General features: G+C 34.9%; 2 protein-coding genes across 9 annotated transcripts in view; one reads left to right on the top strand and one right to left on the bottom strand.

Annotated features, from left to right (window-relative positions):
• Positions 1–10,499: 10,499 nt before the first annotated feature.
• LOC127802059 (kinesin-like protein KIN-7D, mitochondrial) lies at positions 10,500–34,373 on the bottom strand. The gene is made up of 25 exons (XM_052337722.1): positions 33,659–34,373; positions 33,455–33,552; positions 33,073–33,162; positions 32,387–32,439; positions 31,833–31,898; positions 31,577–31,630; positions 31,417–31,476; positions 31,091–31,169; positions 30,924–30,991; positions 18,655–18,711; positions 18,460–18,564; positions 17,906–18,010; positions 17,490–17,597; positions 17,252–17,383; positions 16,876–17,055; positions 15,427–15,606; positions 15,201–15,341; positions 13,935–14,054; positions 13,765–13,815; positions 13,550–13,597; positions 13,270–13,413; positions 11,884–12,621; positions 11,134–11,263; positions 10,930–11,044; positions 10,500–10,792 (listed from the first exon to the last, which is right to left on the bottom strand). Exons 1-24 carry the CDS (start codon positions 34,000–34,002, stop codon positions 10,962–10,964), a joined length of 3,234 nt encoding a protein of 1,077 aa, XP_052193682.1. The 5' UTR covers positions 34,003–34,373; the 3' UTR covers positions 10,500–10,792; positions 10,930–10,961.
• Positions 34,374–57,723: 23,350 nt separating this feature from the next.
• Positions 57,724–60,948, top strand: part of LOC127802860 (D-ribulose kinase) — a 10,993-nt gene continuing 7,768 nt past the window's right edge. The window contains exons 1-6 of one of the 8 annotated variants that reach the window (XM_052338918.1): positions 58,070–58,087; positions 58,194–58,236; positions 58,373–58,560; positions 59,166–59,305; positions 59,395–59,647; positions 60,080–60,212. In XM_052338918.1, the coding sequence (XP_052194878.1) occupies positions 58,085–58,087; positions 58,194–58,236; positions 58,373–58,560; positions 59,166–59,305; positions 59,395–59,647; positions 60,080–60,212 (760 nt within the window). In that variant the 5' untranslated portion in view covers positions 58,070–58,084. Of the gene's footprint in view, positions 57,847–57,887; positions 58,001–58,068; positions 58,088–58,114; positions 58,237–58,372; positions 58,561–59,143; positions 59,306–59,394; positions 59,648–60,079; positions 60,213–60,948 lie in introns of those variants that run through there. The other 7 variants (XM_052338921.1, XM_052338916.1, XM_052338923.1 and 4 more) reach the window with 7 other exon arrangements.

Genomic DNA, 60,948 nt, shown 5'->3' with positions numbered 1-60,948 from the left:
TTATTTGCAACCACATTTTTTGCTCTTTACAACCCACTTTTAATATTCTTAAGATACCCTCAGATGAAAACTTATATTTACCCTTCATTTAAATCTTTAACGCTCAACCACCCATCATTACTTTTCAAACGCGTGCACTTACTTTTTCATCCGCCATCGCTACAACCACTCTACTCACCTACAACTGAACATCGCACAATCACTATTATTCAACACCGAGCATTGCGCAGCCATTATTATTCAACCTCAAACATTGTTCAGTCCAATTCTCCTCGCTATTGCCAATTACTAGTTACTGTCAGTCAAGCCATGGAAGATTATTATATGCAAATGTTTAAGCCAGAGTTTGAGGAAGAAGATAACAAGTATTCATTCATGTTTCGGTGAGAAACAACATAAATCGATTGAATATGAAGTGTCTGATGTATTTGAATTTTTCTTGTCTCTCTAATTTTTTTTTTTTTTTTATCTAATCACATTGATTTAACTAGCGAGATAGATTGAGTGTTGAGGCATTTGAGTCGCCCGAATCCTCAAGTTCGGGGGAATCACCGTGCCCCGAAGCCTTAGATTCGGGAGAGTCGATATGTCCCGAATCATTGAATTCGAAGACTCCTTGAACCTCCGAACTGAGAAATTCGGAATTTCAGGGGATACCTCAAATCCCCAAGTTCAGGGTTTTTCAAACCCCCCGAATCCAGGGGATTCAAATTTGCACGAACTCCAGGGTTCAAGCACAATTGGGTTTCTCGAACCTCAAGGTTCGAGCAATCTGGGGTTCAAATTAATTCTCTCCCTCACTTCCAGTGCATATACATGGCCACTTTCTCTACACATATGCCACATTGCAGTTGTTTGTGAAGAGATGATTTTGCCATTCCTCGTCACCATTCAGCATATTTACATTCATCATAACTACTAGCTTCATATATATATATATATACATATCTGAATTCAATTCACTAAATGATGATTAACTAACTAATTATATATATATTATAGTTATAAACAACCACCATCACCACGTTATTTCTTTTTCTTTTTCTTTTTCTAAATATAAAATATATGCTCATTAACTAATTAAAACACATCATCATCAATTTATATTTTTTTAATTTTATTTTTCTTAAATTAATGTGGCTTTCGATGCCTCCAAACACTGGTGCTTGAACGCCTCTATCATTATCAAATTAAATCTTCAAATTTACTTACCTGGCTTATACGATTTTGGCGAGAAAGCAAGAGATTCTAGAGAGATGATTAAAGACAAACTCCTAAGGGATGACTAAAGTGAGAGGCTCCCCGAACCCTACGGTTCGGGCAACCCATTACCCCCCGAAGGGTGAGATTCGGGGAACCCCTTACCCCCCGAATCTCATTGTTCGGGAGGTGAGGGGTTCCCCGAATCACAGGGTTCAAGAAACCCCTCACCCCGCGAGATTCGGGGAACCCTTTACCCCCCGAATCTAAACTCGCTGTTCGGGGGGTGGGGGGTTCCCCAAACCCCGAGGTTCGGGGAACCCCCACCCCCCGAACATCGAGTTTCGAGGGAGTTGGGGTTCCCTGAACCTCGTTGTTCGGGACCCCTAATTAATTTTTTAATTAATATTTCATATTTTTTAATTAAATATAATTGATTCTAAAACCAAATATCATCATTCTAAATTTATTAGCCAACATTTTATATGGTACCTGCAAAGTATAGATCTATTTATCTTATTTAAAATATACCATATTCTCTTTTAATTATACAATATTTTTTTATATTGTATTATATTTGTGTCCTCTCTTTTGTTTTTATATATAATAATTATCCTACTTAATTCTAAAGATCCTTGCTTGCGCCAAGTATTTCAATAAGAAAATAAATTATTATTATCATCGAACTTCTCCTCTTTAAAAAATAATTTTAAATCTTTTTTCTTTTGACTGTATTAATGATCTTAGTCTATAAATAAAGATTACACCCACAAATTGTTAGTTGGTGGGTCAAGTAATAGGGATGAGATAAAATGATCTAGATAGTCATTAAATAATTTTACTTCAAATTAATAATAACTCTAGATAGTCTATAATTAAAGATTACACCCACAAATTATTTATTTATTGTTCATTTTAAATAAGAGTTGTTTGTTTAAAATTTGTCTATGAATAAAATATTTCTTCTAATATAAATTTGATTCCAATTAGGGGTCAACATTAGACTGATTTGATTATAAAGTAATTCCATAATCATACTTAGTTAACTTGATTTATATATCACAAATCAAAATGGATAAAAAAAATTTAAAAAATAATTCAATTAAAGTAATCAAAATTAATGAATAATCAAGTGTGAGTTTGATTTTGACCAATGTAATTAATCAATCTACCACTAAATTTCAAAACGTTGGGGTAACTTATCTCCCGAACAGCGAGGTTTGGGGAACCCCCACCCCCCAAGCACCCAAGTTTGGGCGATAACCAGGTGCCCGGCTTTCTGGCAGTTCAGCGAACTCTTGTGAGATGATCACACCTCCGAACGACACTGCTATCTACCATGAAATCAAATTAGATGGCGAAATTATTACCTCGGTTATGCGATTTCAGGGACTTCAACGAAGAAGCTAGACGAGGCAAGCAAAGTGGGCAACGAAGAGAGGTCGGCGGTGTTGTCACGAGTGGCCTGAGAAGAAGAAGAAGGAGAAAAGGAAGAATAATAGAGTTTGATGCGCGTGGATGTCTTTTTTGAGGGATGGGTGTGTGGAGGGTATATTTGACATGTAAATGATTACAGAAAATAATAAATGTCGTTGCAAATAGTAAAATTTAATATTTTAGTTATAGTAGTTGCGAAGAGCAAATTCTTTGGTTGCAAATAGAATTTCTCCTACCATTATCTGTAATATCCCGAAATTTGGGAATTAAATAAATGATTATTAATTTGGTCAGAGCAATTAATAATTGTTAAATATTTTTGAGTTTAAGAGACATATTAATTATTAATTATTGTGTTTGTAGAGATTATTGAATATTTGTGGGTTTAAAAGAAATTTAGGTAATTAATTAAATTATTTGGGAGTATTTATGAAAAAAGTAAAATAAATTAATTTAATGGATAATTGATAATTATTAAATATGATTTATAAGGTGATTATAAAATATTTAGGGGGTGTAAAAGATGAGTTGAAAATTGAATAATTAATTAGAATAAAATTAAATGATGTGCCATTATGTGACAAGGATTGTGGTAGCAAGTGGCTGAGCATGCGCATGGTATGGGGGAAGGTCAGGGGATTGAATTTTGATGGGTGCAAGGCTGGAAGTCTATAACTTTAATTTAGTTCACATTGTATTCAAAATGGTTAGTAGATAAAGTGGCAGGCGCGCATGAGGGCTGGGCGTGGACGTGAGATTGAGCTAGGCAGGCCGCGCGGTTGAAGAAAAATCAAGGCTGAATTTTTCAGCCAATTCCAAGCCCAAAACGGTGTCCTTTTGGGGCTAGGGAGGCAGCAGATTTGGTTGCCACGTGCCCGCTTGTTTTGGCCAATTTAAGGCCAATTTCTGGCCGATTTCTTCAACAAACGAGGCAGCAACAGTGAGATGTAATTACAGAGAAGAAGAAACGCGAACCAGCGCTGGAAATGGAGGAGAAATTGGGGTTTTAATCAAGTTTTATTGCGATTTAATTATCCAGGTAAGTAGAGAAGCTAGTGATAATTATTCTGTACGGTTAGAATTTCGTTTAGAGGCCAATTTTATTAATTTTGACAAATTATTGAGGTGTTGCAGTTTGTATAATTTTTACCGCGTTGGGTCAAAACAAGCCTAAGGATATATTCGTTAAGGCAAGTTCTTTATACCCTCTACAACGTTCCTTTCGTTGTCAATTTATTTAACCTCCATTCATTTTCGTCTGTTTTGGCCGTTTATTAATTATGAAATTTTGAGTTGTTTGATTTAAATTTAATTTATTAAGTTGATTTCGAGAATTTTATTAGTGAGATTTAATTTAAAATAATTATAAGACTTATTGGGATTTTATTTGTGGTGAGCCTATGTGAGATTTTAGACGGCTAAATTATTTATATCACGGTTAGATTTAATTAATGTGAGCCATGTTTTTATTAATTGTTATTAAACGTATTACTTCGCAACGGGAGTGCAAGAAATGCAAGAAACAATCGTGTAAAGGCAAGCTCTTAACCCTCTCCTCCTGTTCTTTAATTCCCGTAAAAGACCCCGTGATTTCTCATATTTTGTCATCTCTCTTACGTTAATTCGGCACCTAGCATTATTTGTTGAGTTATTATTCATTTGTTTTAATTTCAATTAAATCCGAGACTTCTATAGTTTTATTTATTGTGTGCCTACGGGGGTTTGTGCCTTCCCCATTCCTTTCAGAATGATGCTAAACCCAACTTAGGGACTAGGTTCCTAGATGTGCGAATTTATTTATGGTTTTTCTTGGGTTTATTTATGCTTCGGTTAGAGTTATCGAGCAGTGGGGCGAGGGTCGGCTGTTTGGTGACGTTGGGGTAGACTATTGTACGACCTTGAAGTGGACCGTCGGGTGGACACTCCTAATCACTGGCTGTTGACCGGTGCCAGGGCACTGTTGACTAGCTCTGCCAGTATGTGATTTACTGCACGAGTAGATTCATTATATTATTGTTCATGATTTGATATGCACATAGGTACAGGCTGCATGTTGGGATATTCATTTATTGAGTATCCTTGAGACACGGACATTCTAGGTTGGTTAGGTTGCATCCAGCATGGGCATATTCATCGCGTGTGGTTTACTATGTGGGCGGAGCATGGCCTGATGCCTGGATGTATTGGCGCCAGTGTATCACGTTGATGCTCACTAAGCCATTGCATTTCTATGTGTATTGCATGGTTACTGGTAGTTATTAGTTCTTGGACGGGAGGACCGTTCCGAGGGAGCCTATGACTCGGGTGTCGGGAGTACCGACACGGACACACGGGTGACGGGAGCACCGACCTGGGACATTGTGCGCAGGTTTGTTGGAGATACATGTTGTCTTTCAGGGCAACGGCAAGTTGGTATGGGACTTGGGTGTCGTGTGTTTTGTGTGGGCCGCAAGTACCGGTATGTGCTTTTATTATACTATACTATTGTGTTGTAGCGTCTCATGGCTTGTGTGTACCTGGGGGTTTATTCTGGGGAGAGTTTTCTGGATATGTTCTGCCTTCAGCCTTTCTTTTCTTATGCTTGCTGAGTCTCTCGACTCACTTGCTTTCCATCATTCCAAGTAGTAGCAGTGTGGGCCATGGCAAGGGAGTCAGCTTTTAGCGGCAAAGTCGGTACGGTGTACCGGCAGTTCTGTCAGTCCTGATCAACTCTGATGGTTGAGTAGGATTTTCTCTACTATTTTTACTATGCCAGGTCATTCCTCGTGTCTTGTGTATTTCGACACAGGAGTCTGTATATATTTATTTATCGCGTCCCCGTTGTGCTAGCGGAGTACCCGTAGTGCATGCATGTATTTATAGCTTCGCTTCCGTTGTTTTAATTCTTGTGTATGCATGACATGGTGGTTTTTGTCTTGTGTCTCATTCTTTTCCCTTCCGTAGGCGCTTCCGTTCGGATAGTCCGAGTGGTTGGGATATCTGGGCGAGTGCTTGTATTATCCATCTTAATTTCTTCATTTATTTGACTAGCTGTGACCCCATGAAGTGGATATTTAACCACTCCGCTTCAGTTCTTGAATTTTTTTTTTTATCAAATATTAAAATCCTAGCTTTAAATTGCTTGAGTTTTTTAATCTAAAGACAATAATTATATAATTGATAGAGTTTTTTAATATATATTAATTTTACTCATTTCAAGTAATGCTAATTATTAATTTTAGGAGCATCTAATTTAAATAAAATATATCTATCATATTTATTTTCAGTTAAGTTTCACTGAAGACATACATTAAGGTATATTTAATTTATTTATTTTTTAACTTTAGAATACTTTTATTAATTAGTAAAAATATTTTAAAATATAAGACATTTATTACCGATCAATACAAATATTTAGTGTTGAAAATAAACCGTATTAAATGCATCTTAACGAAATGTATCATTTTCGATCTTGAAACAAATCTATGAGTTAAATTAAATATTTTAAAATACAGTATATTTGTCACCCATCAATAGAATTATTCAAAAGTTAAAAATAAGATACAATAAATTCACTTTATTTAAAAATAATGTGCATAAAAACAAGAAGCAATAAATTTATTTTATTTAAATATAATGTGCATCAAAATAAGATACAATAAATTCACTTTACCTAAAAATAATATGCATTTATTGCATCATAAATGTAACCCTTAATTTTATTAAAGGTTAAAATTCAGTAAACTCTCTCAAAGTTTACAATTTGGCATACTTTGAAGTTCATTTATTGCATCCTAACCCTAACCCTTAATTTTATTGAAGGTTAAAATTCACTAAACCCTATCAAAGGTTATAATTTGGGATATTTAACCCCTTTGTAATCTTATTTTTGACCGATAATTCTTTGACATCATTTTTCGAACAAAAAAATATATTTACATCCCAACAAAATAACTACAATGTTCCAATTAATCTTAGAGTAATGTTTGGGATAATGGCTCTTACGCGGTCTCCTATCACTCATGCCTTTCATTTTAATATAAGAGATAAATTACAGATAAAACTTTTATCTTACTAAGCAAAATAAAGAATCAAACTCACAATTTATTAATGCGAATCTCAACCTCACAGCATAAAATAATGCTACTTGTATATTTAGGTTGACACCCATGTTAAGATTACATTAATCAATTATCAATACACCCTTCACTTGAATTATTTAATAAAAAATATATTGATAATTAATTAATAGAATGTCAATATGAATGTCAATTTAAATATGCAAGTAGTATTATTCTTAATCTTAAATAATTATACGTAATTTTATGATTACAAATTGTTTAAATTTGAAAATACCAAGCTTGTCCTCAATTGAATAACCCTGCTCTGTCTCTAGCTAAGCCCAAGCAAAAACACAAGTTCTCTCCAAAAAGAACTCTAAAAGTTAATTAGTCCACAACTTAAACTGAATTCAATTCATTTTAATTTAAATAACATAAGCAAATTAATTTCATTTTATCTTTGAATAGTGGAAACAAATTAATCTCTAAAGAATTGAATTATTAGTTAATTTTTTTATTTTTCTCAATAAATACAGTTTTTGATTAAATTTTTCGAACACGCAATTTTTTTTATTTTTCACTTTTTTTTGCAACTACAGTAAAAAATTACTATAACTCACAACAACAAATTGTAATTTTAAACAATGATAATATTTAAAAGTCAATTTTTTATTTCCTCTAAATACTTACCTATTGTTAATGAATAGCATTACTTAAAAAATAAATTATAAGAACTCATGGACCGTCCGGGCCCAATCTAGCCCCTCCCTCTCGACCCAATTTGGCCCATCGCTCATGGCCCACCTCTCGGCCCCATCTTGATCCTGCGTCAGTCTGCAGCAACATCATTGCATCCTCTACTAGATATCCGCTCATCGCCCCAGATTCCATCCTCATTAATGACTGATCTCATTCACATTAATGAGGGTCCCGTCAATACCATGCTATCGCTTGGGATTCTTCACCGACATCGAATACTCAATCCCATCACTTGCAAACGCACGACGCATGCATGCAGGAGAACATCTCCTCCTTCTATAAAAGCCAACTCTCTTCAGAACCAAGATATATTATGTCTTCTAATCTACTGATATACTGTTATTTCTTTACTCTCTCACTCACTCGAACATTGGAGTGCTTGTAAGTGCCAACTGCCCCCAGATGGACTCGTCGCAGAAGCCTGCTCCCTGCAGTTGTAATCCGATATCTGACCGCTCCCTTTGGTTAGGAAGGAAGAACTCGAAATGTTAAAAATGAATAGGAAAACTATCTGTTCAAATTGCTCAATCACAAGGAATTTAGTAAAATCTATGCAATTTTAAATCTCCAGCAAGAATAGAGTTTTGAGAGATGTAAAAGTATCTTGGTTACTTTAATGAGTGTTAAATGTACTTATTTTTTAGATAATCTTTATTTATTATATTTTAGTTTTAGTTTTCATCTACTCTTATCAATTAATAATAAATACATCATATTATAAGATATTTTACCAAGAACAAGAGTTCCTGATCACTAAAAACAAGGTATATTTACATTACCCAAAATATTTGTTATCTTCTTATAGCATTTATTATTTTTTATAGAACAACAAATTTTGAAAGGTTTTGCTAACGAATAGACATTTGTTAAAGTGTGTATTTAGTATATTTAATTTAATGTATTTATTTTTAATATTTTAAATAATTAATAATAAATCTATCATATTTTAAAATATTTTATTGACTAATAAATATATATTGGAATGTTAAAAGCCAAAGTGAATTGGATACCCAAACTCATTTTGAAATAAGCAAAGCATATTCTTCTTGTTCTTGTTTCCTCAAACTTGAGTGGTTCGAGATCACTCTCTCCATGCATATACAGTTTTCTAAAATTTGTATACCAAGAAAGACCATTAAAATTGATTCAACTTGGAATTTAAAAAATAGTTTCAGAAAGCAGGGCATTGTATCCTACGCATCAATTGTTACTGTAGCGGCACATGCACTCTATTTTGACGGCCTGTCCGCAGAGGACTGTTTGGTGATTGGATTGGTTTTCTTTGCTCAGTCTCTTATTAGTGTCTTTTCAACCTTTGAGAAGTTAAAAGCAAAGAAATGAAACTCCCTTCTTTTTTTTATTAATGTTTTAGGTGATCGAGATTTGTCCAAATAATGTTGGATAGAGCGACATTTCTTCATGATTCACTACTTAGGTAAATTCGATCACAATCTATATATACTCAAAATAAAATAATTTTTTTTTAAATAAATGAATGAATGAATATAGTATTTGTTGTGGTTTTAGTGTGTGATTGTAAGTGTGTGTGAGTGGTTATCCCACATTAATTGTGTAAAGAGATGCGAGTGGGTATTTATACTCCATCTTCCCACTTCGGGTTGGGTCTTAAGGGGCACCCCGCCGCTCATCCAGTCGAGCGGGTCGATATATGTATATATTTTTTATATAAAAAAAATTAAAACAAAATAAAATTATTTTCTTTTATATTTTATTTTTGCTTCTTCTAGAAGCGGTCTGGGTTTCCGAAGCGGCTCCTCTTTACTCAGTTGTTGCTTTGTCTTCCCCAAGCGATGGACATTGAACCCAGTGTTCAATGCAAGCTTTTAGTTCGCCATCTCTTCGGTGTCCCGACGCAGCCTATAAAAGGCTGGTCGCGCTTCGATCTTGTATCATCGAGTACACAATGCTTCCTCCTCTCAAGTGTCGTTTGTCACAGAGTGCGGCTTTATCGAGTTCTACCAGATCCGAACGATCGTGGTCGCCGTCCGTCAGAGTTGACCGTTGTAACCTGCGTTGATAGTCGTCGTAGCCTGCCAATGACCGAAGCAGGGCGCATCTGTCTTCAGTACAGCGCTCTTAAGCGTGCCTCGGTCGGTTTGTTGGTGGCTTCCTGCATGTGCAACGTGTGTGTATCTGCCATCATTCCTGTCACTAAGAACCGGGTTTGGATTCCTATTACATCTTCCTTGTTGCCATTCATTTGAATATACTGTGAATATCTTTTGTTCGTCATACTCTATGTCCGGGAACTTCGTATAGATAACGTTGCTGCCAGTGGGTTTGGGGATTTAGTAAAATTGTTTGCCATTATTGCTGTTGTGTCAACGTTCTGCATACGTTTTTGTGTTGCTGTTCTTACAGTATTAATTCATGTCAACCCATGCGGGGCACCAAGCAGTTTGTCAACCATCCGATGAAATTCGAAGCCTAAACCGGTTACCTATTTTACCAAATTTCAATTCACTAGGCACTGGACAGAAAGAACTATTTGAAGTTGCTTGAAAAGGGAGAGTCGGTATGATTTGAAAAATATAATGCCCTCATCTCCAATCACAGTTCAAACTTTCTCATTAATATATCTTTGTATATTTTCTTAATGAGCATAATTTCTAAATTATTCTGTGCAACTTTACTCATAACATATGCAGATTTATTTGTCAATGAATCGTCATGGTATACATTTCAAGGAAAGAATATCGAGAACATCTGATATCCATACGTAGAAATATACATCTGCTTACATGTATAATATATGTGATTCTTAGTTTATTGTTCTCTTGTGCATTCTTCTCTCAACACATACATACATATATAATATGTGTATGTACGCATATACTCATTATTTATATATATGCTACTTACATAGATATATACATACATAGGTATATATAAAAATACACACTTGCATATACATGTACACATACAAACGTCCGTACATATATATACTTATAAGTTCACGTATTGTATATGTATCTATAATGTAAAATGGCCGGCTGCGGGGAGCGGGGTGTATTTTTCTGTAGAACACTGAACAAGGTAAAGTTGAGGGGGACACTCTTCACTCAAACTGCTGGTATTTAGGAAACAAGCAGCATGCTGAATTGGAAATCTCCAGATGCAGTTTACAATTTCTCTTTTACAACATTTACTCTCTTTTTTTTCTCTTTTTTTCTTTTCAATTTTTGCTCCCGTTCGTTGCCTTTATTTTTACAGCCCCTTGGGGAAGTAAAAGCCAAATATACCTTTGCAAGGGTTTTACATACAGGCCAACTAATAAAAGAATGGCACCTGCTATCCCACGGAAAATCTACAAACAGGTGAAAGGTGACGAATCCCTGAAAGCAAACTAACATAAAATAAATTAAATGTTTTCCCAGAACAAATAATGCTAATAATCAATAAACCATGAAGCAAAATTTATCTGGAAATCAACATTAATTTCAACCGCATTTTCGAACATGACTAGTTATACCTGGCCCTTGATTCAGGGTACAAAACACCATGTCAAGTAAAAGCAAATATTCTGTCTTCAATCTTTGTTCGACATATTGGACACTCCAAACAAGCGAGCGAACAAGATTTACACACTGCAAAAAAGGGTTAAGAAAGATAAGCGCTACAAACACTTGGCTTGAGGGTGCAAGGAGGATAGAGCATTAACATCCAAATAACTTACAACAGAAATGCCGACAAGGGAGAAGCATTGCGGTAGCTGGTGACTCAAAACATACTTTACATACATGAGAATTTGCATCCCCATTCCCAGAATGTTTGAGTTCTTTTTCCTTCATCTCTTGCATTCGAGCCTGAAAGCAATTAAGAACACAAAAATAACTAAAGCAGTACATAAGAAGCTCCAATGCGAGGGATCACATAGCATGTCATATTTTCGAGAAACCACTTTAAATCACTCCTTGCTCAAGTTAAATCTGATAATATTTCAGGAATAAGATTTGCCAACAAGTTATGTTGTGCATTGTTGCACACAGATCAAGAAAACTGTTCAAATCCATTATCACGCACCTGTTACGTGGATCCTAAATATGCCAAACTTAGAATACCTGTAATGGTGCAAATTTTATGACTGCAGCAATAGCAAACGTGCACTGAAGACGCATGATATAGTACAATCATAATCATTGCCCTAAATGTGGCACCTCATACATCACTTCATCAGAACCTAATAGAGGGAAATTGCCTAGCACCTAGCACCACTACCTACCATAAAGCTAGCAACCAAACCCAAGCAGATAAAGATATTCTATTTTGTTCCCTTCAGTAAGAGGAATTGTACCAGGAAAGGTGTATCTAAGCTAATAAAAATTCACGAATTGAATTTTCTCAGACTCGCTCATGATCATAATTTGCCAGATTTGCATGCTTTTCAACAAGTAATGAATGGGGGGAGAGAGAGAGAGAGAGAGACCTTCAGACGAGCAATAAGAGGTTCTTCCTTCGAAATATCTTGAGCTGGCTTTCCAACATCCTGAACTTGCACCTCTTTGAGGACAGTGTCCACACTCTCTACACCATCCAACTTTGGATCATTCACATGGTTCATCATACCATCAGTATGCCTTTCATTTGAGCTCAACTCAGGCATGGCTCCCCCATCCTTTTTCAGCTGTGCAACAAGCACCCACATGTTGGCTAAATCATTTTCCAAAGCTGCCTCCCTTTTCTTTGCTTCTTCAACTTTTTTCCTGTATTCATCTTCAACAAATTCCTTCTCTGCCAGGGCAGCCTCAAGCGCTGCCTCCCTTTGCTTCCTTGCTAGCAACTCCATTTTTAGATCATCTGGGTCAAGGTCCCACGAGTCCAGAGAATCATAGCCCATTCCTGTAGCGTCATTAACTCGACCAGAAAGCCGGCCTTTTCGCACTGCTCTAGTGCTGTTCCGGGGGCCACCATTACCAGTTTGTAAACCAGCAGGTCTAGAATGCCCCAATTCTCGAGCAGTTAACAGTTCCTTCTCTAATTTTGCATTCTGTACTGAAAGCTTTGTCACTTCACCAGCCAAATTCTTCAACTCAACAGCAGCAGCCGAAGCCAGTTCCTTTGCATAAGAGGCTTCCTCAGACAATTTCTGATTCTGCACACGTAATCCACTGTTCTCCTCTAAAATCTGCACATGTTCTAGCTTTTGTTTTTCGTTCTCAATTTCCTGCCCAAAGAAAGAAAAGAATATATGTAAGTTCCATATCACAAGCAATGTATATAATCTATAAAAGTTCTGCTTTCGAATAAACTCTACATACTCATAAGAGTTTCTAAACATCCTTGAGTTAGATATGTGGTGAGCAATAGTTTCCTCAAACTTGACTAATGCAAATAGAAGACTTAATCCAAGCGAGAATATTAAAAGCAAAGACTCAACCTAACATATGAGAAACTGAATGTGGGAGTAGCACCTTTATACAGGAGGTTTCATCACAATGTCACCAGCACCCAACCCCAACAAATACCACCCAATTGCTAACTTAACCTGCCAGCATTGCTAGTTGAATGCTCCACACGATTGACAACTTGTCATCAATATGATAGACAGTCCCAGGCACAAAATAAAATGTAAATCACCAACCAATCACTAACTTTTGCTTAGGCTAAAGTTAAAACATACAACTGTTGGGGTGAGATATATATCCTCTAGTAGTTTAAATAAGTGTCAAGAACGAGCAGCTAAACCAAACTCCAACAAGTTTGGAAGGCTTAATTATAGTAGCAATATGACCTAATTCCCAACACAAACAGAAAAAGCAACATCTGATTGCTGTTTGAGAATGAATGAGCATTCAGATGATCAATTAATCACCTGAGATTGAATTTTCTTTCTCAACTCATCCACGTATTCTTCAGACATATGCTGTTCAGATGATGGTGATTTATGACCAACTCCAGAAGCCAGCTGCTGTTCCAGCTGATCTATTTTCTCTTGCAAATCCTTGTTCTCTGCACACTGATGCAACAAAGAAAAGAAAATCCTCTTAAGCAAATGAGAGAAAGAAAAACCAGGGAGACAATTTATAAAATATAGGTCTATGAGCAAAATTTAGAAAAAAGTATGTGGAATAGTAGACTGATAGCATTTTGACCTTGTTCTGCAGTTGCTCCTGGAGTACCCGGTTATCTGCTGACTTTATCTGCAGTGGTTGTCACATATAGTTTAGGCGAAGATTTAAAACATCAATAAAAAGCAGCTTTTATCAGTATGTGCAGCAAACGAAAGGAACGGTAAGTTGAAATAAATAATTTTTCTGATCCCACAGTGCAATAAAACAGCACACAACAAACTAATGGGAATACTGACCTCCAGCTCAAAATCCTTTTCACTACACTGGGTCATCAATTTCATCACAGTCTGTTGGTACAGAAAGGAAAACAACAACGTGATTGTTGAGTTATTTCCGAAATTAGAATATGTATTGAGTTGCATACAGTAGAATAATAAAAGGAAAAGACAACAGGAAGTGTCTATACCTGCTGCATGTCAACCAATGAAGTATTAGCAATTGAAGCCTCACCACTCTCAATAATCCTTTGTTCCAAAATCCTCATCTGCCTTCTCTTTTCTAGGATTTCACGTTCCAAGTTCTGAATCTGTCAATGAAATTGCAGATACAGATGCGCAAACAATTAGCTTAAAACTTAAAATCAGAAAACAAGCCAACTTGATGTGATCTTGGACAAAAATTTATAGTCATGTAGAGAGAAAGGTGAAAAAATGGGGTAGAGTATTCTGAAAAGCCAACTTGATGTGATCTTGGACAGAAATTCTCAGGAGGCATGCCTGCCCTTGAAGTGATTAAGACAAACCAGAATATAACACAACTGAAATAGTTAATGCTAGAGATTGTAGTACATTGAAAAGATTGCAGCAAAGTGGTTTCTATCAGCATACTAACAAATGGTCTAAGAGACACATCATTCAGTTCTGTGTCACAAGCAATGAGTGAATCCAAAAACAACACTTCAACTCAATTAAAATTATAATAAATGCAAGGTTAAACACAAAGAAGTGTATATTAGTACAACTTTTACATGGAACAGTACACATGATTTTTCATTTTCTTTTCCAACTCTGTGAAAAGCACTTGGAGGAACAGTTCGTACAAGTACCATGGCGTGTTAAAAGTTAAAACTGAGCTGATAAGTCAAATCATTGCATTTACTTCTAAGGGTGTGCAACCACTCACGTGTCCAATTGGTCCCTTCTGCCTGTTTCATTCATCAGATAACAATTAAAAACCATGGGACTTTTTTCATACAATAAAAATTAGTTCCTCTTTTTGTCTGGTACTTGATTGTTCATGCTGAAGCATTTTGTCTTATTAAAGGGACTTTTATTTAAGATGTGTGCAATTTTTTGCAGGATAAAGGCTTGGTATGTTGTTTGCAACAAAACGGATCATTCTTTAAGTTACTGCCTTTTAATCACACCACCCTAATGGTTTATGACCAGCTTTAGTACAGCACATAATTGCCCTTCCCCTGTGGAATTAGAGGACCAGAAATGTATACGTTCATAATTGAAGTATCAAACCAAGAAATTAAGAGGTTGGCTCAAGCAATCCCACCCTTGCTCGGTAGGGGGCAATAAACACGTCACAGTGGTGTCATACATGGGAATTTTCTTGCATACTGCTATCTTTTATCTCCAGTAGCATAAGCTTTTTCTGAATGAAATGAAAACACACCACATGAAAAGGAAGTACAGATCTTAAAATTGATAATGAAAACATTTACCTGAGTTTTTGAGCTATCTGGGTCATTGACAGACTGTTCCACCAATCGCTTTAAAGTACTAGTGCTGAATGCAATCTCACCGGCAAGCATCTTAACTTGCTCAGCAAGAAGGTCCATTTGATCAGACACTGTGATCCCACCCTGCATTCCATCAGAAGATACATAGTTACAGATGTTAAGTGCCATTATGTAACCCACAGAAAGCACTGCCAACAAGTTCACGCACTTGAGTTGATTCAGTAACTGTACTCCCAGCTGGAGATAATTCATCATTCGGCCGGCTCAATGATCTCCTGTGCCTAGCATCATCAGAAGGATCTGATGGAACAGCCAGAGCAGATGAAGGCGAATCTTTGTGATTCTCATTTTCTATAAGCAAAGAACCATTGTGCAGAGCATCCAGTTTCTGGAATATCATAAAAGAACAAAAGCTCATTATTTCTAGTTTGAAAAATAACACTAGAAACCAAGAAGAAGCTTTCTCGTGGAGAGCAATAGACAAAACCATTGCTGAACTCATTCTGGCAAAGATCGACATGGAAGGAAGTTACACAGGAGAATGAAACCAGCATCACGTCAATATAAAAATGTACAAAAAATACAGTTATAAATATATATGGCCACTAAGGATGTGGTTGAAAAATGATTCTCATACCAAAAAAAAAAAAAGAAAAGCATGAAACAAAAAAGTAACCTCCAAAGATTTTACAGCCTGAGAAGCAACAATTAGAGGGACACAAGACATGGGAATTTGAAAAAGTGAGGATATGTACACAAGCAATAGAACAAAAAAATTACAGTTTTGGATATTCTTATTACTTTATGTTGATAAGAAGAACAATATCCCTGAAATATTACCCCAAAATCAATCTTAATTCAGCAACAAAAACAGATAAAATCACTCGTTAAAAAAAATCATAATCTCAAACATCATTGTAATTTAAATACATCAATCTAACTCCAATATTCCCAAAAGTCAATAAAACAAACAAGTGTTTCCAACTTCCTAGTTTCAGATATACCCTGTCTCCAGAAGTAATTTCTATTGTACCACATAGCATGTCTGAAATGTATAATTGTGTGTCAAATAGATCATCACCAAAACATTACAAAACTTTACTATCTCACAAGTATGTGTTTTGGTGTTTACAATACTTCATTTCAAAGTTTTTGTCCTTCATAGTTGACAATTATATAGGCTCATAATATGCAAAAAGCCTCAGAATCCAACATCGTACAGCCCAAATAATTGAATAGAAGAATGCATCAAGAACCATGTAGGCACCAACAAACTGTTCATAAGTCAGAGAAAGCAAAGAATAATGTTAATTTTAATTAAAAAATCTAAAGAACACAGAACCATATGAAATTTCACGCTGCAATTGACAGTTTAAGATAATTTCGTTATTTAATTTCCAGTATGTCCAAGACTTGTGCATGTATAACAACAATATGAAATCCAATTTTTTTATTTCAATATCTTCACCCCAAAACAAAAAGTTACCAGATCCCTCCTATAAGAAGTTTCAACAAAAAAGCTAATATTTTCAGTTCAATAAATGGCTAACATATTGTTCAAGTTTAAGCAAAAAAGAACTAAAAGAAGAATAAAAGAGGCAGAGATACAGATTAACTATGCTAATATTAACATATATTTGAAAAAAAAACAGCTTACATCATCCTCGCCAACAGAATGATCATGTTTATGACTGGGCACCTCATTCAGTCCAGGAAGTGAATTCTTTGTAGAAACAAGTATGAGCTTGGTTAGCCTTTGAATTCTACTCATTAAAGCAGCCTTGGCTTCTTCCTCTTCCTCTAATCGTGATTGCATTTTCACTTGGCCTTCTTCCAACTATTAAATTTAATACAAAAGGTGAGCATCAAGAAAGAACCTAAATCTGTGAAGTCATTCCCATGGAAAGATATATACGTTGAAGACAAGAAATAGGTAACATCATTTATGCTGTCAAATAGCATTCTTTGCCTTCAACGATCAGAACAAATGAAGTCCCATGCACATGCAAAATATGTAAGATCTGGAAGGAAACCTTTTGTCTTAAGCTCATAATCTCTTCATGACTAACACCAACTAGCATCCCCCTCCGTAGCTGATCAAGCTCCTCTTTGAGGGTTGATATTTCTCTTTGATACTTTTTAATCAAAGATTTTTCATCAATAATCTGGGAAACAAAATACATTTTAGGAGGCAGCATATGATGAATTTCAGCAGCATATTTACAATACATTCTTTGTTTATAATGATGCAAACTATTGTTGCCACAACACCTTATTACGTGAGGCAAATATCTCCACTCGCTTTGCTCTGCTGGCAAATTTTAACGTATTATGAGTTTCCTCCATATTGCTTGATGCAGGAGTAACTGTGCAAATAAGCTGGAGGGAACAGAATAAAAAGAAATGTGAGAGGCATGTCACATCTTGCTACTTCGTATTTGCCAATTCCTTTTCCGAACACTGCATTATGGGTCAGAATTGTGTTGACAGGAAAATATATGGGTGTAAATTTATGAACAAATTTACAGGAGAAATTTGAAAACTCATCAGACATCAAATATTGTAGTTTATGAATATTATATAATGGACATATAGCTGAATGAACATAAGCCAAACCATTTTGGTTGCAAATATAATTTTGATCCAAGTAAACAAATCCATTATCGTCCTTTTGCTTCTCGACTCACCGAAACATGTCCATGGCCACTCAGTGAAGACTGCAACAAGCGGGTAAGCTTGGAATCTCGATACGGAACATGAGATGCCTTCCCCTCACTTAGTTTTCCAATGACCTATGCATTCCAGCAAAAACAATTATGCAATTGGAGTTAAAAAGCATGCATATAGAAGTTGTAATTAAGTGAAGCCACAGGCAGAACATCCTAGCAAAATAGAACATGGACCATTAAACAGTCATTGCATTAGCAGCAAGAAATATTATCCAATGTTGACAAATGAAAATACCAATTGCAGATTCTTTCTTTTCATCTTTTTCATTCCCCCACGAGGGAAAGGTTTGAACCTAGACTTAGTGAACTAGATAAAACCACATCCCCTTCACATGAGCCAATGCCCAGAGGCCAAAATTGCCAATAAGACAATCTTCCGAAAGTGACTAAGATGTAATATCAAGTACAATAACTTTCACCAAGTAAAGAAATTGTATAAAACCTTTTCTTATCCATTTCTGGTGTTAAAAATTATATTAATGTGATATTAAAAATAATTCTTAAGCACTTACAGTTCCAAGAGTTAGAAGACTTTTGTTGATGTATGATCCTTCTTTTCTCCTTAGACCAGTAGTTTCAGTTTTTGAGCTTTCTGATCCAGCTAAATCAATCAAATTCTGAAATAGAAAGGCAAAAAAGAACACTGACTATCACATAACAAAAATAATTATCAATTCCCCAAGAATAATATATCAGCTGAAGCATACAAGTTGAGAGAAGACCACTCCATCATAGTCATCACCATGGGCGCTACTTTCAACCATCTGTAGATGCATTAAAATGTTAGATATAGGGAAATGATAACCAGAACACAAAAAGACAACTCAAAATCAATAAGAGAGAACAATTACTGAAGAACATAGGAGTGTAGAAGTTGCAAATAGACAAGGCCATATCAAATTACAAGAAAAGAGAAGCAAATATCCTTCAATTTACATAAACAAAAAACACAAAAGGATTTAAAAGTGTTGAAGAAACATGAAAGATATGCTCACTTGATTGGTTTTACTTTCTATAGATGTATGGTATATCTTCTAGAAGAATATATGGCTGTGATTGTATTCTAAATTAGTTGTATCCTAAATTGTATAGATTTCCAAATCCATATTTGGAAACTGCCTATTCTGATAGGCTGCCTTGTACATAAATTCGGTAAACCCTTCAAGGGAAATAAGATTGAATTTTTCCAGTCATTCTTGACATGGTATCAAAGCCTTAGGACGTCGATCACTATCCTTTTGTGGCTTCAATTGTCGTGGCCTTCACCAATATTCAATCTTCTTACATAAAATGTCAAATACCCACAACACCAAGCTGTATTCGGCTGATTCCAGTGGTACAACGGAAATTCCGTTTGCTGGAAGTAATGGTGTAAGCTTAGGAGGAGAGCTATAGAATATTCAAGCAGCTTACCAGTTGAACGGTAAAAATTACTTGAACGGTAAGAATATTCAGGCTCCATACATGGGATCACAATTGATCCAGACTTTTCTAAAAGGTAAAGGAAAGCTAAGCCACCTACTTGGGACTGGGCCAAAGGAGGGTGATCCCATGTATGCAGCCTAGGATGAAGAGGACTCTCTAGTCATGTCTTGGTTGTGGCACTCAATGATTCCGGAGATTAGTGACACAATTGTGTTCCTAACAACAACCGAGGATATTTGGGATGCAGTGAAGCTTACCTACTCCAAAGTGCATGATGTTGCTCAGATGTATGAGATCATGATTAAGGCAACAGCTACCAAACAAGGCTCATGATTCATTACTGAGTATGCAAATCTATTATAGACTCTGTGGCAAGAGTTAAACGACTCTCAATGCCTTAAAATGAAGTGCACTAAGGATGCGGCCTTACAAAAGAGGTTTGTTGAGAAAGAAAGGACATATAATTTTCTTGTAAGCCTCAACATGGAGTTTGATGCAGTGAGAGTTCCAATCCTCGGTAAGGACGATTTTCCATCTCTAAATGAGATGATTTCTATAGTGCGTGCAAAGCAAGGACGATGAGGAAAGATGCTGGATAATCCTTCTACAGAAAGCTCTTCCTTTGTATCCTTGAAGGCTTCTACTCAGAGTAAGGGACCTAGAGAGGAGAAGAAAGTATTGGACAATGACTCATTATGGTTCACGTATTGCAAAAAGCCCAGAAACTCCATGGGAAGCCATCCAAGGGAGGACAACTAAAGGGCCAAGGACAAGTCTATGTAGCTAGCAGCCATCAACAAACTAAACAAAGGGTTCCAGAACAAGGAGATGCAATGGAACTTAACAAGGCATAGATTGAAAAGCTGAGGAGTTTGTTAGAATCTCTTGAAAAGAAAGCTAAGACAAGTACATGTTCTCTAGAGCCACATATCGATGACTTATACCTCACATCAATTCATCTCTTATACTCTATGTTCAAGCTCTAGAAAAATTACAATGGCAGACAGATCCTTAAACTCTTCACTAAAGAATGTGCTCCATGTCCCTAAACTCTTCACTAACCTTATCTCAATTCAAAAACTCACCACAGATGCTAGCTACAGTGTTATTTTCCACCCAACCTTCTGTGAGTTTCAGGAACAAGACATGAAGAAGATGATTGAGCATGCTAGGGCTATGGCTGGACTCTACTACTTTGAGGAACTGGACGAGCATGCTAATAAGAGGAAAGCTTCCCCCGTGTCATTCCTTGCTCAGTCCAGTAAGGATCAGCTATGGCTTCATCACTACCATCTTAGTCACCCCTCTTTTTTAGTTCTTAAAATAATGTTTCCATCCTTATTCAAAGGCCTAGATGTTAAAGAATTTCATTATGCTATGTGTGACTTTGCAAAACACAAGTGAATATCCTTTCCTCCTAATAAAAGAAGTAGCCTTCCATTTACTCTAATTCACAGTTATGTATGGGGTCCTTCAACTATTCCTAACATCTTCGGGGCACGTTAGTTTATTTCTTTTGTTGATGACTGCACCCAAGTAGTCTGGTTGTATTTGCTAAAAACTAAATTTGAGGTGGGAACCATCTTTCCTATGTTCTACAACATGGTTAAAAATTAATTTGGGGTTGAGATTAAAAGATTCAAGTCTAATAATGTCAAAAGATTAATTCAATCAATCATTATCTGTTTTCTTTCTAAATAAAGGCATTATCCATGAATCTTCTTGCCCTTATACCCCCCCTCAACAATATGTAGTGGATGAGAGAAAGAATGGCCACCTCTTGGCTATTAGTAGAGCTCTTCTCTTCCACCGTAATGTTCCCAAACATTATTAGGGAGAAGCGGCCTTAACAGCCACCTTTCTCATTAACAAATGTTAGATTTGAGATCTGACGAGGGGTCTCTTCCGTTATTGAGGAAGAGATTAGAATTGGCAAGAGAGAATAACTGAGAGAATTCAAGAGGAAAAGAGAGAGAGAGAGAGAGAGAGAAAGAGCGAGTAAAGGAAGAGAGGGAAAAGATCAATGGAATAAACCTCACATGATCCCCATCCTCTCAAGAGCTTTTTATTTATGGGAGAGTTGGTTACACTCAGGAGAATTCTTATAACAAATTCTCTGTTGTTAGGACCCAAATGGTCATGTACACTTCGACTCTAATTACCAATATACCAACTCCTAATTACAATCTCTTATCCCACCACTAACTACAATAGTGCCCTTGGGCTATGACAACCCCTTCCCCTTAAATTATTTCTTATCCCCAAGAAATCAAAGAAGCCTAGTCACCCAAGGATATTGCTAGAGTGGATTTGGCAAGTACACCGAAGTGGTGTTGTCGTGGTGCAAGTGTGTCCACTGCACCAAAACCTATGTGAGGGGAATGGAATCCTTGTAGATCGCCCTTTTGTCCAACACTATTTGAGGCTCCACCTCCACAATTCTATCTTCAACCAATTCAAGAACCTCTCTACTAACTTCCTCAATTGTTCCCATTGCTCACTTTAAAAGGGATACATGGAACACGGGGTACGGCTGGCCCTATCTTGGGGGCGATCCTGAAGAGCCCATAGTACTTAGGGCTGATTTTAGATGTAGGACCCTTACTTAAAAGGTGTTGTTAAACCTTTTAACCGTCAAATCGACCTCCTCCCTTACCTCAAAAGGTCCTATCTGTGTGACGTCTGTCATCAATCTGTTTCATTCTCTATTGGGCCATGGTCAGTTCCCTTTTATAACTTGCAGTGCCTCCAACCTTGCTTGTAGGTTCTAATCAGCTAAGGTTTCAACTAGAGTGTAGTACATCACAGCTAGAATTATAGAGGGTGAGTACCCAAAGAGCACTACAAATGGAGTTCTCTTGTGAGTTGTATGGAAATTGGTATTGTATCACCACTGTGCCAATGCCATCCACCTACTCCAACTCCTTGGTTATGCAAAGCATAGGTATCTTACATATGTCTCTAGGCACTGATTTACTTGCTATGTTTATCCATCAGTCTCTAGATGGTAAGCTGATGACAAATGCAGCCCTATTCCCAACCCTTAAAACAAAGCTTTCCAAAACTAACTTGTAAAGATCTTATCTCTATCGAAGACAACAGCCCTTGGTAACCCATGTAGCTTAAACACCGAGTCCATAAGTTTCCTAACCACCTCTGTAGCAGTAAATGAGTATGCCAGAGTAATAAAGTGGCTGAATTTTATCATCCTATCAACTACCACTGGGATGGTGTCAAATCCCTCAGAGCTGGGCAGTCCTACAAAATCCATGAAGATCTGTTCCCAAGCTTGGGAAGGTATCTCCAATGGCTGAAGAAGACTTAGATAGGGGACTTGTTCATGCTTGCACCTTTAACAAATGGCACACTGTAACATGTACTTAGTCACATCCTTTTTAAGCCTTGGCTAATAAAAAAGCTGCCTTACCCTATGGCATAGATATTAAAGGCGCGCCTAGGCGCAAGGCGCCAGTTTGGCGCCCCGCCTAAGCTGAGGCGATGCGGTTTTAGCAAGGCGCTCGCCTTGCAAGGTGAGGCGCTGAGGCAAGAGGCGCGCCTCATGAAACCCGCGCCTGCATCCTGCCTACATCCTTTCTTCCTCTCCTCTCCAGCATCCCCTCTTCTCAGTTTCAACATGTATACATCACTACTTATTTACATTTCTTTAGTTTAAGTAAATGTCCACATTTTCTTTTATTTATATTTTACCTTCCATTTACTTTAATACATAAATGTAAATAAGAAAGTACCCCCCATTTGGATTCAATAAAAATATCTAAAAAATCAAAATCTATAACAATAAGAAAATAGAATTTTGATTTTAATACAAACTCAAGATTTAGCAATTTTACCACCCCCAAAATACATACCTACTATTTCTTGAAAAATTCATTAAAAATCATCTTAACAACAATGAGTATTAACTATCAAAATACCGGGAGGTAGTTTTTCAAAATGAAAACATTTTCTTATATGTCTCCTTATAATGCCCTAATCTTTCAGACTTAGAAAAAATGCGCTAATCTTCCAAACCTAGAAAAATAGCATTTTTCAAAATGAAAGCATTTTCTTGATTGTGGACTTGTAGTGTTTATTGATTGTGGAGAATACTAAAGCTATTCCAAAATGTCCTCCATCAATAAAACAAGAGATTGAAGAGTACATGCAAAAGAAGAAAAATAACAGGGAATCAGGGATGAGCCAAATATGGCACCGTAAGATGATGATTTTCAATTTGGTAAAGGGTATGATGATGATGATTAAAACTTCTTTATTGATTGTGTACTTGTAGTGTTTATATGTTTGTTTAGAACTTTGCACGATGATTGGTACTTGTTTGAGTATGAGACTTTAAGTTTGAACTTTGATGATGTTTCTAGTTTAGAAATTGCATGATGAATGAATGAACTTTGATGTTGTTAGTTTAGAATTTGAAGATAATGAAACATTAATGATATGCATGTGTTATTATTGATAATTTGATAATTTTTTATGATTTTACAAGATTTTGAGTTTTTTTTCTAAAAGGTACACCTCGCTTCGCAAAGGCGCGCCTCGCCTCGTGCGCCTCAGGCTCTAGGACCCTTTGCGCCTCGCTGTGCCTCGCACCTTTCAAAACCATGCCCTATGGTAAGTGACATTCAACCCAAAATGCCCTCCTATGGGAGGGTCATGCAATGATTAAATGTATGTTTCCTTAACTGATCATCCTCCCCAGTGACCACCCAATCAGGGACCAAAGCTAATATAGCATGGCAGCTAGATGTATTCTCCCTCCTTGATAGTGCGTTTGCCACTAAATTTTCCTTCCCTTTCCTATACTAAATAATGTAGTCAAACCCCATCAGCTTGACGATCCCCTCCCATTGCAACTGATTATGTGTTCTCTGCTAGGAAAGAAACTTTAGACTCCTGTGGCATGTCCTTATGGTGAATTGCCTTCCCTCCAAATAGTATCTCCACTTTTCTATAGCCATTAACACAACTAACAGCCCCTTATCATAGATACTCAAGCCTAGGTGACTTAGGGCTACGGCTTGGCTCATGTAAGCCGCAAGTCTGCCCTCCTGAATCAATACAACCCCTAATCCCTGTGTGGCAGGCATCTGTCTCCAAAAATGAACTCCTTAGAAAAGTCTAGGAGAGCCAAAATTGGGGCTTGAGCCATAGCTCTCTTGAGTGTCTCTGATAGGATCCTTCTCCTTTTGAATGAATTCAGCTATAAAACTATAGGAAAATCCCCTAATACAAGGGTTTATAGCAATAACTAATAACAAATAGCAGCAACAACAAAACACAAATCTGCCAATTCGAGAGGGCTTCTCCCTCCTTCTCCCTCCCCTTTTATATGGCAATTCACATTGCAAGGCAGTGGTCGTTTCTTCATCTGAGAAACTATGGGTACTGCTGCTGTCAATCAGTACCACTAGCTTCCTTTTTCCCACAATCCCCTTAACATTCAATACCTTGCCTGAGGCATAGCCTTACAATGCATGCATGGATATCTCCCTTCCTCCTTCCCCATCAGCCTGCCCTTCCTGCTCTTCCCCTTCCTCGATTTCCACTTCTTCCTCTTCTCATTGGCCCTCCATTGTAAGTAGCATCGTCTTACACTGATGTCCCAGACCAAATTTCACACCACAACGGAAACACAACCCCAATTGCCTCTTCTGATCCATAGTTACGGCCTTAGCTAGGGGTGGGGCTTATTGGTTTCTCCCTATCGGTCCACTCCTCTGCCATAGCTAGTTACTTCCCTTACTTATTCCACCATAAGACTTCTCCCGGTTTCCCTTAAGGGATAACCTATGTTTCATTGCAAACGCTTCTAGGGCTATCTAATGGAGGTGAGCTTGCTCTGGTGCCTGCCCAACTAATGTTTGAGTAAAGCATCTTCATGATGGGGCGAATCTAATAATCCAACCAACTGATGAAGCTAGACACAAAGTAAGCTTCGTCTACAAAGGGGTGAGACAGAGATAGTAAGGATTTGAGTTCCTCAAACCTCACCTAGTATTCCATTACAGTTCCCCTCTGTTTCAACTTGTTGAATTCCTCTATGACATTTGTTCTGGTCTTTTCCCCAAACCAGTTGCATAGTCCACATACGAACTCAAGCGAACTCCACTCCACCCTATCTCTACACCAATTCTGGAACCAGGCATCAACCGCATCATCTAGATAGGCTGCAGTCATATTCACCTTCTCCCTTTCAGCCACTCTATATTGGCAAAACACCCGCTCGCATCGCCTAATCCACGATCTGGACCTATCTCTTTCAAATGAGGGAATGTCCATCCACGGCCCTGGGAATGTGGCATGAGCTCCCCCAACTCCTCAGTTCAAATTTTCCTCCTTTGTCTCTATAACGACATGTTAGCTGGTTTAGGTTGTTTAGTCATTATTAGCGTGTGTGTGGCATTTTGTTATTAATTGGTCAATACATTTAAGAAATTATGTGTGATGTTTGAAAAGTTAAAAAAAATAATATAAATAAATAAATAAATAAAAATGAAATTATAAAGATATGAAAAACTCAAAGCAAGATGGGATTATGATTTATGTCGAAACTTCAAAACAAGATGAGATTATAATTTATGTTAAAACTTCAAATTAAATTGGGATTTGAAGGAAAAGGGGTTGTCGTGTACGTGTATATATATATATATATATATGCAAAGGTATGAATAAAAAGGAGAAGTAGGCTAGGAGTCTTGATGTGAAAAGGAGTCATCTTCTTCTATTCTCCTCTCCTTTCTCGCCCTAGTTTCCGAAGGCTATAACAATGGTAAGGGTGTAAGCCATAAGGCATTACGTTTTCTCTTGTTCTCTCTCTCTCTCTCTCTGGTTTTCGAAGCCCTAGGAGCTGGTGCAAATTCCAGCATTTCTACTTCTTTTTCCAACAGCTCGGTTCCGTTATCTTCTTCCTACATCAGCTACGTTTTTGGTTCGATTCGTGGTATTTATATCCATCAAAAGCAAGTTCTTACTTCTCTTTTTCCTTTCATATGCAAGTTCTTATGTCTTTTTCCTTTTGAAGCAAGTTCCTAAATTCCTTTTCCATGTCAGAAATTCATTCATTTCATTCCGCAATTTTTGTATTTGGGAACTCTTATTTCGGACAAATTAACCCTGTTGTACTCTTTGGGTATAACTTCTTGTGGCTATATCCGATTTAAAATCCGCTTTTTGTTCCGAAACCTAGACATCATAAGATTTATTTTGGACACATTACCTGAATTATTGGGCTACATTTTAAGCCCGTTATAACCTATGAATCACTGCCTAAATCTAGAATTTTACTGCTTCCGAGTAAACTAACCTTACTTTTGTTTTTGGGGTATAACTTTTTGTGGTTATATCCAATTTGCAATCCGCTTGTTGTTTCAGAAACTAGAGATCATGAACTTCAATTTAGCCATATTGTTCGTAGTATTTGACCAAGTTATGAGACCGAAACAAGTCCTTGAATTCACCGCTTGTAATCTGATATTTCTAGAATTTAGCTAATTCGATTTCTTTTTGTGTTAGCTAGGCTTCCTACGTTTGATATTATGGTTCTTGCCTACGCGATCGTGCTTAATCTTGTTATTCTTCCTAGATTCTAGATGAATCTCCTTAAAGGCTTCAATAGGGTTTTGGTTCACTTTATATTTCCTAAGGAATAGTGCTTTCTTGATTAGTTCCATGCAAGACTTTGGTTATCTTGTATGCATGTTGTACTGTGTGCGTATTATCCGTGTTGCAAGTTCATGTCGGTGTTTAAGTGTTCATTCATTATTTGTATGTTATGGTTAATCATTATTGGGGGTAAAAGTACATTCATAAGCATGATGATTCGTATTACATAGCCATGTGTGAGCATATGTTTGGGAATATTTTTAAGAGTATGGTCATGTATGCATACAATCATAATTATGCCTTGAGATGCTTATGTGTTGCATGATGGTTAATACGTGTAGCAGACAGAGTCCGCGAGATATGCCCACAAGCTCAATTGGCGAATGCCTGACGAGAGGATCATGTTTAATGGTGATCATGCCCCAAGCTTGATAGGCGAATGCCTGACGCGAGGATTGTGTTTAATGGCTATCATGCCCCAAGCTCGGTAGACGAAAATCTGACACGAAGAAGCTTCAACTCATTATGCTCGCCTGATGAAAATAAGTGCATGGAAGGACTTTGGTCCACAAATTGATGCTTACACTTTTATATCATGTGGTTATGTGAGCATATATGCATGTTTACACTTTTATATGATGTAGTTATGTGGGCATATAGGCATGTTTACACTTTTATATGATGTGGTGAAGCATGGTGTGGGTGCATTTAATGTAACAAGTAATTCCACTCTACTTTGATTCCTTTTGCTTCTTGTTCCTTTCAAATTATACTTGCTGAGCCTTGTGGTTCATACTTACTTTTGCATCATTCCAGATAAGGGTAAAGCTATAGATGAGGGCGAGGCCAGTGGAGTTTGATCTTCAATTGTGTAGATTTGTGTACAGAGCCTTCTTGACCAAAAGATCTTTGGAAGTATTTTTAATATAGGGAAAAGACTATTTCGTTTTGTTATGATTGAACTCAATTGTGTTTTGGGGTTGTGGGCAATTAAGCCCTAATGGATTTAATATCTTGGATTTGATGTAAGCATTTATTTTAGCTTCTGTTAATCGAGAAAAGTTTGGGAATGTTTTCATTTAAGTTTATATTTGTATCAACCTTTTTGGCACTGCCTCTCGAATTCCTAGTGGCGGGATCTCTGGGAGCGGGGTCACTACAATCTCCACCCAATCATTAGGCCTCTATCTACTCCTTGTCATCATCAAAATTGGTGTCGAGGAAGCCCTGGGAGCAAAGTCCATCAGTAGGCAGTAGGCTGGCGTTGGGCTGCCAAGCAAACATGCTCAAGGCAGCACTCAACAGTTAGCTCAATCCAGCAAATTCCTCCCTGATCCTATTAACCCTCAATCCAAATTAGATGCATTCTTCGATCGACTCCGACTAATCTCCTCTAAGTATGTTGGATTCCCAACTCCAAAGTCTCCAAATACCTGCTCCTAGTTCTGGCGCATTCCCGATTCATTCGCATTCAAACTGAATTCCATTTGTTTTGCCCTAGTGCTTTCAGCCATGACCAATGCTCAGGCCAAATCGTCGGTTCTAATACCAATTGTCAGATCTGAGATCTAACAAGGGGTCTCTTCCGTTATTGAGGAAGAGATTAGAATTGGCAGGAGACAAGAACAAAGAGAATTCAAGAGATGAGAAGAAGGAAGAGAGGGAAAAGATTAGTGGAATAAACCACACGATCCCCATCCTCTTTAGAGCTTCTTATTTATCGAAGAGTTGGTTACACTCTAGAGAATTCTTAGAACACACTCTCTACTGTTAGGATCCAAGTGGCCATGTGCGCTTGGGCTCTAATTACCAATATACCAACTCCTAAATATAATCTTATCCCACCATTAATTACAATATTGTCCTTGGGCTATGACAACAAGCTACCTTCTCAAACTCTTGATTCTCAAAGTCCAATCCAACTTCTCACCAAGACCTTTCCTGACATCCATACCTCTAGTTGTTTGACACCTAAAGTGTTCGGTTATGTCACTTATGTTCATGTTCATAATCCTAACAAAGGTAAGCTTGATCCTCATGCCCTCAAGTGTGTTTTTATTGGGTATTCATCCACTCAAAAAGGTTATAAGTGCTATCATCCTCCTACCAAGAGAGTTCTTATTTCAGCAAATGTTACCTTTGTTGAGGATACTCCTTATTTTGTCCAAACTTATCCTCAAGGGGAGAATACAGATCTAGAGGAGAAGGAACGGGATTTGGTTCTTCTTGAGCTACCATGTTCTTCTCTCCCCTCTATTATCTCAAAGGACTCATCAAGTATGCCACTAGGGAAGCCTCCACTACTTACTTCCTATCCACTACAAGAATACTCAAGAAGAAAAGTATTGGTTCCTCCACCTATGCAAGTTACAACATCTAATTCAAATCCTGCCACTACCAGTCCTATTGATATTTCACCTACTCACTTGATTGGTTTGACTTTCTATTGCAGAATATATGGTTGTGATTGTATCCTAAATGGTATAGATTTCCAAATCCATATTTGGAAATTGCCTATTCTAATAGGTTGCCTTGTACATACATGCAGTAAACCCTTCAAAGGAAATAAGATTGAATTTTTCCAGTCATTCTTGACAAAAAGCATAACATCAAACATGCACAAGTACACAGAGCCACAAATATAATAACTCAGAAAGCAATGTAGAGATTAGCCAACACAATATCATAATGTGCTTAAATGCATCCATGTCTCCTTTTTGTCTGAACTCTGAAAAAGCTAAAGCCAAAATGTAGTATATGGACAGTTCCTTCACTTACAACTTTCTCCAAAATATTGTTTCTGCTAGCATAGTAAAACATTCCTCACTAATTTAATTGCAAAAAATTCCAACCTTGTATACATACCACATGCCAGGCAAGCAAACATAAGAACAAATCACTCAAAGAACAAAAACAACTGCTGATCAGAATGTGCCACACAAGAATTAAGACATTGCTTATATGTTTTGATTAGGTCACCTCAGAAATGTTTCATAAACATACAAGAAAAGACAAAAATATGCTGAGAAATGGTAAAAATGTATTAAAAAAAATATACAAATCTTAAGGCCAATTAAATAAGTTTGAAGTCTACACAACTTTTTACATAGAGACACAACAAATTTGTTTGACAATAATTCAAAATAAAACAAGAAGAGATGTGAAAAAAAAAAAAAAAATCACTCCTACAAACACAATATATGTAGGTACCAATAAAATATATAAATTACTAGAAATGTAATATTTGCAACAATAAAATTAAACAACGATCAAGTTGTTTCTAATGTTTAGCTGATTCTTTCTCCAAACATAACTAAAGCTTCTTTTTTTAACTCATACAAAAAAAACTTTAAACAATTAATGACAAAAATGGGCTCACAGAAAATGCTTTGAGTATAATAGTAAGAATGGAGAAAAGGAATTTATCGGTCAATATCTCTATTAAAAGAACGTGCAAGTAATACCAAAGCAATATGCTAAGTTTCCTTAATATGTAGAAACTGTTTTCCTCTTTATCTCCCCATTTTGATAAAGTATAGATTCCATTTGTTTTCAAGTATTTTAAAATTTTAATTAAAAAGATAAATAGAATAAAATACTATTAGATTTTCTTCATAAGGTTGAAATAATTCATTGTCTTCAAGATGCTTCATAAAGTTTCAATGAGCTTCAATAAGTTTCATTAAATTTCCCCAAACATAATAGAATTATGCTTATCTATCCAGAAATGTTTCATGTTTTTTTAGATAACCAGAAATGTTTCATGAGAATTTTGGACTTTAAAACACAAAAGAAACTATATTTGTTCCTTGCTGTCACAAACAAAAAAACACGAGAATGAAATAAAAAAAATGAAAATAACATATTAGCATTCTTGGCAACAGAAAGTAAAGTTTGAAAAACAACAGCTAAAGATTGGTAGGATACACACCAGTGTGAATATTGTGTGACTACGGCTACTCAACAAATTAAAGTTATTTGAACCAACATGACGATGCTCTGCATAGAAAACATAAATCAAACCAGTTATACATAGATCAATCAAATAATCAACAACCACCCAAAGAGCAGAGACAAAAGATTCACAAGAAACAATACCTTCTCCAGCAGCAATAAAAGACAGTGCATGCCCAGGTGACAAAACTACTTCTTCTTTTATACCTTCAACATAAGTACCCTGCCAACAATTTGCAAGTACAATAAAATCAACTGGCAGGAATCACAACAAACCACATACTCAAGAAGACTTGTACGAATTTGCTAAAAAGTTAAGCAGTACAAAACAAGATTTTTTTTTTTTTTTGCCTAAATAAAAGAAAGAAATTAAATTTTAGAAGATAAATGAAAAAGCAGCCAGCAGCAAATAACTAAAGACCTAACAGATATCCAAGATAAAAGAACCCAATGAGCATTAAGTAAAAAACCTGTGCATCTTCTCTGACACGCAAATTTTGACCAGTTGGATCGAGCAAGTCATTTATGACCTGTTCACCAATTGCCAAGCAGCCATGCACGTTATAAAGATGTCAACCAAGACGCTACCATGCAATTTGGCAAAAATAATGTCATTATAGAATAACTAACCTCATTATATATTTCAAGATATGACACACGAAGCAAGAACTCTCGTCCTGGTGTCTGATTTGGAAACACAGTCAGTCATCCATAGTTCAAATAGAAAAACAGAATTAAGCAAATGAAAATCCTGCACCAACTAAGAAACGTTACTGCACAGAGTATACGAGACGAAAGTGGCTTCAGAAAACACAGTGACCTAGACTGAGAAACTCAATTACTCACATTCTGCTTCAGAGCTTAATTAATTTCTGGGGGCACTTACATCTTGGATAATGCTGAAAACATCCTTTATAGCCAGCGGGATGATGCCTGGGGAATTTTGATCTCCCTGTGGAGATTAATACATGGGTAAAAATCAGATTTTGCATCAGATTCAACAGATTTTTCATTGATAAAGAGAAGTAAGAAGTCAGCATCAGTTAGGAACAGAACTTTAGATCTGAAAATTCTGAGTTCAAGACCATAAGAAGGAACTTAAGTTAACTTGCTCAACATAGATAAGAAACAAAACATTATCGCTGCATTTGATAACTAGTGTTGTGACATGTGCACTACTACATGTTTCTAAAAAGCAATAAGACTTATCTGAAGTAATCCAGTGGGGATTTCCTTACCAACAGCTCACACAAAAAATAATATAGTTCAAAGCATAGCAGTAGAAGTGAAAGACTCAGCTGAACATAGTTTAACCCATTCATCAGATGCAGTTAAAGTATAATCCAAGTTATAAAGTCTGCCAATAGTCGTTTAAGTCATTTAGAGTGATACTTTGAGAGTCATGAAAGGGCATTTAACATCTTGAAGAATTAGACTTACATGCATGGTGTGCGTCTTCCCACTACTTGTAACACCATAGGCAAAGACAGTTCCTGCATCATTATTAAGCACAATCTTAGCCAAGGAATTGATATATTAACTTCATCACTTATTTTCTGGGTCAAACACTTAATTGCAGCACAAGACAAAAAAATACATGATGGTGAAAATCAAAAGTGGACTCGTTTATCATTTTAAACCATTAATTGAGTATGCCAAAGTTCAACCAGCATTGCATCATTAGCATTGTTCTTTTATCAGCCAATCACAGGAGGCAACCAGAGGGATATTGGTTATTTATCTATCAGCATCATACAACTACCATTGTTCTTTTATCCACCAACCATGGAAGGCAACCACAGGGATATTGGTCATTTATATAACAACACTTGATAAATGAAACATGTCTTCACATTTCAGTGACATTGGCTTCATAGTCAGAGCCTTGGCCAGAGCAACTAGTACTGTTCTTTTTTTCCCATTGATTTCTCTCAGGAGGCAACTAGAGCAACATAGCTATTTTTTGTAGTGAAGTATTGATCACTGAAGCACACTTCCAATAAGCAGCATGCCACTACTGCATCACATTACTGACCAAGAGCAATGTGAGCCATGTCTATAACAACTATCATAATAGCAAGGAAAAGAACATAAAGCACGGAGATTTTTCAAAGAAAGTAGCATACCATTTACACCTTCCATGGCAGCCTTGACTACAGGTCGAGCAGCTACTTCATACACTTCCTGAGTAGAAGTAGATTGTCCAAAAACTCTATCTGTCATTGGTAGAGCACGGAAGGGGAGAAACAATTATGAATATAGAACTTAGGCATTACAAACACCGAACGCCAAACTCAATATTAATGCGTAGTTTTACAGTTATAGTCTTCAAATGAAATAAAATTGTAATTAATCCCGTTTAAATTCAGACATTAATTTACCGAAGCTTGTAATAGTTATCAGCAGTATTCGCATCAATTCAACTTTAAATCCAACTCTTAATTTACCGAAGTCCATAATATTCCCCTGCAACATTAGCATAAAATTCGAAACGGCTCAGAACAATACCAAATGCATAAGCCGTAGCCGGATTGTACTCATTCCGCACAATTTTATCGCCATCTGCGTACCACGACACCTCGTCCCCTCTCTGATATTCCCGTTCACTAGCACCACAAATTCAATATCTCCAATCTCAGAAACACATTACATATGACAGAGCCCCAAATCCAGAAACTCAACTTCAGCAGATCTAAATCAGATCCAATTTACCTCAATGGCCGAAACCGAATGGTCACCGATATACTATCCCCACCGGATCTCGGAGCATCCATTGCCTCGGCGAGAAGCTCGTCCGCAGATGCAAATCCGACTGGCGACCGCCCTCCATAACCCTTAGAGTACACCGTATCGCTCCGGTGCCGACTTGGAGTCATGGATCTGGAACCGTACCCGTTGCCGGATCCGTAATACGTCGTCGAAGACGACGAGCACGAGCGAGGCAATAGCCGACCGTTCATAAACGACGACGATGAAGACGAGGACGAGAACGGACTCGATGGCCTCCTGTAGTGGAATGGTGAACTGCTTCGTCCCCGAGACGACGATGCCGCCATTGCTCGATTCACTCACAAACCGACCAAGCACCGACCGATTCCGCGAGTAAGCGAGAATCGGAAGAAGAAGAAGAAGAAGAGCGAATCTGTCAGACCTCACATGGCTTGAAACACTAAAGTGAACGACATTGTTCGATTTTTAATTCTTTCAGCTTTAAGCAAATGCCTGGCAAGAGACAAGTTTCTATAGATAGAGAGAGAGAGAGAGAGAGAGAGAGAGAGTAGCTTTCTTCTTCTTTAAGACAAAGAAGAGTTGCAGTGGGAGGAAGAGAGAAGAGAGAGGATTCAGAATAGGAAATACCCGGTGAGGTGAGTTGGGGCAGAGAGAGAGAGAGAGAGAGGTAGTGAGAACGATGGACGAATTTCCCTTTGTGTATTTTTCCGGATTTCAAATTTCAACGGACTTAAAAAATATTGAGAAAATTAAGAATTAAATTAGATTCAAAATCGGGGAAGCTGACGTGTCGGTTTCTCGGGACGTGGCCAGGGATGGTTTGAAAACTTAACGCAGGAACGAGCGGGAATTACAGTGGCCGCCACTCCCAACAACTCGAAAGTAGACGCTAATGGAACAAAATTATCTAACTAAAAGTAATATAATCGGAATTAGAGGCGTGGCAGGAAGTTCTGGTCAGCCAGTCGGTGACCGATCTGAATAAATGAGGTGGTAAAATTACGGAAGAACCCTTGATTCGGACACGTAGCCCGAGTGTCTTGTGAAATGGGAAACGGGAAATGTTTTGCTGTAACTCTTCTGTCGTGCGAGGGCAACGAGGAGGAGCGGAGCGTAGTGCCCAAAAGTACGTACTCTGCTCTCTGCCTTAACCTGATCGCTCCACGTGGCACAACAATCTATCGGTCTAATCTTGAACTCCCTATGGGTCCCTCGACGTGCGTCACCGCCTGTGATGTTTTACGACGCTCCACGGCGGTTGTATTTTCGCTAGTTTTGTTTTTGTGTAATTTCTCTAAAATTATTCCTGTGCACCGCATCGCCTGGGCCCCATCACTAGTTTGCAAAGAAAACATAGTATTATTGGAATGAACAATCCATATTATTGTAAGTTAATAATGAATTACGATTAATAAGTATATTAAGTATATGTTAAAACGTAAAATGCGAATATTAGCCTTGGGGTAGTGTTTAAGCGACAAGGCACTAGTCATAAGTCAACAAATTTTGAATTTTAAGTATTTTTAAAGAATAAATAATATATTTATAAAAATAGAAGAAAACGTATAAATTCATACAAATATGGAAAAGAAATAGAAACATAAATATTGAATAAGTATAAAATAAATACATTAAAGCGTCCTAATTCAAAAAAATTAATTTAAATATATGCAAATTCGTTATGAAATTGATTTAAATATATATGAGCTTCTTATAAATCTGATAAGTGATGATAATTATCAGAGTTTGTTTTGATATGAATATTTGTAAAAAGAGGTGAGACTAGTTTTTATAATTTAATTTTTGACATTTAAATCAGTATAAGGTACCAACAAATGTATATGGTGATCAAGATATATCAAATAATTTTTGGGATCAAAAGGTGAAATCCCTCATCTTAAGGGCTCCCGCAGCTCAGCCCCAATATTTTTGCAGGAGAAGTAAATCACAGAACCTAACAGTGAGATTCGAACACAATACCTGTGACTGCATATATAGCAACTATAATTCAAGGCTTTTTGAGACTAACACATGTACGGTCTCAATCGTTAGACTATGCCTATGAAGGCAAATAATTTTATCCATTATAATCATAGTCCTTATAGAATATAAGAGATAGGATATTAGATGTTAGTCACTAATATTCATAAATTCAATGTTTACAAGTTGATGAAAGATTTTTCAGGTCTAATTAAGATAACAATGAATCTTCCGAATCTATTTTCAATCCTCATGAAAATTCAAAAATTACACTTATTAACCTATCTCTTAAATCTCATTCGAACAAAATAATATGTGTCATTATTTTATTATTTAATAACAAATACATATAACAAATTCAAATATGTTATCTTTTCATAATAGTTTAATAATTTTACCGACTAAGTGTCCATGGTCATAACCCAATTGCAATGCACTATTACTCATCAAGGATTTTTTTTTTTTTTGTTAATACAAAATATTAATAAGAGTGATTTCCTATTTCTATCCAAGTCATTTAAAAACAATTAACGATTTAATCATTAATTATTTATTTTTAACATGAGTTTTTAGTAAAAGTTACAATAATCAATGGTAAAAATATAAAAAAAAAAGCTTTTTGGTTCTTCGCGGGGCATATGCCTGTACTAGTTGATTGTTATTTGGCTTAATTGGTAATATCAGCTCATGTGTTGATATAAAAAGGCATAGTCTTTAGATAATATTAGTTTACACTTGATATAATAAATTTTAAATAAACTATAGTTAGACTTTGAATTTTAAATGACAATTTTGTTCTTTAACCAGATCAATAATAGACCATTATTGACAACCCACTGCTCAAGTTTGTCACATGTCAATAGAAATTGTCAAATTTTATAGATTTAAGAGGTTCAACTTTAAATTTAAAATTTTAATTATGACAATAACTTTTTTAATCATAAAAAAAAGCTTATATATCATTAGTTCTTAGATCGTACTGATCTATTGGGTAGGTCCATAACTTGGCATCTAGCTTGATCCAAAGGTTATATATAGGCTTAAGAGCTTAGATAATATTTTCATCTAAGTCGAAATTTTTACGCCAATAACAGATTCCTTTAATCCTAGATAACTCGCACATTGATTCTCATATGTTCATAATCCTAATCAAATCCAATATCCTAGAGGATGATTCCTATCACTACCGTACATCTTAGCCCTCTATCTTCCCATAACGGTCGACAACACGTAAGATACCTGTTATGGATATTTTAGCTATTGTATGAATTGTTATGGGCTGGGAACGGTCCAACGATAAGGCCCAACCTCTCGAAGTTCAATGGGCCCAATGCCGAATTTATCTATGTGAGATCGCATGATTGCTACAGCGCGAACTCTTATTATGATAGCAAGCGAGCTCCTGGTGATGGGTCTAACTGGCTAGTCAACCCGATCAGCTCGCAAAGAAAACCACGAAGCAAAATAATTGGATCTGATGTCTACATGTCTTTATCCATGGAAACTAGTCCCTACATAGTGTAGAACTTTTACTCCCTGTTTTATGGAGATAATAAGGGCACATTGTCCCTCACAATATGGCCCCACTGCTTTGAACTTTGTGTAAATTATAAATATCCCATACTGTAAATGGGGGATCAAAAAACCATTGCAACAACAATATAAAAAAATACATATTGTTACTATGTAAAAATTATCAGAAAGCAATCGTGTACTAGGCATGATTATGGCCGAACCACGTAAAAATTATCGTGCATTGTTTGATCGGCTGTAACATTACTTCCACCCCCTCACACTCAGGTCATTCTATCAGTACGAGTTGACGAATCACAATCGACCAAATCTGAACGTCGACAATACATTCATCTCTATATAAACTAGGTCGATCACAAGTCAATGTATATTCTTTATTAACTTTACCTATATTCTGAATCTATACTAATTTGAGTATCAGAGTGCTTACAGGTGCTAGCTATCATCACCGTGCATATCATCGGATCACAATTGTCTACCACTATTGCAACCATTCTGATCACCTCGTTGGGTCAGAAGGAACAGTCTTAAAACTAGAGTAGATGAGAAAGAAAATGGGGCCAAGAGCAGGGAAAGGAAAGAGGTTTGAGGTTTTAGGCTTTGACGACAACACTCAAATAATTTGAGATGTTAATACTTATAATATCATAAAAAGGGATGAAAATACTTTTAACAAAATCATCTCTCTCGCACCCTCAATGTCTAAATATCTTTCCATGAACCCCACGGGGGCACGTCGAGCAAGAAGGTGCTCTGCTCTCGCATGTGATGGGTGTCCTTGCCACCGCCGCGCTTTCCACATCGGAAACGTGAAGAGATCGAAGCAGTGGAGAGTGAAAAATGACAAGAGCAAGAAATCATATGCCCAAATTGCGGGACCATCTCTACGGTCCATGGGCCATGGCCATCCATCTCCGGCTTCGGCTATACACGACGCGCATGACGCATCCATCACAAAGTTACTTGGCGCAGTTGTAGGGTCACCTCACTTGCGCCCAAACAGGGCGGCCGGACTTCGATCAGCCACCTTCACACCTTCCCCTTTACATAATTGGGTTTTAACTTTGTTTTTGCTTTTTATTTTTATTTTTTGTTCTCCGATTGTCTGCAATAATAATTTTAAAGATTAAAACAAAGGTACGAGTTCTTAATGGTTTTGACAATTATAATCATTACAACGCAACAAAAAAAAAATAGACATAAATTGTAAATACAACATAAATTGTAATGATTTTGTTAACAAATGCTATAAATATTCAATTATTATTAATAAATAAAAATACTCAGATATTAAAAATAAATAAATACATTAAACATATTCTTACAAGTGGCCTAAAGATTAGGGTTAACAAAACCCAATTATTATTAGCAAAAGTATATTTAGGGTCTCACCAAACAATCAATTAATAAATGTAAAAAGTCAATGGCTACGAAATAAACAAGGCTTAATTAAATTGTGAGGTCATTTTAATTTCAAGGCGTACACCCCAATGGTATCGTATGATCATTCTAATTAATTCTTTAAGATAGTGTTTATTAATTAAGATATGAATTAAAAAAAAGTTAAATATGAAAAGTATTTTAGATAAATATATTTTTTATTATATTTGTTAAATTTATTTAATATTTAAAAAAAAAATCACGTGACTTCTTATTTGAAATTATTTAGATAAATTATCTTTTTCCTTTCAAATAAATTTATCTTAAATTTTACAAATAAGAAAAAACTATTTATATGTCCTCCAATTCATTCAAAAAAAATTAATAAACAATATGATAAAAATTTTAGAATACTTCATGATCTTATTATGATCATTTCATATTTAGTTTCGAAAAGTATTTTAACATTATCTTAATATAACCGTATTTTACTCATTTTAATAAATGTTACTTAAAAGTGGTGCGTTGTAATATGATAGTTTTTCATAATATTTATATTTTTATAATTATAATACATTAATATTTTTAATCGTATAAATTAAAAATGCATAATTATAAAAATATTAAGGAGGCACTTTTAATATCTTAGAAAAATAAACACTTTTTACTTTTTTTGCCCCCACCCGTATGGGTTATTTGGCAATAAAAATTATTTATTTAAGTGGGCGACAACACCACTTGGCTTGCTTTGCATGGGGGACAAGCCAATAGATGAGCGTCCCCATTTAGGTCCATGCCCAAGTTGGTACTCGAATCAATCCATTCTTTGTCTGAAAACTTGCTTTTAATGCTTATATACATATAAATTGATAATTATGTCGGAGAAAATAAGCAATATCTAATGACTTTCATCATGTGTCACGTTTTTGGGCCCAACGATGCATTAAATCCGAGTCCCAATTGGAAAAATACCTACCTCTATGATCTTTTAAATCAGATATATTTGCTAAAACAATTTGGAACGTCTAGTGCACAAGGCACGTCTTTCTTTTAAAGGGTATCGTTATGCAATTTGTTAGCTTTTCTTGTCCTTTAAACTAGCTAAAGAGGTCAAGGCGAGATATAAAAGATTATTTTATGTATTATTATTGTACAAGACTCAAACGATACATTAATGGATATGAATCACAATTTTTTTACTTGTTTCAATGAATATGCTTGCACCCACAATCGTGGGGTGGCTTTCATTTAGTATCTAATTTGGCTAAATAGAAAATTAATATTTAATGGTGACTCTAATCTAAAATTAGAATAAATAAAAGTTTTGATTTAAAATTTTAGATGATGAGTTGATGAATAAACATTTGATGGATATCTAACCATTGATAATAAATGTGACGATAAACTAATAAAAAAATAATAAAAAATAAAAGAGAATGTGCATCTAATTTAGATTCAATTCATTGTCATTTTTATTATTACAAACGAATTTGTCTAATTAATTATAGGGTCGCAAATGAACTGACCCGTTTGCAAATAATTCGGTGCTCGTCTCTATAAAAACTCATTTAAATTCATTCGTTAAAGTAAACAAATCAAATTTGAATCTACCTTTAAAGTTTAATTTGTAAATGAATAGAGATTAAACTCAGAAAAAATTGACTTGTTAAAACTTGAGAATATATTTGATTAAAAACTCATAAACATACTATATTTAAATTAAGTTCAAGAATAACATGTTCACAAGCTCATTATAAATACACAAATATATTTATTTATAATTTTATAAATATATTATTTAATATAAAGTTATCAAACTTTAAATTATTATAATAATATAATTAAATTAAATAGGTTTAAAATTATTGTATATATTAATTTAATTATCTAGCATAATACAATATATGTATATATAATAAAACAAAATAACAAATTAGATTTAGTCAAACACCATATAAATAGTTATATAAATTAAAAACTCTTAAAAATGAAAAAGATTGAAGACTGAGGAGGAAATAAGCCAAGAACAAGAGATAAGCACAGACATTATCTACAGTCAACATCTGTCGTCGTTGCCACTGTCGATGCTGCAAGTCTTCATTTGAGGCTAAACCACTACTAGCAAGTGCCTTCCACCACCATCACACATCGCCTTTTGCTACTATGTCGTCACCTATTGCATGTTGTCTTCACTTGCCATTGTCACACACACCCTTGATGTACTTTCGTCGCCTCCCACTTCTTGTTGTTGCACACTTTTTGTCTTTGCCCGTCGTCACTCATCATCACCCCTCTAAAGCACTGTCATCGCCTCTCAAGTTTTGGGGAGTCTGAATCTACTCGAGTTTGGTTCATCAATATTTTGACAAATCGAGACTAAGCCGAATTTTAAGGATCAAGCACGGCTCAAGCTTAAAAACTGACTCACCAACAAAGTTTAGCTTGATTCGATTCAATTACAATGTTAATTGATATCCAAAATCACAAATTAAACAAGTGGTCTTACAAATATCGTAAAAGTATGATAAAATGCCCTCAAGCATATTATAATTATTTTTAAATTCATATAATTTTATTTTTTTTCTCAAACACTCTATTTGTGAATCTAAAAGTCTCACAGGCTGCACGTGATACAGTTGCAGCCCCAATCATGCACCTCTCGTCTGGGTTGTGAGTTGTGGACCGCTTAAATTACAAATAAAAAAGATTGCACGTGCCATCAGGCCCCCACCCTTCTGTTTTCTTTGCTTGCACTCTTTCCCCAATCGAACACCCACCCACACCCAAACCCAAACCCAAATCCAAACTCAAACTCCAACTCTATCTGTGGTATTTAATTTAAAAATAATTTTATTAGTTGATAAACAATGTAATATATTTTTTAATATTTAATTAATTAATAAATTTATTTTAAAACTAAAAAAAGATGTATTCATTGAAGTTTAATTATTGCTATTAAATTAATCATTAGTATTATTTTATTGTAAAAAAAATGTCAGACCCTCGATAATAATAAATATTTTTTAATCATATTATTTGTGTAAAATAAAATAACTGTAAGGGAGGAGTGGGAGAAGGATTTTATTTTGATTTTGCTGTTAATTCATTAATTTGTTTTTAATTTAATTTGGGGATTAGTTGAAACAATCCCATCTTTGGGAACGTTGTGACGTGGGACCCGAAACTACGTCCCACCATTTTGTGTCCAGTTGTCTAACAGTCAGTCAACCGACGGTTAATTTTATATAGAAATAATATTATTGAAAAAATAGGTTCAATTTGGCCCCAACATTTTTAAGTAGGCCAATTGAGTCTAAAATTAAGAAATCGTTGTATTTATTGTTTTGGAATTATTTTTAAATTTTTAAAATAATAAAAACATATTTACTTTATTATTTTCAAAAACGTATTTTCGAAAACAAGAAAAAAATTTATGAAGAAGACTCAAAATAACAAGCTATTTTCAACAAAAACATAGAAAATAGGGGCAATTTATTTATTTATTTTTAGTTTATTTTTGTAACAAAAAAAATATTGCAAGATTTACTAACTTTAAAAGGTATATATTTCTTAATAATATATTAGCATTAAATAGTTCTAATTTACTGAACAATTAAATTTATTGAATAAAATGTTATTAAAAAATTATTCTCAAAATTCTAAATTGAATGTGTTTTCTATTTTTTAAAAATAAATTATCAAAATAAAAAATTAAAAATAATTTCAAAACTTAAAACTGAAAATTGAAACTAAAAGATGATGCAGTCTAAATTTTAGGCCAAATAAACTGAAACTTTTATTTATAGGTCAAATAGTCGACTAACCTATTTGTGTTAGAAGATAGTCGACTATGATTTCTTGTCTGTCGACTATGCCTAATTTTATTTGAAGAAATAGTCGACTAACCTATTTTGTCTGTCGACTATTTGTTTCTCAGAAGTCAATAACAGCTAGTTTTTCAATCTCCAACGGCTAGTTTCTCATTTTTCAACGGCTCAATAACACCTAGTTTTGGACAAGGCTCTTAGGATGCTTATATATACATATCAAGGAGATCAAGAGAAGGGTAATGGACGGGAACGAATTGAATTGAGCTTACATTTTATACTCGTTTCTATTTACATTCACTGTGCTTCTATTTTTTCTCTTCAAGACTATGATCTTAATCTGTATACATTCATTTAAGTCTTGTATCATTTTTGAGAGACATTATAACTAAGAGATTCATCTCTTAGATTCTCTCAAATTATACATTTCTTATATTTCCTAGGTTGTGTAGTTAGAGGGCCCATTTGATTGGGAGGTTTGTAAATTTCCTAGTCGATGACTAGAGGACTTACTCGAGTTGAGTAGGGGGTTGACAGTGGATTGTTTTAAAAATCCTTAATGAGAAGCTAAGGTAGTGGATTACGCTTGGGTTAGGCCGAACCACTATAAATTCTTGTGTTCATCTCTTGCTTGTGCTTTTATTTCATTTATTATTTCAAGTATTTCAATAATCCTCACTTGCATCAAATTTTCCATCAAAAGGATTTAAAAGTTCTATCAAGTTTTTAAAATAACCAATTCACTCCCCCTCTTGGTGTGTGCCATAGCACCTCTCGGTCTAACACATGGCTCATATCTAAGCAACAACTTTCACTTTTTGTCTCTAAAACCTCAAACAAACTGTTACCAATTCATAAAATATGCACAAGTTGTATGAATAACATTTAATGCACTGAAAAGTAAAGATAAATTTGATTAAATGTGTTATAATGGCTATATTTCTTAAAATCCGATAGACATTACTCGAGTACAAACTAGCATTACTTGACTAAGTATGAGTTTTACTTGACTGTATGAAATATGTAATCGATTATTTTTTATGCTTACTCGAGTATAGGGATACCATTACTTGGTTATTTTTGAGCCACAGAAAAATTATTTATCCACTTGATTACAAAATATTATATACTCAATTAATTATGATCTTTACTTGAGTACAAATATTATTGTTCGGTTAAATCTTAAGTCTAAAGACTTGACCAATTTTCAACCTATGTTTACTTAATTACAAAGGATATTTACTTGAGTACAAAGAGAACATTACTTGATTATAAAAATTATTTACTTGACTCTATGAAATATGTAATCAATTATTTTTTATGCTTACTTGAGTATAGAGATACCATTACTCAGTTATTTTTGAACCATAGAAAAATTCTTTATCCACTTGATTACAAAACATTATATACTCAATTGATTATGATTTTTACTCTAGTACAAAAATTATTGCTCGATTAAATCTTAACTCTAGAGACTCGACCAATTTTCAACATATGTTTACTCAATTACAAAGAATATCTACTCAATTACAAAGAATATCTATTCAAGTACAAAGAAAACATTACTCGATTATAAAAATCATTCATTCAAGTAAAAAATACACATAATTTCTAACTGATATTCATTCGATTATAAAGAAAGTTTACTCGACTATCGAGAGATTATTACTTGATTATAAAAACACTTTACTCAATTATTTTGGACATGACAGAGAAATGCATTACACACTCAAGTACAAAAATTAAGTTAGTCAAGTACTCTCATCTTTACTCAATTATTCTTATATTTGTAATCGATTATTTTTAGAATGGACCGAGCATTACTCGATTACTCGAAAGGCTTACTCGCTTATTCTACACTTGGAACAAATTACTTAAGCTTATCATATATTGAACATATCACTCGATTAAAATTTTATCAAAATCAAGAACTTTTTAATTGTTTTAGTCATCATCATTGAACCAAATTTACTAATATTCTTTCTCATTAAATCAAAAAACTAAAGTTCTCAACAATCTCCCCCTTTTATTATTTATGAGCCTATTTGATGATGACAAAACATTTTTTACTCTAGGAGCTATTCTTTAAACATCTAGAGAAGCTTTCCTTGAATTATTGAGAAGCTCCCCCTGAAGATATTAACTTATTGTTGTGACATATTTTTTATTAATGAAATAATGTGTTTGATGGAAAACCAAAATTAGAACCAGAAATTCAATGCGTTGAAATCATATTTCGAAACCTATGGAAAACCCAAATGTGGTTTTGGTTCGAAAATTCAAAAGTTTGAAAAATCTAAAATTTGTGTATTATGTTTCGAAACTTATTTTAATCATGCTTCTATACATGTTTCAAAACTAGCTAGATAAGATTTCAAATGTTTTCTGAAGAATATATGTCATGTTTTGAAACTTAAGTATTATGTTTCGAAACATCCATGTAATGCATGTGTTTCAAAATGAGGCTTTGGTCTAAAATAAATGTTTCTAAGTTCCCATATTTTAAAATGTGCATGCTAGATTTTGAAACCATCTGTCGTTTCTGATAGAAAGAGCAAGAAAATTTGAAATACTTTTTCTAAGAAAATTTCTTTTTGTATCTAGAAGCAATTCAAACTCTTAATTCCATTATTGTGAAAGCAAATTCAAATTTAAAACTGTAATCATTGCAAATCTTGGTAGGTAAATATTGTTGCTTTGCATTAAATGATATCCTAGTCTGCAGGGCCAACTATAATGGTCAAGTATTTCAAAACATGTAGTATGTTTCAAAACTTTAGCTCAAATTGGGATGTTTTGAAACCCGATCAGTTATGTTTTGAAACTTATTTTAAAATTTCATGAAATCTTGTCTCTAACGACTAGAAACGACCAAAATTTTGTATCCTCATATAAATAATAGGTGTTTGAAGATGAAGACAAGTAGATCTCAACAAAAAAGCATTTATTAAGCTATCAAGAGAAAAATTCTCATACATTTATTGTACATTGAATGTGTAAAAGAGAAGCAAGTGGAACTGAGAAATCTTATTGCTTTTAGCTTTCCTTATCTCAAGTTGTCATAAGAGGTTTGTACAGCTACTGGTAAAACATTTATTGATATCATATTTATTTGGCCTATAAAATTCATTTCATTTATTTACCATTTGTTGTGAGGTTTGAGTTTAGCTTTAAAAACTCATTTTATGTAAATGTTTTAGGGTGAATCTTGGTAAAACTCTTGTTATCATCTAGTGAGTGAAATTGAAAATCCTTCAAATGAAAAAACTTGAAGGTAGTAGACTAGGCTGGGTGCTGGAGTACTATAAAATACTTGTGTACTTATATTTACTTTCTACTTTGTTATTGTTTTTACTCAAACCCTCAAAAAGGATTTTTGACATAAGTTAAAAAGCATTATTTTTTTATAAAAAAAAACAAACATCATTGTTTACAAGAATTCTTGTTCACTCATCATCAAGAAGCTTGTCTTCTTTACAAAAGTGAGATTTCGAAACATAAACTAAAAATTAAAATTAGAAATTTATATTTCGAAATCTATATATTATATTTCAAAACTTTATCAAAGAGAGATTTTGATTTCCAAACATAACCAAAATATTTTGAAATCTACGATTTCTTCATTACACAGTGTTTAAAGAAGTAAGTTTTTCTTACAATCCAATTCACCCATTCTCTTGGGATATTTTATACCATAAATCAAACTAACACTTATCATTCTTTTTCTCTTCTTTTTTGTCATGAACAAAAGGGGCTCCCTAGAAGTGGAAATGAGGTTGCATAACAATGCTTCCCCCGACAAATTGGATATTTGCAATAGATTTTCTTTTCCTTTAAACATTTGTTTGATGAAGAATATAAATGAAAAAAATTGTATAGACACAACCCATAAAGGAAACTTAAAATTTTTCATTAAACTTTTAAAAATAATACATTGAAATGTCAAAGATTACAAAGATTTGAACAAAACAAAACAAACAAAAAGTACATTGTTGAGAAATTTGTATTTTGATTTATGGAGAAAATAATTTTAGAAAATATGTTTTTAGTAAACTTGCTTTATAGATGATTTGCAAAATATTTTTCTATAGATTATTTTAGATTAGAAAATTTCATGCTCATATATAGTTATATCGTTCAAAATAATCAAAATATATTTTGTATAAGTTGAGCATGATAAAACGCATGATTTTGTGTTGATCAAAGTGTTTGCAAATTATAAATATATTTTTCTTTAAATTAGAGAATTTCAAACTTATATATTCTTATATATTTCAAAGCAGAAAAATATAGTTTTGTATTAATCGAGCTTAATATTAAATGTTTGAGGAAATATTTTGAAAGTTCAACTACGTATATGTATTTTTGAAACTTTTGAAGGCAAAGTATTCAAACAATCTTTTAAAACTTCACTTGCCTTCAATCTAAAAATAGCTTTTGAATCAATTAAGTTTTGCTCAGTATATTTTTAATATAGTCGAGTATCATAAAAACCTACTCGAGTATGTGTTATGAAAAATCTATATCTTTAAAGCTATAATCCAGTATGGTATTTCTATAATCAAGTATTTTTGTAACTAGTGAAATTTGAACATATTTCCAATTGAGTATTACTCTATGTGTTTTTCAAATCAATTGATTATATGCTTTAGCAAAATCTTTTTTCAATCGACTACTAAAATTTTCTACTCGAGTAATTTTTACAAGCTTTCTGTATTTCAAAAATCAATCGAGTATTTCTCTAGTATCAAATCTCCAAGTAATCTCCTAGGTCGAGTACATTCTTTATCTCAATCGACTAATATATTTTTTATAATCAATTATCTATATATTTTAATCGAGTAAAAATTGGATGGAGTCTAGCTAAGTCTTTGTGCTTAATTCTAATCGAGTATCAATTATATATGTACTTGAGTATATGCTTCTGTTAGTCGAGTAAGCCTAATTAAGTAGTCAAGTGCTTAATGCAAAGTCTATGTGGCTTGTGAGTTAATCGAATAATGCTTTGTCATACTCGAGTGAGGCTGATCAATTTAATCGATTACATGAATTGTCCAATTGTGTGTGTTCTTCATTAGTCGAGCATTTCTAGGACTTAGTCAAGTAACTGACATCTAATTTCAAATTTTATAGCTAAAAAATGACAGTTTTGACAATTATAACTTTATTTCTTTATTCCAAGTTGTCTAACTATATTATCTTATAAAAGAGTGTTAGAATATACTTATGCAAGTGTGCTTAATGCTTATTTATATAAATTGCATATGATTCTAATGAATTTGACCATTAGTGGTCAAATCAAAGAAGTTGTGAGTGTGTGCATGTTTCTATGACATTCTTCTCGAGTCACAAGTTTCTATAGAAGGCCATGAGCAACAAGAGATGAAGCTGTCACTTAGAGATTAACGCAAGCTGTTGATGTTGTGCAAAACTCAACTAGTTATATTCTTTTAGGCCAATAGTAAATGCTTTAAGTGAGCGTTCTTCATATTTATTCTTCTTTACTTCAAAGTGAATATCTAGTGAGATTAATTGTTCATCTTTTTAAACTAGACTGTATAAATAGAGTTGAGTGCTTCATTCATTTATTCTTTTGAACTCTCTTTTGTCCAAGAGAAAAGTGATATATTTGTACATCTTATATTTTTCTCTTTAGATATCTTTTCACAATTTTGTGAACTTATAAAGGTTACGTCTTATCCTTTAAAAGGTAGTGGTTGTGACTTAACTTATAATAAAAAACCCTCGTGTTATAAGTTACGCCTTATCCTTTAAAATGTAGTAGTTTTAGCTTAGCCTAGAAAGAAAAAACTTCATGTAAGGGTTCCTACTTAGCCCGTTAAAAATAGAGATTATTGTTGCTCCTGTAAAAGTTAGGGTTTCTATTTAACTTGTAAAACTTTATGAAAGATCTTGTATGCTACATACTCATTCATGCTTGTATCATCCATTGTTGCATATGTTTTTAGTTTAAGAAAATTATTTGCTTTAAATAACTTTTCTACATCATTAATTATATGATATTTTCATTATTTGTAAAAATAGTCAGAATACCCAATTTACCACCCTTTTGGGTAATCTTTCATACATAAGGACCTATTCTACTTGTGGAGGTTTTTCTCTATTGGCTTCTTCTTCCACCACAGTTTTTGTATTCCTTTAGGCTATTGATTTGACTCTCCGAGTGGATTGCATAGCTGATTTGATTTTAGCTAACCCTTTTTCCACCTTGAGTTGCCTTTACTCCAGTCTTTCTAACCTCTACATTATTGCTTCTTGGTTGTTTATGAATGTGGAGATAGAGCTGGCTAGGAATTCTCTTAGGGGCATCATTGTTGTTGGTTGAGATGAAAGATCATCAATTTAAGGATTTTGGGATGAAGGATGAGAAGAAATGGCTTGTGCTAGGGGGGAAGTGGACTGAGAAGTTCCAACACCTTGAGTAAATGGAGGGTTACCCTCCTCAGGGTGTTTTGGTTGCTCTTCCTTGGAAGGCATTTTCCATACCCCATTTTCATATTTAATTCTCATTCTTTTTAGAGTGTGACTAGAGTAAGTGTTAAAGGAAGAATGGGGTATAGGCCTGCCATGCAAATGACCATGAATGGTCTGAAGAATAAAAGTAACAACTATCCCAAATGGAAGCTTGCCATATGATTTGTAATGATAAAGTCATTCATTCTAGGAAAAAGAAAGCACATAAGGTTGAATTGAATATTAATTATGTCACACCACATAAGTTCTAAGTCTAAATAGGTTGCAAAATAGAAAGACCCTGTAACAGCCCGCCTTCTCGAGCGTGTTATGCCTCAAGAAATTTGGTAAAAAAAATTTTTTTGAACATTATTTTAAAATTTCCTAAGACCGTGTCTAGTGCCAGATAAGATATCTAGACTAGAAATAAATGTAAAGCGGAAGCTGAATCGAACCTGCTCATGGTAATACATAATTTAATAATTGTACATGGCATTTAATACAAGTTAATACATAAAGCGTTTGATGATGGAACAATATACATAAATCTTAAACTAATCATATTATAACATGGTACATTCACTCGCATCTTGATGTCTCGTGTCACTACACATCACCACTCTCTGAATCATCTCTGCAAGTCCCGGCTGGAACGTTGAATGTTCCAGGGGCGAACCCATGTTAGATGATGAATCATCTAAGTAAGAATACCAAATGCAATGCTATGAGTGTATGTAATGTCTTTCATCGTAGGTGTCAACTACACCTCTCATGCTGTCTATCATTTTAGCGGCCATCTCTTCGAAGCCGGGGGTGTATGGGTGCACCCTTGATAGGCCAGCGGTGTCAGTTCGTACTCCCTACGGCCTCATATGCATGTGATCAACAGTATCATTGTGCATGTATGCATTTCATAGTCATGCCATTGATGCAGTCTACATGATGGTTTCATATCATAGCATGCCAATATGATAAAAGCATTTACATTTATAATTGTATTAGATTCAGGCAGCATACTTACAGCTAATTTGTCTCGAACTACGTGCCAAGCGGCTATCCCTTAATCTCCTTGCTCACAAGGACCCCTACAGCAGAGATTTATTTTTAGAATACCATTTGCTAATTTTTCATAATTTCTTCCAATTTTTTTTTTTATTCCTAAGCTTTATTTCTTCCAAAATTACATAATAATTATCTAGGCTTCATAAAAACTTACTTTCTTTTTACCAATATTCCTTAAATAATATTCTTAGTATTCTGGAATTTTTCTTGTAATTTTCTAACTTTAATTCCTAGTTTCCCTTATTTCATAATAGCTAAATATGTAATAATAATTACCTAATCTTTCAATTTATTAAATTTCTCTTCACTAATATTTCTTAAATAACACTTATAACATTCTGAAATTTTTTCTTGGAATTTTCAGAATTAAAATCCTATTTTTCTTTATTTCTATAATAGAAAAATATACTTAAATTACATAATAATTACCTAATATTTCATTTTATTCAATTTCTTTTCACTAGTATTTCTTAAATAACACTTATAACATTCTGAAATTTTCTTGGGATTTTCAGAATTAAAATCCTATTTTTCTTTATTTCCATAATAAAAAAATCTACTTAAATAATTAGTAATTTTGGCATTTTCATAAAATTGCTTTACCAATATACCATAAACAACATTTCAAATTTAATAAAAAAATTTCAAAATTTTACTCTTTTTTTTTTTTTTTAATTTCCTGACGGGCGTGTGAGCCGCACGCGCCTTCTTCCCACTCGCGGGCACGTGCAGCTCACGCGCCTGACTGGTTCTTCTTCTCCGGTGAGAGCTTTGCCGCCGGCCGGCCATTTGACCTTTAAACTCGATTTTTCTACTCCTAATCTCTAGATCTCGACATTACGAACACATTGATACAAAAATTACAAAAAAATAGGATCGAACTTACCTCGAATCGGCCGAATATCCCTCGGCTCCGGCGAGTCGCGCGTTTTCTGGCGAAGCTTCGATTCGCCTTCTCCTTTGCTCCGTTGGCCTCCAAATTCTCCAGAAACGACGCCCACGACTTGAAGATCAGAACCCCACTCTCCAATCTCACAAAATCACTCCCAATCGACTGATCTAGGCCTCGAAATTTTCGGATGGGTTGGGCAGCGCAAACTTGGCTATTTATAGCCCATTTTCGACGTGCTTTGCTTCCCCATCGACGGCCACGCGTCTCAGAAGCCATTCCCCGGTCATATCAGCATTTAAATCCCCTCCTTTGCCCTCAAGAAACAATTTGCAGGCGCGACCATGCTCTGGCCACGCACTGCTCTGCAAAATTCGATTTTTTTTTTAATATATATATGTATACATATTTAAATATATACACGACATACGTACGAAAGAAAAATTATGATCATATTATGATTTCATTTAATCCTTTTTAATCTTAAATCATATTTATATATATATTTATATTTTTCATAAGCACACTTTAGGTAAATTTAATTAACTTAATTAATTACATACACCTAATAAATAATTTAACATAACTTAATTAAATTTATTTATAAAACTTAGGGTATTACAGACCCTGATGTGAACCCCACGAAGGAAGGTGAGACCCGATGATCAAAAATGGTTCCTTTGCCAAGGATCGTTCTAAAACAGATTCATAATAAAGAAAACAAAGGATCTTGACCCGTTATCTATAAAGAGATAAGAACCAAAGGTATAAGAAGGTAGGGTTGACGCCACACTCAAGATAGATGAGAAGGGTTGTGAGTGATAAGTCAAGAATGAACGCCACAAGATGAAATCTTGATAACAATGATGCAATCGGACAAGTCAACCTCGTCAACCATGTCGGAATTGGATGATTGACAAGATTTGCGCATAAAAAGGAATGGTTATTGATTGATTGGTTGATTGCAAGATTTGGGCGCATGATTGATTGATTGATTAGTTAATTGATTGACAAGATTTGAGAGCATAAAAAGGAATGGATGATTGATTGATTACCTGATTGATTGATTGAAAAGATCTGAGAATATAAAATGAATGATTGATTGATTGACCAGATCTAGTTATTTATTTATTTTCTATGTAATTTAGGATTTTTATTAATTTCCATGTAGAATTAGGATTTAATTATTTGCCTATTTAAAGGCTTTTCCATTGTAAACATTAGATATAAATTATTATGAATTTTTGAATTTGAGAGATTTATCTCTTTTATCTTGTTCTTCAATGAACAAAACTTCGAACTTATCAATGGAGTGATTCCTTTGTGGCGTTCAAAACTCGAACTTATCAAAGATCTGGGCAGTTTTTGTGGCGTTCAACAATTCTTGGTTCTTGCTTCCGTATAATCAACGGGTCTAGATTTTAATATAGTCTAGGTTCTTGGTTCGTGAATCAACGGGTTGAGAATTCTTTGCCTTCTACCTGATTTTGGCTTTTTTGGGGTTCATTTCAATCTTTTGTGGGTTCCTTTGGTCTTGTCCCATCGCGGGTTCACATCAGTTGGTATCAGAGCTTTGGCTCTAAAATCGGGTAGAAGGTAAAGAATTCCCGACCCATTGATTCACGAACCAAGAACCTAGACTATATTAAAATCTAGATCTGTTGATTATACGGAAGCAAGAACCAAGAATTGTTGAACGCCACAAAGACTGCCCAGATCTTTGATAAGTTCGGGTTTTGAACGCCACAAAGGAATCACTCCATTGATAAGTTTGAAGTTTTGTTCATTGAAGAACAAGATAAAAGAGATAAATCTCTCAAATTCAAAAATTCATAATAATTTCTATCTAATGTTTACAATGGAAAAGCCTTTAAATAGGAAAATAATTAAATCCTAATTCTACATGGAAATTAATAAAAATCCTAAATTACATAGAAAATAAATAAATAACTAGATCTGGTCAATCAATCAATCATTCCTTTTATATTCCCAGATCTTTTCAATCAATCAATCAGGTAATCAATCAATCATCCATTCCTTTTTATGCTCTCAAATCTTGTTAATCAATTAACTAATCAATCAATCAATCATGCGCCCAAATCTTTCAATCAACCAATCAATCAATAACCATTCTTTTTTATGCGCAAATCTTGTCAATCATCCAATTTCGACATGGTTGACGAGGTTGACTTGTCCGATTGCATCATTGTTAGTCGGCCCTCCATGATTCTCATCAGACCCACCCCTAACATTTATAGATGTGGTGAAAGACCCTATGTTATGGGTTTAAAAACTCATGTGAGCTAGGGTGGTTAACTATTAAAAAGGTTTCATTTTTCCCAGTAAGGGCTGTCCAAATCTCATCATAGTCTAATTCTAAATCATTTATGACTTTGTCACAATGTGTTAGGTCTAATAAGCTTATTAATCTTTCATCATTCAAAAGGTATTCAATGCCATGGTATCTAAACTTAATGTTATCTTAGCTATATTCTTCCTTTTTGTTTTCTATTGGTGACTTAGGGAGGCTAGAGTAAAATTCTACTAGGGCTTCAAGAAATACATGTAGGTTTAAGGTGGAAAGTTTGAACCAACCTATGTTGGTGATTGACTTCCTTAGATTTTTTTTTTTTTCAAATTTTATGGATTCAAATTCATTCCAATCTATGTTTCTACTAGGCAGAAAGCCCCTAAGTAACACTTTTGAAAATAGGACTTTGTGACGGTCATTTCTAAATCGTTGTGAATGTGAGTGCTAAGTTCAGGGTTCGAAGGTCTCTTGGTCCTAAGTTTCATAGAAGAAGAGGGTTGGCTAGGTGATGAGGGGTTTTCCTTACGTTTGGGTGCCATTTCAATATTATCGGACTTGATTCGAAGAGTACCAAATATGAGATTTTCATAATAAAATGCTTTGAATCAGATGAAAATGAAGGAAAACCCGTTGATTTCATGCAAGAACAAGCGAAATCGAAAAGAATGGACACAAGGATTACCTAAAATATGAATGCTGAGATATAGGGTTTAATCGAGTAGGCTTTTATTTATACTCGTGTAAGGAGTCAATTGGAATCCTTAATTTTTCAAATAAAACGAATAATTACTCGACTATTTTTTATTTGTAATTGAGTATGGATTGAAGATTTACTCAACTAATTTTTCCTTATACTCAAGTATTGATTTGATACTTGCTTGTTACTCAAGTACAAAAGATTTGTAATCGATTAAAGCCTTTAATTTAGTCGAGTAACCTTGATTTGTTACTTGAGTAAGGCTTGCATTCTTTTTCCCTTAAAATTCACTCAACTATTGTCTATTTTTACTTGATTAAAGATTCATGAAAGTCGATTACAAACTTTTTCTTACTCTATTAAAAATACTTCATAGAGATAATTCTAAATTACTCAATTACTAAATCATTTTTACTTGATTAGAGATTATACTTACTCGATTAAAAATTAAATCTACTCAACTAAAAAACAAATTTACTCCATTATTCTCGACTTTGTATTTGACTATTTTCCCTAAAATTTCAATAACACCTAATTCATTTATGATTTTTGTTAATTGATTTCTCTCTAAGGGTTTGGTAAAGATCTATCAACCAATTGATTTTTTGTTGGCACATATTTTAAGATTATATCCCCTTTTGAATATCTTTAATGAAATGACACCTTATTTCAATATACTTAGTCCTTGAATGATGTACTAGATTCTTGGACAGATTTATACCACTAGAATTATCACATTTAATAGGAATATGATTTACCTTGATCCATAATCCTCCAATTGATGTTTCAACCACAAAATTTATGCACAACAACTATCAGCTAGATGCATATAGTAAACATGTGGGTGGGTGTTAGATGAACATTTGCTAAATGTGACACTTGCAACATATCACATGGCTTTGAGAATTAATGATTTGTTGTTGGTTCTCGATTGTGTATATGGTCATTTGATAAGAAGCGACAGAGTTATCTCGTGCACTAGTGTCAAGGATTTGCTATTGAGCGGAACCATCTAGTGTGAGTGGCATGGATGTTCTCTGTGTGGTCTCTATGCAGTGGTGTATGGAGATAGATGCTCACTGATGGGATCCATTGACCTACATTGGATATGGGTGAACATCTTATGTGATCTAAATTGGTTGTGATTGAAAATTCTCTAGCTAGGGTGAGCATGATCGGAAAGAGTTTTTTATGTCAAAAAAGTTCCGAAATGCTACATCGATCACACCGTACTGGATTTGATATAGTTGTCGAGTCCTATGAGTTTAATTAGTCCATGACTCTCACTCAGTTGAGATGTTAGTTAATGGTAGGACTATAGTACATGGTAATTGAAGAGCCTTAATATGTTTATATGAAGTTTATACTTTATTGCCATTATGATCGTACTGAGTTTTGGCTAGAGGATACTCAAGATCTTTTAGAGTGCTTTGTGGATTTGGAGAGATCCTCTTAGCAAGTCAAAGTGTTCTACCAACGTTAAGGAGTTGAGGTGTCCTGATTGCGACATTGCTATGAACCTAGAAAGCCACATGTACACTGAATAATGTATCAAATTAGTGAATCATTGCTATTAGAGTGTTCTTCATCACTAAGAGTTAGTGATGCCGATTGTGGCTAAGAGTTAGCTATATAGATTTATAGATATGGGAGACCACTAAGAGTTAGCGGGACATACTATTAAGAGTTAAAGGAGGTCTTGGTTCTATTAAGAGTTAGTGGAAAGGCTATTAAGAGTTAATAGCGGGGCTTAAGTGCAATATAACAAAATAACATTGCAGAGTTGGCCAAAATTGGTCGACTGGTGCATGGAGCAATTGACTGCTTCAAGTGGTTGACCGTTTTGACCTTTTTTGTTCCCGTTGCTTTGTCCCATTAAAGCATTAAATGCTTTGATGCAGTGTATGATAAGAGAGAGGAAGATAATGAGGCGTGCATGAAAAGCCTAATTTACAGAAGATAAATTGAGAGAAGGTCGAGAGCTTCTTGGTAACTCCCTTTTTCTTTTTGCTTTGCTTCTTCTCCTTCCACCATTGCTGAGGGCTTTTGCTTCTTCTTACTTCAAGCTTAGCCTTAGCTTATCTTTCTTCATCTCCTATTTAGATCAGATTATTGGACAACCACATTGCAACCAAAAGAAACCCTAGAATAGACTCGGTTCTCCTTCATCAAAATGGTCATGGCATGGCTTTAGTGAAGGGTTTCGAGTCATCTCAGGTATGAACCGACTAGGTCTTCTACACTTGAAGAGACAGGCTGATCATCCAAAGTTGCAGGTTTATGGGAGTAGATTTGGTAGCGAAAAAGGAGGCACGTATTGGACAACTGACACCGAAAACCATCCAATGAGTTATACCGCCAAACTCCCTATGGATGTTTTCATTTTTGGATGCATATGAATGATTAATATTGTGTATTGCAAGGGTCATTTTTTGCTTTCGTTGTGTATTATATTTGGTTTTGAAAATGTTTTAAAAACATATTAACCTTTGCATTAATCCACCAAGGGTTGGTTTTTGCCTTGTGCCTTTGTCATCTTTCAAGTCCTTCATTTGGTGACGTAAGTGACTCTCTAACATCTTAACTGTCTTCAACATTCGCATGTGTTCGGGGTGAGTCCTTCATCCATCAACGCAAGTAAGCATGGAAAACATCTTAACCCGTTTTCAACATCCGTATGTGTTCGGGGTGAGTCTTTTGTCTATCGACGCAAGTGACACCTGAACATCTTAATAGTCTTCAACATCTGCAAGTGTTCGGAGTGAATCCTTCGTCCATCGACTCAAATAACCCTAATATAAGGGGATCTTCTCTATTTTCCTTAAGTTTTCAACTACAAACTTTAGTTTTGATAACTCGGTGAACTGACTTGAACGTCAGAGTGATCACGAGAGAGTGAGTCCCCGACTTCGTCTTGCAGGTACCTAGTTCGAGACAGAATAGGGTGATCGGCTCTGCATCATCAAATAATTATCTATTCTTTTCATAAAATATTCGGAGGGATTTTCATATGTCAGAGTTATCTAGTTTACGTATTGTGTGAGACCCCCGAATTATAGAGAAATTTACACCTTGTAGCTCAAAGAGTTATTTTGAGCTTTTAAATTATTACTTTTTTGTTTTTTAATGAATTTTTGCCTACCATACAACAAAACTCAAAATTCGTCCCATTTTATCTTTTATGCACTGCACTGAGGGCGTGTAAGTTACGCATGGGAGCCGGTAAGAAATTAGGTCTATTTGGCCTCTAAATAAAAAGTATGAGTTTATTTAGTTCAAAACTTAATTTTTGCCTCAACTGACTTAATTGAAAACCAATAATTATTTATTCAATGCAAAATATTTAAAATTATACGAAAATACTATTTTGTGCAGCTTGCCTTAAATGACAAAATATTACAATAATAAGACATCGTATTCGTTATATTTATTCAATAGAAGGTAAATAGAATTTTTGAATTGTATTTAGTATGTATAATCTGTAAAATTATTGTACTGATTGATGCTCCTTTAGTCCCATTCATCAAATAATAATAATAATAATAATAATAATAAAACAAGATATGGGATGTATTTTGAATTTCTATTATTTTCAATATATTTGTTAAATTTATCTAATAATTCTTGAAAAAATCATTAATGACTTCTTATCTTGATTGTTCAAGATATGATAATTGTGTTATCTAGTGTATTTTAAAAAATTTAACAAGTAATTTGATAAAAATTTTAAAATATTTTTTAATTTTATCTTGATTATTTTATATTTTAGTCTGAAAACATTTCGAGGTTATTTTAACATTTTCTTATTTTTCTCATTTTGTCACGCTGGATGTGGCATCCATTGGGGCGCCACGACGTCGTTTTTATGTCCATGGTTTCAATTTCCTCATTAACGGTTCAGATTTTGCTCCCCTTATCCGCTGAGAGCTGCGTCAGCTCGTCTGGCGAAAATGGCAGCATCGATCTACTACGCGCCATGCTCGTCCCTGTTTCTCCGGCCGGCACCTAAGAAACTCGGTATCGCATCCGTCCACTAACGTCTTCTCTTCATTCGCAGTAGATTCTACAGATTATCTGTCTCATCTTCACACGCTGAAAATTGGCATATCTACTGTAAATTTGGAACTATTACACAACCAGCTGATGATCGACTCGAGTTCTTACTGAAACAGTAATTTAAGTCTTTAACTATCAAGCATCTTCTCTACTTTTGCAGTAGATTCTACCGGTTCTGTCTTCTCCTCTTACGCTGAACATGGTATATCAACTGTAAAGTTGAAACTATATATGCGACCAGATATTCGAGTTTGTCTGAAACAGTAATTTAAGACATTAGCTATGAAACATCTTCTTTCCATTTGCAGAAGATTTTACCGGTTCTGTCTTCTCTTCTTGCGCTGAACATTGGTATATCTACTGTAAAATTGAAACTATTTACACAACCGAATCGTTTCGAGTAATCTTGAAATAGTACTTTAGGTCATTACGTATTGATTTCCACGCCATAAAGGAAATAGTGAAAATTGCTTGTTGATTGATGCAGATAAAGGGAGAACAACAATTATGGCGTCTAGAATGGTTAGGAGTAAAGATAACGCGGGAGTTGGCGTTGATGTTGGTGGACGGCTATATCTTGGTATGGATTTTGGCACGTCTGGGGCTAGGTATGCTCTTATTGACCAACAAGGGACATTACGGGCTGAAGGAAAGAGGGATTATCCTTCTTACACGGTAAGACTTTATGATCCTTGATTTGCAAAGTTCATTTTGGCAACTTTGTAATGTGGTTAGGTTAAATGATTTGTCTTAGGAAAACGATATTTATATTGAATTTTTGTACAGAATAAGCCTCGAGAATTATGCTCCAGTAGTGTTTTTGTAATTGCTAGCCAACCATTGGGGCTTTGTTCTCCACCGGGTATATATTAAAATTTAAAAACACATATCATTCTAGTTGGTGTTTTTTTTTTCTTGTCTTGGGAGTGCTGCAGTTAGTAGAACGCACATATTGAAACGGCACTTAATTATAATTCTTTGTTAGTTTTGCCTTATCATAACTCTTCGCTCTGGGGGAGAAGTATGGTAATTCAAACTACAGTAACTGTTTTAATTTGCTTAAGATTGAATATCGGCTGTTTAACAGTTGATTTCTTACCTAGGATCAGAGATACAACGATATTGAAAATTAGAAACAGTGGTTAACAGTTTAAGATTGTTTAATATTATCTAAGGAAGTGAGATGTGTTCAATAAGGCCATAAGAATGCTTACTAGTGTTACACAGAGAAATTCCACTGTCAAAATAAACCCAACAGCTCCTTTTTGATGTCTAGAAAGAGCAAAGATACAGAGGATTGGTTGTGCTCGTGGAAAACAACCCTTCACTTGCTTCTTGAAGATGTTCCCATTACTCTCCGCCCATTGGTTGCTTCTATCTCTATAGATGGAACTTCTGCAACAACTATCATTGTTGACAGGTGAATTCATGATAAGATTGTCACTGGTCTTTGTAAATTCCAACATGAGATGCCTTCTTGGAGGTTGATTTCTGTACATGCTACTGCAGTGAATCGGGAGAACCATTATGTAGGCCTTTCATGTACAATGAAAGTTGTACTGATGCTTTACCAGCAGTTAAGGCCATTGCCCCAGCAAACCACACAGTCTGCTCTGGTTCCTCTACATTGTGCAAACTTGTATCATGGTGGAACTCTGACAACTCGAAGAAAGAATCTGCATTGTTGTTGCATCAAGCAGATTGGTTATTGTGGCTTCTTCATGGCAAGCTTGGAGTGTCTGATTATAATAATGCTCTGAAGGTACTATTTGGTTCACAAGTTGTGTTTTCATGTTATATGGGTTAGTTTCACAATATCAATTATGTGATAAAACGATCATATCAATTATCTTCATTCATTGCTATGTCATGAAGAAGGTGTTGAAACTTTTGGAAGGGCATCCGCTTAAAGTTTTGCCACATTGTTTTTTTGGCATGGATTTGTATTGTCATTGTCAATATGACTTTTATAAGTCAATTGATATTAAATGCTAGGCTACTGACCTTAACCTGGTTAGGATGAAATGTAGTTAATGATAATGTACTATTTGGTTAAGAACTTGTTACAATTTTGGGTTTCCAGACTTCTTTCTTTCTTTCTTTTTCTTTTTTTTTTTTGATTGTGAACTTCCTGCTTTCAATTGTCAACGATGATTATATCAAAAAGTGATGACCTGGCCTTTTTGTTTCACAGGTTGGCTACGATCCTGAACTTGAATCCTATCCAAGCTGGCTGCTTGCCCAGCCTTATTCACGCATTTTACCTTCAGTCCAGGCTCCTGGAACTTCAATTGGACCTATAAAGGAAGACATCAGAACACAGCTTGGTGCGTTTGCTTTCTATTATATAGTGCACCTTGGAACACTGTGCATTGAGGATTTCTTCTTTTATACCGTGGTAATATGTGAGCAAATGGTTAACTTGTTAGTCTTTTTATAGTAGGAGTTGACACCTTGTAGGCTTGTACTTCTCTATAAATCCTACCTTCTGTGTATATAATCAGCGCTCTTGTGTTAATATTGACATAATGATTCTTATTATGTGCATTGGGAAATTAACAAGGTCCTAGTCATGAAATTCATATTTTCACATGGCACTGAGCTCATCATCTATGAGGTGGTTCTTATAACTATTCTCGTTCCAGTACTTGTGACATGTCTAGTTGTGCTCAGGTGAACAAAAATGATAAAGTGTGTCTGCTCCTTGAGGATCTGACGGAAATTCTCGATCCATAGGATGATCAAGGAAGAAAGAGGGGGGAAGCGAGAGAGAAATTAGGGAGGAATGAAGATAGAAATGAGGTAGAATGAGAGAATAGAGAGAGAATTCAAAGTTTACTGTGAATTTTCTTACATACGTTCCTGGGGAGGGATCGACTATATATATAGCTTGATCCTAACCTCCCCCATGTGCGGGTAATCGCTTACAGAGCTGGGAATGTACAAGCTATCAATGTAGCAACAAACTTAGTACAACCCTTTACAACACACTTTACTAATATACTACTTTCCCCCTCCTATTACATTTAATTGCTATATAGCCCTACTATATGGGGTACATGA

This window comes from Diospyros lotus, chromosome 5 (assembly GCF_014633365.1).
Source record: "Diospyros lotus cultivar Yz01 chromosome 5, ASM1463336v1, whole genome shotgun sequence".
Classification (NCBI taxonomy): Eukaryota; Viridiplantae; Streptophyta; class Magnoliopsida; order Ericales; family Ebenaceae; genus Diospyros; species Diospyros lotus.
This window is presented reverse-complemented; position numbering and strand designations above follow the sequence as displayed.

What these genes read in the sequence shown, in the direction of transcription:
- LOC127802059 (XM_052337722.1), bottom strand. Translation starts at nt 34,002, where the DNA reads ATGGCGGCATCGTCGTCTCGGGGACGAAGCAGTTCACCATTCCACTAC. An exon ending in TTTTCAGCATTATCCAAGAT is followed by an intron (nt 31,631 to 31,832) that starts GTAAGTGCCCCC and finishes TTTCCAAATCAG; the next exon opens with ACACCAGGACGAGAGTTCTT. An exon ending in CATTGGTTGACATGCAGCAG is followed by an intron (nt 13,816 to 13,934) that starts GTATAGACACTT and finishes CTGTACCAACAG; the next exon opens with ACTGTGATGAAATTGATGAC.